The sequence below is a fragment of the Vicia villosa genome, linkage group LG7, assembly GCF_029867415.1.
Source record: "Vicia villosa cultivar HV-30 ecotype Madison, WI linkage group LG7, Vvil1.0, whole genome shotgun sequence".
Lineage (NCBI taxonomy): Eukaryota > Viridiplantae > Streptophyta > Magnoliopsida > Fabales > Fabaceae > Vicia > Vicia villosa.
The window spans coordinates 94370089-94431036 of NC_081186.1; the positions used below are offsets into that span (position 1 = coordinate 94370089).

Here is a 60948-nt window from a genome sequence, read left to right on the forward strand (position 1 = left end):
TTTAACATTATTTTATTTAAACATAACTTACTTATTAAAACCCCTTTAAAAAAATAATCATGTTTTTAGTCCAAGGAGTTCAATTAAAACTCCTTAACATACCGGTTCCGTAATTGGCTATAAGTAGCATACAACAATTGTTTTTTTTTAAATTTAAATACAATAAATTTATATTTAATTTAATTTAATTAATTGAGTTATTTGAATAATAAGTATTTACATTAAATTTTGTTTATTAATTTATATTTTGGACTTTAAATTATTCAATTTTACATTTGCACAACTATTAGCACGACATTAAAATAATGAGTAATTTGGTGTAAAAATATAGTGATTTTTTAATGAACGATCGTGTAAATTTTTTTATACTATGCATATTAGTTAAACTCAAAAATATATAGGTAAACGTGTTAAAGGATCATAAAATTCAAGTCATAATATTTTTTCAAACAATTGCCATTTTAAAATAAAATTAGTTTAACAATACAAAATAATTAGTCGTTATTATTTTATTTGTGAATGACTTAATATAAACTTTTATTTTCCATGCAACAGATAGTCTACTAGTTTTATTTTGAAAAATAAATAAAAACAGATTCTTGTTTTATTCCAAGGATAAAAGAGCTGATTTGTTTATCTAGGTACTTTTATGAGTTTAGTGTCGTAGAATATTAGTTTAAATTAAAATTTCACAAACATTCAATATAAGAAATCAAATTTATTATATCATATCTATAATTTTAGAACATATTTAAAATATTAGGTGTGTACAAAATTAATTCAAATTAAGAGTTAAAAGTTAGTGCACTGATAGTGTAAAATAATTTTACACTGTCATCCAATAAAAAATTATTAAAATGTCATGTTATTAAAAAAAATTAAATAAGAAAAGAATTTAATTGGAATACACTGACGGTGTAAAGAAGTTTTACACCGTCAGTGAATCACAACCGTTAATCTATTGAAAGTGGTTGACTTTTATTTTAATTTTTTTAAAAATAATATGATTGAGTGGTTGTGATGCATTAAGAGTGTAAAAAGTTTTACACTGATAGTGCATAGCAATTAAACTCATAAAAAAATGCTTTAATTGAATATATGGTGGTGATTGATTGAAAGTATGATCACTTTTCTCTTCAAATTAATAGTGCGAGTTTATAAGAAAAATATTTATAGTACATATCCTTTGAATATTATTGTTAAAATAATAAATAAAAACCTATTTTTCTACCAAAAATAAATAAAATCATTTCTTTTACAAGAATAATTGAAATACTTAATTTTCTTAGAATGATAATAATAATTATAATTATAATATTTGACAGAAATAAATAAAAACATATTTTGTTGATCAAATTTAAATAAATTATTGTTTTACAAGAATAATTCAAATTCTTAATTTGTTTTAATAATAATTATTTAAATAAGTGTAAAGATGTTTTATACTGTCAATAAATCAAAGTCGTTAAAGTTTTTTAAATATTTAATTTTTTTTAATAACATGTAAAATATTACTTATAAATCATTGTGATGCACCGACCGTATAAAATATTTTACAGTGATCATGCATAACAATTAATCTATTTGTTATTTTGTTGACCAAATTTAAATCAAATTATTTTTTTACTAGAATAATTCAAATACTTGATTTTTTATATAATAATAATAATACAATAAATTAATAAATATTCTTTTAAAGCAAATAATATATAGTAAAAAGATAATACAAAATAAATTACAAAAAGATAAAAGTGCCTAAAAAAAGATCAAAACAAGGAAGGAGCGGTTAGAACTTAGAAGACTCGTCACTGAGGCAACGGCTAGAAAAAAGTGTAAGAAAAGAAAAAGCGTTGAAAACGTAAACCGTAAGCGTTCGATAAGCGTCGGATAACAAAACAGAAATCCAACGGTTAAAATTGACCAAAAAAATCGACCGTTGGAAGTCTCGTTTATAAATCATTTCGTAATTCGCAAACATTGCTATCACAGAGAAAAACAAAAAACACTGAAAATTCACAATCGTTGTAACCAAGAACAAAGCGAGGGAACGAACTGGTGTGTATCTGTGATCGGTTACAAAGGTTGAATGCGTAGTTGAGGTGGCGACTTTCGACGAAGAAAGCATCGGAGGAGAAGAAGAAGGGAAGAGGAACAGTCGGATTCGTGTGTTTCTTTCTTCGATCTTCTCGAGTTTCGGTGGTGTTTTTGGATCCAATTTTCAAGAAGAACCTCATAATAATCTAAGTCTAACTATGGCGTCTAAAGCTATCGCTCCAATTGAACAACCCAGAGGTTTGTTTGTTTGTTCTTTCTCATCTTTAGTGAAATGGAATACTAAGGGTTATTTGGTAATTTAGTTTAAGAATTAGGGTTTATGTGATTCTGTAAAATGTTGATTTGATTGTTTGTTGAGTGTGGTTTTTTTGTAATATGATGTTTTTTGTTGTTGAAAGTTCTGATTTTTTCTGTTGTGAATGGATTTAGGTGAGAATAAGAAAAAGAATGTAGGAGTAGAAGGAAGAAACAGAAAGGTTCTTGGAGATATTGGAAATCTTGTGATTAATCCTGCAGATCCTCATGCTAATGAGCCTAAGCGCATCACAAGGTTTGGGTTTTATTTATTTTTTAATTAAAGTTAATTTTTTTAAACAATTTTTTTAAAATTTGTTTGTTGGTTTTGTTGCAGGAATCAATTAGCTGCTATTGCTCAAGCAGCAGAGAAGAACAAGGTGCATTTTTATCCTTGTTATTGAGTTTACTTTATCCTAATTTTATTAAATTTTTAAAGGAATTTTGAAGATTCTTGTAAGGCTTTATTTGAATCTGTTTTGGTGGAATTTGATATTGTTGTAGATATTAGTACCTGATGTTGTCAATGGAAACTTTGTTGCTGCCAAAAAGATGGAACAAGCTCAGAAACCTGCTGAACATGAAGTTATTGTCATCAGCTCTGATGATGAATCTGAAGTGAAAGAGAAACAGCCTCTTAAAGGAAGAAAGTTAAGAGAAAGATCTAAGATAAATGTCAGGACATTCAGTTCTGTGCTTTCAGCTAGAAGCAAGGTTAATATATGTGTAACCCCTTTGTTTTCTATTTCTCATGTGAAAATCTGGTTTTGTATTTAGAGAGTGTTGTGTTTCAATTAGACTAAAGTATGGTCTTTTGTTTGGTTGTTTAACTCAGGCTGCTGGTAGAAATGTGCCAAATGATATGGTAATGAACATTGATGCAACTGACAAGGATAATGAGTTGGCTGCAACTGAGTACATTGATGATATTTATCAGTTTTACAAACTCAGCGAAGTAATGTTCTGTTCTATGTTTTGTTTTGTGTACATTGATGATAGTTTCTTATTCCATATTATCTAATATTGTGAATTTGATGATTGACACAGGATGACTGTCCTGTACATGATTACATGGTTTCACAGCCAGATATAAATGCCAAGATGAGAGCGATTCTTGTTGATTGGTTGATTGAAGTTCATCGGAAATTCGAACTCATGCCAGAAACTTTCTATCTGACTCTTAATATTGTTGACCGATTTTTGTCCATGAAGGCTGTTCCTAGAAAGGAACTTCAGCTTGTTGGCATAAGCTCAATGCTTATTGCTTCTAAATATGAAGAGATATGGGCACCAGAGGTAAAATTCCTTTTTCCTTATACATGTCATTTAATGTGTCTATGATGAAATATTAACACTGCAAAAGTGTTTTATATGGTGAGTTGAATGTGCCTTTGTTTCCTCTTATGTGTATACAGGTTACTGACTTTGTATGCATATCAGACAATGCCTATGTTAGAGAACAGGTTCTGGTTATGGAGAAAACAATCTTGGGAAAATTGGAATGGTATTTAACAGTTCCTACTCCTTATGTTTTTCTGGTTCGGTACATCAAAGCCTCCACTCCCTCTGATGAACAGGTATATATAACAATTATTTATAAAGTTTTGATTGTGAAATTTATTACAGTTTAATGTGATTTGGCTTTGTTTAATGTGGAATTTGATTTTCTCAATGTTGTAGATGGAGAATATGGTGAATTTCCTAGCTGAACTTTCTATGATGCATTATGTTACTGTATCATTGTACTCTCCTTCTATGATTGCTGCTTCTGCTGTTTATGCCGCAAGATCTACACTTAAGAGGAGTCCTTTGTGGACTGACACTCTCAAGCACTACACAGGCTATTCTGAGGAGCAACTAAGGTAGTATCATCAGCACAGTTCTATTATGTTTTGGATATTCTACTAGATGTTTGTTTTTTATGAAAGTAATATTTTGTTGTTAATGGTGTCAGGGATTGTGCCACACACATGGTCAGTTTTCATTCTGCTGCACCTGAGAGTAAGCTGAGGGCGATTTACAAGAAATTCTGTAGCACAGATCGTTGTTCTGTTGCTCTGGTGGCTCCAGCCAAAAACTTGTCAGCAGAGTCTTAAATGGATTTCTAGTGTAGGGTGCTTTTTTTTTTTTGGATGATTGTATCTAATCAATCATTAAACAAATATAATGTACATGGTCATTACTATGATCTATATGGTTGTGATTATATTAACTATCATGATCTGAAACTTATGGATGGTTTTCATTTAGGAAATTTCATTACTACTATGATCTACATGATCATTATTAGGATCTATATGATGTGTTTTTTCAAGTGTGTAACAAAAGTTTGAGTTTGGAACTATATTCCTCTCAAGCACAGGTTGATTCTTTTGTAGTGCCATGAAATGAAATTTAGTGTTTGGCAATTGTTTTTGTGTTGATTTTGTTTTATGAGCCTATATTGGCAATTGAAATGAAATATAGCCAAACACTTCACTTTCAAAGTGTTTGGCTATATTTGCACACTCTTCATTTAACCGTGGAAACTTCCATGCATCTTCATGCTGCTTGAAAGCCACTATGCATCAGAAGATAATTTCACTGTCATAGGAATGACAAATGGTCATTAAAATTTTGATGGTAACAGAACTATACATGAAAGTCTAGGGGTATTTTTAGTTTTTCATGGTGTGCATTATTATAAAAGAAATTCCCAAATGATTTTGATAAAGTTTGGTTACAAGCCGCATTGGATGTTTGAGCCCACACCCCTCAAGTTTATATAGTCCACACTATTGCATTTTCGAAATCTAAAAAAAATGCAAAAACTTCATTTCATAATGGGCATTCATTTTCTAAACTCCATTCATTTTTATTAAAGCAAAATTTTCGCTACTGCCCATTTCAACCACGCCTCCATGCTTGCCTGCCGAACGTTACACCGTGCGTCCGGTAAAGTTCCTTCTTTTTTAAACTATTTTTTCTGATTCCGGCGAGAATTTTTTCCCCATATGACACAGTGTAATACGGTGGGGTAACACACAGCTCTCAAACACATTTCCCTAAATGCCACAATCTGAAAATTAATTTTCAAGTGCCACATTTTTTAACCATGTTGTCATTTGACTTGGAGACATGGTGGAGCTCACGCTGACAGCAAAGCATGTCGCCATCTCATTGGGAGACATAGTGGAGCCTGTCTGAAAAAGTGAGCATGTCGCCATTTGACTTGGAGACATGCTATTATTTTATTTTATTTTTTCGTTTTTGTTATTTTAACTATTTTGTTATATTGAGTTTATTTTTGTTATATATATTTATATTATATAAATCCAATAAATAATTTAAATGGTTTAAAATTATTTTTTTAATTAATTTTAATTTTTTTAAACTATTTTTTAATTGATGTAAAATCATAATTTAAATTATTTATTGGATTTATATAATATAAATATATATAACAAAAATAAACTCAATATAATAAAATAGTTAAAATAACAAAAACGAAAAATAAAATAAAATAATAGCATGTCTCCAAGTCAAATGGCGACATGCTCACTTTCTCAGACGGGCTCCATTATGTCTCCCAATGAGATGGCGACATGCTTTGCAGTTAGCGTGGGCCCCACCATGTCTTTAAGTCAAATGGCGACATGGTCCAAAAGTGTGGCATTCTCAGAATTAATTTACAGATTGTGGCATTTAGGGAAATGTATTTGAGATATGGGGAAAAAATTCTTCCAGCGAAGACTCTGAAATTGCATTTCCAGAATAAATTTATTCATAGAATTGGGCGTGGTTCAAAAATGAATGAATTGTGTGTGAATTGGGTGCGTAGATATATTTTAGGAATCTAGGGGTATTTTTTGGTTTTTCACGATGTGTGCTAATAACTTATAGGGTGCATTAAGAAATTCACAAATGATTTTTGATAAAAGTTTGGTTACACAGGCGCATTGGATGTTTGACCCCACCCCTTAAGTTGGTCTACACTACTTTTGGCAGATTAATTGTCGGTAAAATCTAAATGAGTGATTGCATTTTTAAGTTGTTCTTTCTACCTTTATGTTCTCCCCCACCATGGTGAAAGTGATTTCATTTTTAAGTTGTTCTTTCTACCCTTATGTTCTCCCCCCACCATTGTGAAAGTCTCAAATGCCCCTAACATCTGGAGATGCATCTCCGGACGCACCTTTTTCACACACATCTCAACGAAATTGTTGAGAAATCCTTGTTCTGTCTAAATTTGGTCCGAATATGCATCCCCGTATGCACAGAAAGGTTGATTCGGAGACATGTATCTCCGTAATCCCCTTAGTAAATGTTTTTCAACTTTCCGGTTAGTTCAAAACAGCAACATGCATAAACAATGGCAGAAAGCCAACATAAATTAACATCAAAATAAATATTACCCAGATAATAAACATTACATAAATTTAGTATTAGATGTCATTACAAACGGGTGGTTCAAGACGTTGCAACATTCTTATCATATATTCTATTAATCTTTGAATCGTCGCATCACTTCGATCAGACCTTTAGTTGAGCCGGTAAAAGGTATTCCACACAAGCTTCAAATTATCATCCATTTTTTAGTTCAAGCATGGTGAATCATATCCTCCATTGTTGTCAATCGAGGGTGAAACTCAAGCATATTCAATTTGGATTTCAGATCAAGGAGAAGTATGTCCTCAGAGATCCTAAACTGAAGTGGGGGATTTCGCTCCATTAAAATACACAAATGCAAGATGGGGGATAAAGGCTCATTCTGGTTTTTGTATAAAAAAGGAATGGGAGACATTGTTTATAGAAATTGTAGATCAATAAGAACCTTACAAACTATATTATATAATCCAGACAGAATTCAGAGATGCATCTCTGATTTTGTCCTTTTTTTCAAAAAAATAAGGGTATATTCTGAGATACATCTCTATATATTATCACACGTGTTGTACCCCAAAATTTGCTCACCCTTTTCAAATATTCAAAATTATTTCAAAATTGATTTTTTATAAAAAATCTTGGGGTCATCTACATTGATATCTTGAATTTTACAAATATTCAATTTAAAGTCTATTTTAAAATATAATAATTTACTCTTAAATTATTCATATTTTAATAAATAGCAAATTGTTTGCCTGACTTCATACACTTTCAATTGGCTTTTTATTTCAAACAAATAACATAACACGATTCGTAAAAAAATAAGATTTGCAAGCAGAAGGTCACGGGTACAAATCCCGCTTGATGCACTTTAGTCATATTTTTTGCTATTTTTTAATCTTTTTTGCACCTAGACACAAGTATGTCCAGGTTCTTAATCTTGGTGACCAAGAGAGTCCATGGACCCTTGGGTTGGATCATTTTCTTATTTAGGATGTTTTAACCTAATTCCCATTCTATAAAAAGAGCACTCTCCACCCTTATTTTCATCAACAATCATCCACAATCATTCACAATTTTACGCTACACAAACACTCACAATTTTACAAACATTTTTCATAGGGTTTTTTTCAAAACCTCTATTTTTTTGCCAATGGTTTCCATATGAGGCTGCTCTTCCTTATATCTCCACTGTTTAGGAATTGAAACAATGTTTGTACATCGTCAGCACAGTCTGTTCAAAAGCATCATGTATGACATCATGGTATCGTTTTCGTCATCCTCCCCCTAAAAGCTTACAGCTTTATCAAGAGTTGAATATCACAAAAAGAAATAAGAAACACAGTTTAAATATAGTGATAACGAATGGATTCAAAACAAACATATGTAATGCATTAATGAGAAAACAAAGTCTAACATAATAGTACGTGTTTAAGCCAACAAAAGAAATCACAAATGAAAATTCAAATGTCACTTCAGACGATGTGTCTTGTAGCTTCGAAATTTGATTGAAGATAGAAAAATTCATTCTGACCATCTGGTGTGAACTCGAAAACTCCTTCGTCAATCAGATCCTAGATCCTATGTTTCAATGGACCACAGTCCTCAGTATCGTGACCAGGACTATTAGAATGATAAGCACATCTCGCGTTATGTTTGTAACCAAGAGCAGGGTCGGCTGGAGCTGAGTATGGAGGCAACAGAGTTATCAAGTTCTGCTTGAGCAATTGTTGTAAAGCTTAAGGCAGCGACATGTGTAACGGGTAAATGGTCGTTTAGGTTTGGATTTCCAAGTATGTTGACCACCTTTCTGCCTACGCTGATCTTTCTGTTGTTGAACTCGTGGTGCGACAACCCTATAAGACCTTCTTCCTTCAATTGAAAGACTATCAGTAGTACCTATCTCTTTCCTTATCTTATCCTCATCTTTCTCTCAACCAAGTTAGCTTGTTTTACCGGAGGTTGACTGATGATTGGATCCCTGACTCTATTGTCTTGAAGTTTATTGACGAGGACTCTCAACTCTTCTTGCCCCCGAGCTATGTTTTGGATAAGAGCCATCTGACCAATCATTTGGATTCTCATCTCTGCCATCTCGGCTTGTAGTTGTTCCAACTGATCATCCTTGTTCTCTTCAGGACTTTCCTTTTTCATGTCCTTAGCGAGGAAGGCTTTCAACTTTTCTTTCCCCTTGAATAGGTTTAGAACCAATTCCTGGAATTGAGCATTTTGGGACTGAAGATCCTTGGTTCAAGAGCCATTTCTGAGGAATAAAATAACAAGAAGATAAGAAACCTGTCTTTAGGACACCTGTTATGCAAGATGATATGTATGTAAAGGCATATGCAATGTTTTCAAGGATCTCTATGGAATATAGTTTGCAACATTAGAAATTTGGTTGTAGCTTTGTATGAAGAACTTTGACTTTTCATCTTTGATTCCATAAGAATCAAGCTCACCATATGAAGTGGTTCATAGCCTCGTTCAGGATACTGTACTTTTGAGTTTGAAGGCATCTGGCTAGAGGAAAATAAATCCTCTTGCCCCTTGATAGAAATTTGGCTCTTGGTAATCCTTCTATAATAGCACTTGGAAATTGTGCGCCATGAATCCCTAAGATCTTTGAAAAAGGTTAGTTGACACGCTATGTTATGATGATATGATGGTATGTGGATGTTATGCATTGGGTAAAAGCATAAGGTGATGAGGACAAGTAAGTCCAACAAAGAGTTCAAGTTGTTGGAGTACAAACAAATCCTGCAAGAAATTCAAGTTGTTAGATAATGAATGCAAACAAGTCACACAAGAGTCTTAGGTTTAAAGGCTTGCATGAAGTCCATAGGTACCTTTCCCACACTGAGGTTTAGTTGGTTCAACCTGTCCTAAACGGGTCCTAGAGATCTCATATCACAAATCTTTCTCGCAGACTTTATTTTAGTATGGCACTCGAACGGCCGACAAAAAACATCCCGAAAGTCCAATCTCAATGAGTGTAGCTTCGAGCATCAACTAACTTCAGTCAAATCCAAAGTCGGCTATCTCGCTACTTCCTAAAGGCCAAAGCTGGGTTTACTAAGGTTCTAAGGGCAAATTAGTGCTTAATGACACTACGTGACAACCTAATGTTATCCTCGATCCGATTCAAGAAACATCAGTACAAACCGTGGGCTTTATCTGATCGAGGTTTTGTGCCTGATTTCCGACCGAAACCGACCGATGTCCAGCCCGACTCCTCTGTACTAATATCTCATCCTTTCAAAAAGAATGTGCATACCATTTCTATTAAGTAAGTATTTATTTATTTATTATTGTAACCAACATTTAAAATAATATTCTCTCCGTCTCAAAAAAATATCACATTTGTAAAAATTATTTATCTCAAAATAAACATCACTTTTAGTTTCCAATGTAAGTTTAAGTTTTATCTTTTATTTACACCTTATAATTAATACTTTTAATTTACTATTTCTTTCCCATTGCATTAATGATAATAAAAATACACCAATGACAAATAAAAAATAATTTAGTAAAATTGTAATTCTTTCTTTTTTATTTATTATATTTTTTTACTCTATATAAAAGTGTCAATTATGGTATGAGGTATTCATAGCCCGTTATTAGAGCTGTTAAAATGGGCTAGCCCATATGGGCCGGCCTGTCAGGCTCGAAAAATTATAGGGCTTGAGTCTTAAAATTAGAGTCCATATTTTTCAGGGTCTTTTTAGCCCAGTCTTGAAAAGCCCGCTACTCATTAAGGCTAGCCCATATGGACCGTGGGTAGCCCATTAAGCCTGCATAAGTATAAATTTTAAAAGTATATAATAATAATAATAATATTATCTTAACCCAAAATAGCATATTAATTTTTCTCATTTCACTAAATTTTATCTTTATTTTATTCAATCTTTCTCTTTTAAATATTATACATTAATATAATCAACATTTTTTCATCGTATTATATTAATTTTTCTCTTATAATAAATATTCAAGTATTATTTTATACAATTTAGGCATATATTGTATTTAGAAACACATTATAGTATTTATAAGAGATAATATAGTACTTAAAAATGTATTATGTTTAAAATAACATGATTTTTAATTTTATTTATAATAAATATTATGGAGCTTTTATTTTAATTTTTTTAAAATAAAAAAGCTCATTTAGGGGGCGGATAGCCTGAAGCCCATCTAGGGCCGGGCTCGGGTAGTAAATCTCGAGCCCATATTACACGTGACCTTTTTGACCCAGCCCTGAAAAGCCCAGGGCCCGTTTAGGGCCGGGTAGCCCATATTGACAACTCTACCCGTTATGGTGATATTTTCATGAAGGTATTTTGTGGTGATTCTAAGGATAAAGTTTCTTTATCTAAATCTTTGTGGTGAAAGGATATTATCAAAATAGGGTCGTTGCCTTATAAAGATCCAATGGTGGACTATTGCAAGTTTGATATCGGTAAATGTTATTTCACTCCCTTTTGGGAAGCTAGATGGGTGGAGGATACTATTTTAAGGGAGGATTTTCCGGAGCTTTATTCGTTATCTTGCTTTAAAAAGGTGTCGGTTGGTGGGACGAGAGGGTGGAATAATGATGTGTGGTGTTGGAGAGATTTTGGTATAAAAGATAGTCTTTTGACACCCGATATTCTTAATTCTATTTCCTCTCTTTGTTTGAAATTACCGAATGTGGTTTGGATGATTGTGAAAAAGTGAGTTGGCGAGGGGAAAATGGAGGTGCCTTTACGGTAGCCTCTTGTTACAACTTTTATGCTAGTTTTCGCATTTCTTTTGGGCCCCGAAATAGGAATGATGCGGTGTTGGGCAAGATTTGGAAGATGGAGGTTCCTTATAAAATTAAGACATTTGGTTGAAGGCTTTTTGTGAATAGATTACTAGCTAAAGATCTTTTGAAGATTAGAGGTATTTCTTTTTTTTTTTAAACTCATTAAAGTGTTCTTTTTGTGAAGTTGAGTTGGAAAGTACAGGGCTGGCCCAAGGGCCAAGCTACCCAAGCTAGGGCTTTAAGCCTCAAAAGTTAGGACTTAAAAAAGGCCTCAAATTTTTTTATTTAGTTATAAAAATATATAATGACACTTGAGTTACATATATTATTGTAGTTGAGTTGGTAAAATATAGGTCTCTTTTCCTTTTGGTATTGAATTCAACCCTTAGCAACCACAAAATTAATATTTTCAAATACATTTTAAAGGCTTCATTTTAAAATTTGCTTTAGGCCTCTAAACGAGTTGGGCCGGCCCTGGGAAAGTAAGATCATTTTTTTTTAATTGTAAAGTGGTGAATATTATTTGGATTGATATTGCTCTTTGGATTGATAAACCGATAGGTAATGAGGAGGATTGTTTTGCAAATTTTTTGGATTGATATTCATATTGTAAGGGCAAGAAGGTTAAGGAGGGTAAATGGGGAGTTGTTTGGTTAGCAACTTCGTAGTCCATATGGTTATTACGAAACGAGATTTGCTTTCGGAATGACGGTTGAAATGTTGATGATACGGTGTAAAATGTAAAGATGTTAGTTTGAAAATGGTCTTTTTTTTTAGAGAAATTACTAAGTCTAATTATAATTTTTACGAGTTTATTAAGGATCCCTTGTACTTTATTTCGTAACTCTAATTGGTTGATATTTCTCTTTTTTTTGGCGGATTTTTCTCTGTTATTTGTGTAAACAGGTTAGAGAATGCTTAATTCTCCTGTTATTAAATTTTTGATTAAAAAAAAACTTATAATACTTATTTTGAGATGAAAAGCCGGCTATATTTTACTAGTAATATTGACAAGAGGAGTATATTTTCTTCATAATCTTCGGCGTGGTTTAGTATCACACTCACTGTACTGCTATGTCATCTTCCATATGACTTAAATTTATGAAGCGTTTACTTGCAATCTTTGTTACCAAGGGTTGCATTTATTGATCACTCTAACAGTGACACTTGTTGCGTTGCCTACTCTCTCCGTAAGTTTTTCTTTATTTATTTATATACTTAACTATATAAAATTTTATTAATCTTTTTTATAAATTGACTTGGACTTTGATGTTTACTTTAACCGTTTTTTTCAATTGAAGTTTACTTTATAGAGTTGAATAGGCTTTTCACTTATATATAATGTTTTCTTCAAATTATTATTTTAACTTATATATTAAAATTTATCAAAAAATATAATTTTAAAATTCCTCGTGGACTCTACCTTCACTCACTCACACCCCACCACAAATAACTTTTAAAATGTGTTTGACTATTTTATACAATAAATATTTTGAAATTTCATTAATTTTTGTCAAGCAAATTTGAAGAAAAACAAGTAATTCACACTGGAAATAGCTTGCAATAAAAGCCGGCTTATTTATCATATTTTTTAAATAAAAATTTTACATTAAATAATTAACATTGAAATAATATTTTGAAAATAGATATTATATTTATAGAAAGTTGAAAATGGAAAAAAGTTATTTTAATTATTTTTAGAAAGTTGAAAATGGAAACAAATTATTTTTAGAAAGTATATCAATCATTTTCTTCTTCTTTTATCTTATCCCTATTAAAATTGTTTATTAAAGAGTCTTCCATTTCATTGTTAATAATTTAAAGTGAAATATATTTAAAAAAATAAAAATGAAAATAATTTCAAAAAATAAACAAAATCTAAAACTTACACCACATCAAAATTTGAGAAAGTAAAAATAACTTTTAACATATTCACACAAAAGCAATACTTAAACTTAGTTGAATAACAACACTTAAATACTTTAAATAAAATATCAAATTGTTTGATATAAATTTAATCATAAAATTCATTTTTTTAAATCATATTTTTCCAAAAATTTAATTTATGAAATTTATGTCTCCATCCAGATACGTCACAATACAATTTTACTGTTTTTACAATTCAACTTAATTTAAAAGACAACTTTTTATAATTACTCATTTAGAATTTCAAATTAAACCCAAAAAAAATTCAATATGATTAATATACAAAAGAGTTGCCACTATTCATTTTTTAAAGCAAAGTTAACATGTAAAAAAAAAGAAAAAGATAGAAAAAAGTGTGAATGAAGTAATAACTAACAAAGATTATTGACAGCTAAGGTTTGAATGAAATGGGACCAAAAATATTCAATTTAAAGTCATAGTAATAATACCACTTTAATAACATAACATAACAAGCTTATACAATAATCTAACTACTCAATCTCACATACTTCATTTCAAATCTCTTCTAATTAATGACCAAAATTTCACCTCTTAAAAGAAATGATCAAAATATCGTTGATTCGAACTTGCATCTCTGCTATCAAATATTTATATAAAATTATCGACTAAATCACTAAACTAAACTGATTCAGACTCAGTGACATATCTCTCTGCACAATTATCAACTAAATTTGAAAAAAGACCATACATTAATCATAAAACATAGACAACAAGAAAGTTGTCAAAATCTAACTAAGTGGGGTCCACACAACCCACGGATGCCACACCAAAGTCACCCTTCTCTTCACTTTATTTTGGTTCTTTTCAAAAAGCATACCTCTCTCTCTCTCTCTCTCTCTCTCTCTCTCTCTCTCTCTCTAAAAGCATCATCAACAAAACCAGTGATTCCTGTGTTGAATAACCAAGTTGGAGCAACCTTTTGCATCTCTAATCTACAATCACAACCCTAACCACCATTTTCATCTTCTCATGATCTCTTGTAAGTTCAACCTTTTCTACTTTGTCTTTTTTCTTGGATTTTTCTTCATTGCTTTAATTTATATAAAAAAAGTACAAAAAAAAAGGAAACTAGGGTTTAGTTTCATTTTGGAGAAATCTTAGATTTTCCATTTACTTCCATAAGCTTAATTCTTGAGCTAACTATATATGTATGAATCTCTTATCTTTGGCTTGTTTTGTTCTATATATGGTGTTTGTTTTTTTGTTTTGTAATTCAATATTTTATAGCAAAAAAAAGAGTAAAGAATCAGGAAATTAGAGTTTTGTTTCATTTTGAAGAAGTTTGAAGAAATTTGAAGAGATTTTAGAAATTGCCTTTGCTTCAATTAGTTTAATGCTAGTGATATCTCTCTTTATATAGTGAGTGTTCCTTTTTTGTTTGTTTTTGATTTTGTATTGTGCATGATTATATCCGGTTTGATTATATTTAGCTAAAGGTTGTGTTTTTTTGTGTGATTGGTAGAGGGAATTGGTTGTAAGAGATGACGAGGTTGACGCGTGATTTTGGAGATACTATGAAGAAAGAGGCAGTGCCTGCGGTATCTTCTGATGTGATATTTGCTTCTAGTCGGTTTCCTAATTACAGAATCGGTGCAAACAATCAGATTATGGAGACAAAGGATGACCCGAAACTATTATCTATGAAGGAGGTTATTGCGCGGGAGACTGCTCAGTTGTTGGATCAGCATAATCGTCTTTCGGTTCGTGATCTTGCTAGTAAGTTTGAGAAGGGTTTGGCGGCTGCTGCTAAGTTGTCGGAAGAGGTGTGTACACTTCTTTCTTGTTGGAAAACTCAGATTTAGCAGTATAGTTTTTCTTAATTGAAAGGTTTTGTAATCTTAGATTTTTGTTATGTCGTTTTTTCAATTGAAATGACCAACCAAGATTTTTAATTACAGCCATGTTGTGATTCTTGAAATTGTCGGAAATCGCTAATAAATATGGCTGATATGACCGCGATTTTGATGCGAATTCCATATCCCCAAAAACCATTATGTTATAGGCATAGTTGCAATTACGGTTGTAGGCTGCAATTTAAAACCAGAGAAATAACCAATGATCATATTTTCCGAAGATACTCATGTCCTCTATTTTAATCGAGCTTTTCATATGCTGGTGAAATTCAGGCCAGACTTAGAGAAGCAGCGTCATTGGAAAAACACGTTCTTTTAAAGAAGCTCAGAGATTCACTTGAATCGTTAAAGGGGCGTGTAGCGGGTAGAAACATGGATGATGTAGACGATGCTATTGCTATGGTGAGTTTTCTTGGGTATAAAGTAGGAAGATACGTTCTTCACATTAATTTCTTCCTAATAGATATGTGCATGAAGAATCTCTTATGAAGCTGACATTGCAATTAAACATTCTCGATTGTACTCCATAAAGACCGCGGTGGTAAAGTGTGCATGTAAATGAAGATACATTGCAAATAAGCTTGAGAATGATTTTCATAAATTTTTCATAAGCTTTTGGAAGAAAATGTTCTTATCTGCATAGTACTTTCATTGCACTCTTTAGGTTGAAGCTCTAGCGGTTCAATTAACTCAAAGGGAAGGGGAACTAATACAAGAGAAGACGGAGGTGAAGAAATTGGCAAATTTTCTTAAGCAGGTGATGCTAACTTTTTTTCTTCCAACCTTACGGTATTATAAAAGGATTTAGTTTCTATGTTATGAAATAGATTTCTTTTGTTACATCTTCTATACATGCAAATGTAAGAAAATTTCCTCCACCATTGCTAAGCATATAGATTCTTTTACAGGCTTCTGAAGAAGCTAAGAGACTAGTTGATGAGGAAAGAGCTTTCGCTCGTTCAGAAATAGATAATGCGAGGGCTGCTGTTCAGAGAGTGGAAGAGTCACTTCAAGAGCACGAGAGAATGTCTCAAGCTTCTGGGAAGCAGGTTTGTGATTTATCTCGATTTTTTGCGAGGAAACAAATACTGGTAGATCGGTGTTAACCGAGTAATTTTTGTATTGAATTTTTTGGCTTTATTCTCTTAGGACGTGGAACAACTAATGAAGGAGGTTCAAGAAGCTCGAAGAATCAAAATGCTCCATCAGCCAAGCAAGGTATACATGAAATACTAGTCCCTATTCGGTCTCATGTGGAATTGGTTTCTTATTTTCTTCAACTTCATCGAGTTATTTCAAGGAAATGAATACGTTGATTGTTGATTGGTCTGTAGGTCATGGATATGGAACATGAGCTTTTAGCACTGAGAGCTCAACTTGCGGAGAAGACTAGACACTATCTTCGACTTCAGAAGGAGGTATATGCCCATATAATCTTATGCTTAAGTGAAGTGAAGAGATTTTGTAGTTACTTGATATTTTTAATAATATGGATTAGAGTTTGACCATTGATGTTATACCATTATTTATTGTCCTCAGTGAATGATAAATTTCTCTATTTAAACGTTTTAGTTATATGACTGTCTTTCATTGTAAGCTTCTTTAACTGATTATCGTATATCCTTCACACGATATTTTTCAGCTTACAAGGACAAAGAAAGGAGAGGAAAATGTTCCACATTTATATGAACTTGAAGGAAATGAAACCTTAGGTTCTTATTTGCAAATTCAACCATGCTCTGATATTGCTCCAGACATTTCAAATTGTTCAATTCAGTGGTATCGTGTATCATCTGATGGTACCAAAAAAGAACTTATCTCAGGTAGTTTGCATGATGAGAACTTGTTGAAGACCGCGTTTTCTATTGCAGTGCTTTTATGTTGAGCTTGCAAATTATGTCATTTTTTTGTGATGCCATTTCTATCCTTGATTATGCAATTATCTCTTTCTCAGGAGCTACCAAATCCGTTTATGCACCCGAACCTTTTGATGTTGGACGCGTATTGCAAATTGATATTATTTCAGAAAACCAGCATGTCGTACTTGCAACCACTGGTCCAATAGATCCAGGTAGGGTTTCGTCGAGTCACCAACATATTTTCACTTACGAGTTTATACAACTGATACCTGTTTCGTTGAACAATTGAGTTGAGCTTAAATTGTGTTTATGCTTTTATATGCAGCTGCTGGTTTGGGAACCTATGTAGAGGCGCTTGTGCGAAAACACGACACCGAATTCAATGTATGTTGTTTCAATTCTTTTACTTATTTCATTTTCATCCTTCTAGTAGTATGTGAGTGAGCATCAAATATTAAGAAGCGATTATTTTGTGATAATAATATTTTAGTTGTATTTAATATTTTGCAGGTAATTGTAACTCAGACTAGTGGTTTACATCATCCAACTGAATCTATTCATACACTTCATGTCGGAAAGATGAGGATCAAACTCTGTAAAGGAAAAACAACAATTGCTAAAGAATATTATTCAAGCTCAATGCAGGTATCTCGAATCGTCAATGCTTTCTAGTTCAAGATGATTCTTGCTCTCGCAACTTGAAAATTTATTTCATGTCCTATCATTAGCTTTGGTATTTTCACTTAAGCAGTGACCAATGTGGTTTTCGTGATGTTTTCTTTAGCTTTGTGGAGTTCGAGGTGGTGGAAATGCTGCGGCGCAGGCACTATTTTGGCAGCCAAAACAAGGACAATCTTTCGTATTAGCATTTGAATCGCAGCGAGAAAGGAATGCGGCCATCATGCTTGCAAGGAGATTTGCATTTGACTGTAATGTATGTCTCTTTCTGAACAATTTCTAAGTTTATGCCTAAATTTTGTCGGTCAAATAAGGAAATCAGACACGTTCATAATAAATCACAAATACATCGAAATACCAACCATTAATTTTGTCATTAATAGTTGATAATTGAAAAATTGGCTCTAGATAAATAGTGACACGTTGCCACCAATAACACTTCGAGTAACTGATGTATTTTATCGTAACCAACATGTGTCAGTGTCGACAATGACACATGTTATATACTAGACACAGTTAACACCTGTAATACTTTGAGTAACTGAAGTATTTGAATGTAACCACATGTGTCAGTGTCGACAGTGACACATGTTATACACCCGATACGTTGACACCAGTAATACTGAGTAACTAAAGTATTTGACTGTAACCACATGTGTCAGTGTCGACAATGATGCATGTTATACACCAGACACGTTGACACCAGTAATACTTTGAGTAACTGAAGTATTTAAATGTAACCCACATGCGTCAGTATCGACAATTGCACATGAAGTATTTAAATGTAACCACCTAGACATGCCACATCATAGTACCATTGCATTGCAATGCAACTATGAAAAAATTGTGGTACCCAATCAAATTAGTTTATAAGGTAAAGTTGTGGGCCCAATAATAACTTTTTAGAATTATACAATTAAAATAAAAATTATAAAAATTATTTTAAGATGATGTGACTAGTGGGACCCATAAAGAACCCAAAAATGGGTTGCACCATTGGAGATGCTCTTAGTAACTTAACTATTTAAATGTAACCACACGTGTCAGTGTCAACACTGACACATGTCACATGTCATACACGGGACATAGACACACCTAGGAAAAATAAATCTGTAAGTTTGTTCTTTATCGATTTTAATTGCTATATTGCCAATGTAAATGGTAGATCATGCTTGCTGGACCAGATGACAGAGCTCCATTAGGGACTTGATGAATCCTCCTTAATATCACACTTTTCTTCTCCCTTGTAATTATACTGAGTTTTTTTTCTTTCATTGTATTATATGTAAGTGTTAACATAAAAATGTGGCTTGTTATTTGTATTCATAAGTTGGTAATGATTCATATCTTATGGTGTGAATCATTTAATGTAATTTTTGTTTCATTAACACCAAGGCATTTTTTTGTTTGCCTTTGTGACTGAGTTGACACACAAGATTTAGAGATTACATATTAATTATAGAATGGTGGAAAATGGATTGTATTGTATTTGATTAACAATTTCTTGTGAGATTCTCATTCTCATTGCATATTATTTTTAATATTGTGTAGGTGCTAGATTTACATGGAATAACAATTCATACCTTAAGGTTAAAATATCATCATTGTTAAAAATTAATAATATGATCCTATTATTAGATGTGTATATATCTTGGAATAGCATTGGCTATATTTGGTTTTAACCATATGTGTGGTTTGTTGAAACAGCCGGAAGTTTAATGTTCATTGATTGAATAGGATCGGGATATATGGTTAAAAATTAGATAAGGTGATATTGATGGTTTATACCTTTTTATTTCAAAGAAGACATTAAAAATAATATAAGTTTCCAACGAAATTATAAAGGTTTTTTAATTTTACTCAACCTCACATCTAGTTATTTGTCGGAGAATTTTGTTTGAAAACGTGTGGTGTCACATTCAAGTGTATGTTCTTTAAAAGTAGCAAACATTCAAAAATGTGGTCACATTCAAGTGTATATGTTCTTTAAAAGTAGCAAGTAACGGATTAGTAAGGATGTGTGGTTTCATATTTAAGTGTACATGTTCTTTAAAAGTAGCAAGTAATGGATTAGTAAGGATGTCGAACTCGCAGAGAGTGGAAATAACTTAGATTGATTTACACAAATAATCTTTTGTGCATAAACATGAGCAATAATAACAATAATTGACGGTTGTCACGAGTTCAGTTTTAAAATAAACAATAGCAGAAATAATTATGGTTTAAATAAGTGAAATCAATAATGGAAAATATGTTGAGCAATGACTCGTTAATATATCTTGTCTATTGTGCGTGCATGATGATTTATGTCGTATCAGATGAGGTTAGGTTAGAATGTGATCTTAAGGTGTATTTTTACAATATCACAAACATATAATAAATCAAGGGGATAAATTCCTAAGCCTTAGATTTAACTTTAATGCATGTGATTTGATTAGAAGTGTCATCTATTATTGTTTTAATTATTATATTGACATAAATATCTTATAAAAGAGATAAACAAAATTATTATTTGAGAATTTTGTTTATCTCTGGTATAAGATGTTTATATCAATTGAGTAATTTATTGACGTTTTTCAGAGAGACATTTTCAGAGAGACAGAGGAGCATCATTATCTACCTATAAGTAGTTTTTCAAGGACACTAAAAAGTTATCTTAAGCTTGAGTAAGTTATTTAAAATTATTTTTTCTCTATGTGCAGTTTCTCACCTCAAAGAAGCAATAGATCATTTTCTTATTCTAACAATCACAATCATTAAAGTATGAATGAATAAAAATATCGACAATTAATCGAATAATAATTATTCCTATGATAAATAATTAAGACCGACATAAGCTTGTTTAGTGATTCGTGAAAATCAGTATCTCAGAATAGGCTATCCTTACTTATTTATCTCTATTAGGTCTTGGATCACCGCTACACATATATATTAAGCTATTTTACGCTAACCATTCCAACGTACAAATTCTTTGCCCCCACCTTTTGCTGTTGAAGGGGGATGTTAAAAATTCTTCGGTGTCGCTTTGAAACTTTGAAAAGAACCTAATTTTCGTCAATCACAGAATTGTACTATTGTTAGAAAATACTAATATAATTAAATAATTAATTATATCTTACTAAAACTTATTTTAAAGCCTTAAATAATAATATCTTCTATAAAAATATTTATTTAATTCAAATGTTAAATAAAATATACCTTCATTTATATTTGATAGATTTTAAAATTCATCAAATGTATGATTTGTATTATAACGACTTACCAGTAACGAACAAAAATACAATCGGAATTTCGCTAATTTTAGATTTACAACAAACAAAATATAAAGAAGATAGAAAGAGTTTTTGTGTGAATGCAAATTGTAACCAGATAGAAAGAGTTTATGTGTGAATGAAAATGGTAGCATGAAGTGGCTATTTATACTATTTTTTGAAGGAATAAAATATTAATTTTTCTATACATGAAGTCCTCAATGTATGCCACTTTTTGATCTAGTCCTCATGTTACTTTTTGATCAAGTCCTTAATGAGGTATGAAGATGAGGTCATGCATGTGGTGTAATTTAGTTTTTATAATCATATTAATACAACTACTAATAATAATATAAAATTTTATAGCAATACATTTAGCAAATTTTAAAGTTGAATCCGTAAAAATTGAGGATGTTATAGAAAGTGTTGCAGACCTCTTGTTGTTGGGGGCCTTGGAATTAGACTCATGTCTACTTTGAATTGAGCCTCTAATATAAAGCGTTGTTGTGATTTCCTCTTATCTTCAAAAAGTTGGGCCTCTTTTCTAAGGGTAGTTTTTTTTTTTTTTAAAATAGAGGGACTATAAATCATCATATATACTCCTCTAGATGGAGCTCTTCTAAAGGTTCTTATCAAAAATCGTCATGGATAATTCTATCTGGATTTTTGAAAATGGAAAGCAAATCAACATTTGGCTTGATGCTTGGCGAGCGTGACCTCTCCTAGCTCAAACTTTTAACTTATCTAATTTGGACCATTCTCTACTTAATAAGAAAGTGAGTGAATTCATTATCAACAAGATATCGGTATTTCCTAACAATTTCATGTGGATTTTCCCAATCTTTTCACCATCATCAATGCCCATCACATTCCTTCTGAGGATTTGGAAGACATCGAGTCACGATTGCCCTTAAAAAATAGTTGCTTGTCACTTAATGAAGCATATAAATTAATAGCATTGCCCCCTTGTCCCTTGGCATAAACAAGTTTGGAACTCTAGCATCCCAACCTCGAAATCTTTGATTTTTAGGAGATGCATTCAAAATAAGTTTCCCACGGGTGATAATAGTACTTCTAGAGGTTGTTATTAAAGTTTGGCCTAACTAATCCTTACAAAATAGGTTTGTAAGGTGATGGGTACCACCCCTTTCACGCCCAACACTCTTTAGACTTGGTGCATGGATTTTTTAAACGGTGGATGACCCAAATTCTGAAATGGTATCAGAGCACTGGTTGGTCGATTCATGGGAAGCAAAACACGGTGCAATAAATCATCCGAATGGGCATTTTTCGAGAAGTCACCTAATTCTAAAGGGTCGAAATTACAAGATTTGGTGTAAACAGATGAAGGTTGTTTTTTGTTATCAAGATCTTTGGGATCTTGTGAAAGAAAGAGTAACATCGCAAGAAGAAGATGCGACAGCTGAAGAAAATGTTGCACACAAAGAATTGAAGAAGAAGAATTATAAAGCCCTCTTTATAATTCATCAATGCGTTGATCCAGATAATTTTGAAAAGTTGAGTGATGTTGAATCAGCGAAAGAAGCATGTAAAAATCATTTAGAGGCGTAAAATAGGTGAAAGGGGTGAGATTTCAAACTCACAAAAGAATGTATACATTATTTTAGATGGAAGAAAGTGAAAGCATAACTGATTTCTTCACTAGGGTTATGAAACTGGTGAAACAAATCAAGGTATATGGAGAAGTGTTGACATCAAGACCAGTTGTTGCAAATATCTCGAGGTCATTGGCTCCAAAGTTCGACCACATGGTGGTTTCCATAGAAGAGTCGAAAGATTTGTCAATATTGACAAAGGAAGAGCTTCAAGGGACGCTTGAATCTCATGAACAAAGAATGGCTGAAAGAGCTGCAAGCAAGTTGAAGAGTGACGTGGATCTGCAGGCTCACTCAACAAAAGAAAATAAAGGAAAATGAAGTTGGAATGACAACAAAGATAGAGGAGGCCACAATAGTTCGACTAGTCGAAATCAGCAATAAGAAAGCTGGTCGAAACAGAGAAAGCTCCCATACTAGCAACTAAAGAGGTGGTGTTGTAGGTGGAGGAAGAGGTGATGGTCGAAAACTTGACAAAAGTCACATTTAGTGTTTCAATTGTCAGAAGTATGGTCATTATTCTAGTGATTGTCCAGAAAAACAAAAGAATCAAGAAAGTGGTACAAAGTTTGCAAAACATGAAGAAGAAGAAGAAGAAGAGATGATGTTGATGGTCACAACAAGATGTGAAGAAAGATTCAAGAACCAATGGTACTTGGACTCAGGATGCTCATCAGACATGTCTGAAATAAAATATTGGTTTGTTAACATAAAATCCTCGATGAAGAACATGGTGAGATTTTAAAATGACAATACTCTAGCAGCTGAAGGTATTGGTGATGTTCTGATTATGAGCAAAGATGAAAAAAGGTAAGTAATTTCAATGTGTTGTACATACCAGGAATGAAAAGAAATTTTCTTAGAAAAAGGTAATTTGTCAAAAAGAACTACAAGGTTTCGATTGAAGACAAGATTATGAAAGTTGTCGACTCAAGAGGGAGGTTAATCTTGAAGACTCCAATGTCTCATAATAGAACCTTCGAGATTGAACTCAATGTGATGGAGCACAAGTGCCTTGCAACTTTGGCTAGCAAGGATGAATGGATATGGTACTATCGACTTGGCCATCTCAAATTTAAAGACATCAGAGATTTGAAAAGAAGAAGTATGATTTTGGGGTTACCAAAAATCGAAATTCCAAAGAAGTATGTGAAGAATGTGTGCAAGCAAAGCAACACAAGAATAACTTCAACAAGGATACGAGAAGAAAGTCGAAGGCAATTCTTGAAGTCATATACTCTGATGTGTGTGATCCTATCCAAGTGGATTCGATTGTAGGTAACAAATACTTTGTCACATTCATATATGATTTTTGTCAAAAACTATAGACTTACCTAATCAAGAAGAAAAATGAAGTGATTGAGGTATTTTCCAAGTTCAAATCTTTAGAGGAAAGAGAAAGTGGTCAAAATCTCAAGATCTCGAGGACTGATGGTGGGGGAGAATATGTGTCAAATACTTCGACACATTATGTGAAAAAGAATGGATTATGAATGAGGTGGTGCCACCCTACTCTCCACAACAAAATTAAACTACAGGAAGGAAGAATCGAACCATCATGAATATGGTGAGAAGCATGTTTAAAGACAAGCATTTACCAAAAGAATTTTGGGGTGAAGTTGTGTCGACTGCAACATACATTTTGAATAGGTGTCCAACGAAGAAGTTAGAAGGAATCACGCCAGAAGAAAGTTGGTCTGGTGTTAAGCCTAGCTTGGGTCATCTAAAAGTATTTGAATCTATAACACATTGACATGTGCCTGATCAGTTGAGAAGAAAACTTGATAACAAGTCAAGTCAAATCCTAATAGGATATCATTCGACTGGAAGATACAAATTGTTTGACCCAATGAACAAGTAAGTTGTGATCATCAGGGACGTGATCATAGATGAGCTTAAGGAATGTGATTGGACTGAGAATGTTAAGAAGAATTCAGTGAGAATATTTTGTGGAGAACCCTCTAGTGAAGTCAAAAGAGAAGTTCGACAAGAAGAAGTCAGAGGTCAAGCAAGCTCAAGAAGACCTCAGAAAACAAGACACATACCTGCAAAGTTGCAGGAATGTGTAGTTACATCAGATGACGTGGTCGATAATGAAGGTGAGCTGGTTTACTATGCTTTCTATGCAAATGTCGAACCAGTCAATGCAGCTGAGGCATTGAAGGATTCGAAGCATTGTGAATCTCTACAAAAATCTTTTATTCTTCCCTTATTTTTCGTTAAACCCTAATTCTCTCTTTTCCCAATTATATTTTCTTTCTTCTTCCATTAACAATTGTGCAACATAATCATCTTGCAATTAAGGTTGGTTGATTCACTCGAGTGAAAAATAAATAACAAGGAAGAATTCGATTGATGTGATTGAATCTTATTCTTCAAGATTGATTCGAAATTCTCCATAGGTTTGGTGTAATTTCAAGAATTGCTACCTCCCTCCAACCACTGCTAGAGTCCACTTAACATCTCCTCTTTGATTGTGACTTTGCTTCTCATTTGTTGTCATAGTTAGCTTCTATCATCATTAGCAACAACAGATCTCCTCCGTGGACAATTGTTAGAGCATCATCAATCAACCTATATCCAAAAGCCGTAGAGTTGTGATAGCTACAACTATCATTCACATTGTTAATGGTATTTGGTTTGCTCTAAATTAATCTAGATTTCAAGATATTAAAATTAGTTGGACTTGGGACACTATCTCTCACAACACGGATATAGCTAAGTTTCCCTACAATTCAAACTCATTAATGTTAGAATTCTCAATCTTCAAAGGCTTCTCTTTAACTTTACAACCTCCTGACCCAATTATAAAAAGGGTCATGCTAACATGTGCCCTTAGGGCACATGTTAAGGATACTATAATTAGAAAAAGTTAGATATAATTAAATGCAATAAAGTCATATTTAAAGTTTCGATACATTGAATGCACGCATTCCAAGAATAAATTTCTATAAATATCTCATTAACTTGTGCCCTTGGGGCACATGTTAGCTTTTCCCTTATAAAAAAAAAAATATGTGGTCGGTGTAGTTTCCGTGTGGACCCCACTATTTCAATAGTGAACTATTAATCATTTTGTAGTACTCACACTAAATCATCAAACCTTCAATCAACGGCTAACATTCCTCATATCTTCGTGGCCAACATCTGACCGTTCATTCCCTTATTGAATATACTCTCTTCCTACAAAATCTTCATCTCACTATATTTGAATATTCATAATCATAATCTCATTCTCATCACTCATCTCATCTCAATTTTCAGGTACTTCTCTGTTCTAACCAAAATTTTCACTTTTTTTTTTGAATTTCTGTTAGTATCATATGATCTACTCAATTGATATGCAATTTTAATTTTTTTTCTGTATTTTTCATTCAATTGTGATCTAAAGTTTATATTTTTAATAACATTTTTGTGTCTCATGCTAATCTATATCTCTATTGATTTGATCCACACAATGTTGCAGTGTTTAGTTTTGAATTTTGATCCAATTTTTTTATATCTAATAGTTCTGATTAATTATGATCCAAGTTATGATGTTTGAATTGATTTGATTTTGATTTGTTGTGTGATTGGATTGGATCTTGATTCCTGACTAGGGTTGATTGACTGCTATACCGATTCGATATGTCGACATCAGAAAATGTCCCGGAAGTGTCGGAAAGGGGTTTGTTCAAGTCTGACAAGGACAAGGAAAAGGAAAAGGAAGATGATAAAGAGGAAAAGAAAGATGGATTTGTTGAGAAAGTGAAGGATTTCATTCATGACATTGGTGAGAAGATTGAGGGAGTTATTGGATTCGGGAAACCGACTGCGGATGTGAAAGGGATTCACATTCCGACGGTTAATCTTCATAAGATAGATCTTGTTGTTGATGTTCTTATTAAGAACCCTAATCCGGTTCCGATTCCTTTGATTGATATCAATTATTTGATTGAGAGTGATGGAAGGAAGCTTGTTTCTGGTTTGATACCGGATGCGGGTACTATCCATTCTCATGGAGAGGAAACTGTGAAAATTCCTCTTACTTTGATTTATGATGATATTAAGAAAACTTATTCTGATATTAAACCCGGTAGTATTATTCCTTATTTGATTAAGGTTGATCTTATCTTCGATGTTCCTGTCTTGGGAAGGCTTACTTTACCATTGGATAAAACAGGAAAAATTCCGATTCCGTATAAGCCTGACGTTGATATTGAGAAGATTCAATTCAAGAAGTTTTCGATGGAAGAGACTGTTGCGAATCTTCATTTGAAATTGGAAAACATGAATGATTTTGACCTAGGACTCAATGCACTTGATTATGAGGTTTGGCTTGGTGATGATAACATTGGAGGTGCGGAACTCGGTAAATCTGCAAATCTTGAGAAAAACGGAATTACTTACATTGATGTTCCGATTACCTTTAGGCCTAAGGATTTTGGTTCTGCGTTGTGGGATATGATTAGAGGAAAAGGACTCGGTTACACCATGAAAGGTCACATTGATGTTGATACTCCCTTTGGTGCAATGAAATTGCCGATCAGCAAAGTAGGCGGTACCACTCATGTTAAGAAAGATAGGGGTGCTGGAGGTGATGATGACGACGATGACGAGGTATTAACTCATTTTATTTGTTTCTTATCTGTTTTGCATGTTCCTAACGCAAAAACTACTAGAATAACTTTTAGCCAAGTAGAAATGTTGAGGCTCATTTTTCGCTTGACCGAAACCAAACATATTTTTCACTAAAGTCACATTTGAATAGAAGCAATACGATTTCGACACTATCCTGACATAATTTATACTGTATCTACTCGCGTTGTAACTTTTATTTTCAATCTTTTCATTTGTAGGATTGAAGATCTCTCTAGCAACAAGCAAGTGTTACCAGCTGCTAGTTTTATTTACAGCTTCTGTCCATTAGGAAGTTAATAAAGGAGACTTAAACCTAAAGATATTATTCCTGAGTTTTATGAAGGTTTATTTGTATCTTGAGAGATCGACATTTGAATTATGCGATAGTTTCTGTCTCGCATGCGCTTTTTAACTTAAATTTGTGTTCTTGTTTGAGTACTTGATTGATGATTATGACAAACTTGTGTTACCTTTTGGTTGAGATAAATGATAGTTTGTCGAATTTTCCAGTTTTAAATTTACTTTTCTTTCGACTTTCTTTGTGTCTTATGATAATGAGATTTCATAATTGTAACAAATGAACTCTGATATGCTAATAACTGATTCTCACTATTGCATTCAACTGAATATTTACATTACATGAATGTGAAGAATTTTGATGAAAAATTTGACCTACAAGAAGTCGAGATAACTAGAATGATGCATACAAGAAAATTGTTGTGTTTGTGTATACTTTTCGTCATGACTTAAGCATTATTTGTTGCTGCACAACTAAAATTGAAGCTTTGGTATTAGTATCTTGTGAAGCAAGCAAATCACCAATCACGCCTAACTCGGGATACTCGGTCCAATCTTCAAGTGCTGCGGTCTGAGGCGATTTGATCCCGTTGCGTCTCCCAACAATAATGAAATCATACTGATTCGCGATATCTGAGATGAATGCAGTGGTATCTGAAGTGTTTTCAACGCTTACTCGATCATATGTCACATTATCTACACTACCGTAAGTTCCTTTAACATCTTTTAGCATCTCCTCATCAAGCATAACATCCCAATTAGTGAACTCATTATTTTTGCTTGTTGAAACCAAGTGATACACAACTAAGTGAAAAGCATTTCCTTTGATAGTCCTTTTCGCCAAACACAGTGCTTCTCTATCATCTGGACCCCCTAAGAAAATCAGGGCGATTTCTTTTGTATTATCGTTTATGCTTATAGAAGACGGGTATCCTCGATTGACAAGGATCGCTACCGAACATGGTGCTCTTTCAAGAACCCTAGTGTTCAAAGCCCTAACATTATCGTCCGTGGATTCAATAGAACCATCCTCTGCCCATCTCAAATGAAAAGGAAGAAGGATGATGGACGCGAGTTTGTCCAGCGCAAGATAACAGATATCGTCGTGCATTAAACCCAACGGAGATATAGCCGTGTATGTACTCACCGATACAGTACCTGCATTGTCATGTTCGAAAAGATCAAACGTAACAATGACGTCCTCAGAGAAAGTATGGTGACCTGATCCAACCCGTTCTTGAAGACGATGCGAGATGAAAATAGGAGAGGATCTTCCAACGAGCTCCATGAGATGCAATACATGAACTACCAATGGATTGCTTGTTGTTGGACAGCAAATCTCAAGAATATTCTTGATTGGAGTTATGTGACTTGGTTTATGGATGCATGAAACTATCCTAAGCTCTGAGTTTGGTTTCAAATTCAAGATGCTCCTTTTTTGATAACCTGCATATTTCCTTGAAGGGTCATACAAGAACTTCACACCGATTCTCGCCGCGGTTCCCATCACCAACACACCTACAGTCATAACGGACAGCGCTTCATTGCTCAAAAGCTGCATAAGCATTACAGTAGACAAAAAATCAGAAAACTTTTATTCAACTGTCAAATCACAATAAACCATTGAATTACTATACCAGATACATTAATCGTTGAATGAACTAAAAAAAAGACGATAAAGTTGCTTATAATAGTGACCAGACAACGTGGATTAGTTAAAGTAATTACCATGGCATCATGAAGAAACACATTGGTGCAAAAATCCACAACTCCTTTACAGCTTAACATGAGAGCAAGACACAAACCATCAGTCTTAGGCATGTTACAATGCCAACAAATTCCAATTGTCATGAGCATCTTAAACAAATGAACAAGAATAATAATCACACCCCAAACAAGAATCAACTTGCTATCAATATTTACACCGAAATCGACTTTCATAGCACAGGTTGTGACAAAAACAGGACAAAGAAACCAAGTCGAAAACAACTCCAACTGCTTAATCATTTCGGTTCCTAATGGAGGACCGTCAGGTACGATAAGACCGAGAATCAAGAATCCGGCTAAAACACTTTGGTGCGATATTGTTCCCCACATTCCAACTGCAAGAGCCATGATGAACACGATATAGGTGTATGATTTCTTCATTGGTCTACCTTCTGGCGTGTTTCTTACGAACCATTTCATTATCGGACGCAACAAAAAAGGAGTCACTCCTATGAAACAGAAGTAATAGAAAACAGTTAAAAGAGCTTTACCGAGTCCTTTTTCATTATCAACATCATGTGAATCGGTTTTAATGCTGCTAACAAAAGCCGTGCCGATTCCTGAAACAATCGAGTTGAAAGCATCCATAACCAAAGCAGTCGAGAGTGCTAAACGTCCGAGTTCTGAGTTAAGAATCTCAAGATCAGAGAGCAATGAAGCTATGACAGCAAAGTAACAACCACTCTGTCCTATAACTATAACAGGAAGATTTTTCGATTCATATTCTCCGAGGTAGTTTTTCCAATCTGCTAAGAACACGTAACTCATTCCAAGACCAAGCAACATCGGAATTCCAAACGAACAAAACGCTATCGTCCATGCTTTTTTACCTGTTCTAGTTATCATACTGAAATCCATTTTCACACCATTTAAAAACAGGAATAGTCCATAACCGATTATCGATATCACACTTATTACATCTTCGGAACCATAAGGAAACAAGTGGTTTTTGAAATGATTCCATGAACTCGAAATCTTCAACGAAGGGCCTAAAACCAAACCAGCCTGCAAAAATTTTGTCACGTAACTCGTAAGTACTACTCAGATGATAAAATTTATGCATGTTTCGATGTTATGCAAAACAAAAAGGCGAAAGCGTAAGACATTATTATTATTACCATGATTTGTGAAACAAAATAAGGGACTCCGAGTCGCTTAAGAACCAAATGAAAGCATTGAGTAATGGCAAAGATTGTAAGAATTTGCAGCTCTAACAATGGCAGAGTTGTTTTCATCGGCATTACACCATAATCGCTATTAGCCCAAATTCCATCAGAAACAACCTTTGGTGGCTTGTCCATACATACATCTAGGACTAAAAATTTCAGGTCTTTATCAGAACTGTTTGTATTAATACTTACAAACGGAAAAATTGTATGATCTAATATCATCTCGGTCATATATTTTACACTCTTCGCATCTATCTTCTCCATTTCTCTGGACGCTGAGAGAATGGAAAAGATAGAATTGAAGAGTGTAAAATTGTAAATAAGTTTAGATGATATGAATTGTAACAAAATGTGTCTTTAATATAATACTTTGTTTTTGGCAGACACCGTGGTTTTAAGAGGTTGTTTCTGGTTGTTTGTAACCATAAATAAAAACAACTGTCTAGTTAAACTGTCTTGTCACACCGTTATGCGTCGATTTTCTTCATTAGTATGATGTTTTTCATTTGAATTTGAATACCTATTTTTATCTGTTTTTTAATTCTGTATAATTGTCTGTTATACTAAATATAGTAGAAAATCTATCTAAGTTTTCGTTGTCTTTCTTTACTGTATCTACTATATACAATAAGGTATATATCATTGAAATATTTTATTATTTTTGACGAATTTTCTTTTTTTAACAAAGTGTTACAGAAAGATTGAATTAAAAAAAAAAAAAAAAAAGTAAAATATGACTGCCAAACGGGCTTGGATCCTCTCCTTCCATATTTTCTCTCCTTTACTAATTCCTCTCTATCTCTCTTATATTTTATCTTTCTTCTTTAATTTATAATTTTTTTTTCATTTTCTTTTTCATCTTACACATGTTTTGTGTGAAGGAGAAGGAAGGAGGGAAGGAGAGGATCCAAAGTGCTGCTGCCAAAGAATGAGGAACGTCAATGTATATGCTTTTATTTTTAAAATATATATGCTTTTAATTTTAAAATATTGATATGACATAATAACTATAAGAACTTTGATTAATTTATTTAAACTCTAAAAAGATATAAGAATGAAGCATAAATTACTGATTGGAATTATTGACACAAAGTGAATCAACCTTAGTTAACCATCACACATTTTTAAGTTAATATATTTTTGTACATTTTTATTTTATTTGTATTATCAAAGAAGAATTAATTATATGAACTGCCAATGTATATAATTTAATTTTATAATGCCGTCTTCTTAAAATGTAGTATTGAGTAATTACTTTAAAAAGACAGTTACAAAATACCTATTTATGCTACATAACTGTAAAGCTATTTTCCATTAAAAAAACTGAAACTATTTTACACTTTGATATCTTTAAATATCTGAGCTGTTTATCACACAGCAACCATTTGTTTTAATTTAAATTGAATCCGTTTTATAGATTCGAAGTGAAACAATTTAATCTAATGAAATAATTTTTGATAAAAAATAAACATGATGAATCTTCATATCTATATTCTTTTAAGCAGACTTAGCATTTTCTGACAATCAATTATGGTCTGAAACTCTGTTCATTTAATTGTACCAAGAAATATACACAAAAGTATAAACAAGTTTACCAAGTGCTACAAAATGAAGTTGTGGTATAGCATTTACAATAAAATTGAGTTTCAAAGGAACAAAATTAGGTTTCAAAGAGAAACTTTCTTTAACAAGGGAAAACTTGCTACCAAGGTTTTGAGAATAGGAAGCAAGCCATGGGAAAATTTGCTACCGAGATTTGAGAACAGGAAGCAAGCAGTCGTAGACGATCTTCAAGTTTGACATCACAGTGAGCTTGCTGGCAGTTTGCAGGCGAGGACTAGCCAAATTAATTATATCTTGTCGCAAACTGTTCATAATATTATATGTCAATATTCATATTTTTATCGCACTGATATACCAAGGTAATGTAAATCTAAATTTATGTTACAAAATGGTGACCAAACATGATAGATTAGAACTAACCGATGCCACTCTCCGGAATCTTCGGCGTGTCTCTTTACAGTACTATACAGACGATCCAAACTATAAAGTATCAATCCAAACGTATACTTTGCATCTCTCTCCTGTAAGAGACATATATTGTCAGTATTCCATTAGTTGTTAGAAATGTATATCATTACAAATGAAGTTGGGGGTATAGGTTCTTACCGATCCTTGCTCTACATAATTTTGATATTGCATAATCCTTTCCTCAGCTTCTACAACAAGTAGCCTCCTTTGAATCCGAGCAACTCTACCTCTTCCCTCGGCTTTTGTATCCTGATGTAACAAGACAGGAGAATATTAGATAAAGTTTAACCCAAATTTTCAGAAAAACTATGGAAATTATACAAACGCTCTATAGACATGTTCAACTAAACCCAAACAAACTTGGAAAATCATAAGAAATTATATCATCAAACCATACTGAATACACTGAAAATCAAATTTCACGAGAAGAGTAGAAAACAAATAACTTCTGAACATTGTGTAGCTACCTCCAATCAATATGATGTAAATAATAAAATTATAAGTGTTAGAATTTGTTAGTTGTCCATTAGTTAGGAGGAATTAATATTTGTAACAACTTTTAGTAAGTCAGAAACAGAAGTTAGTTACAATAGGAGAGGTTAAATAGGAGTCAGCTAGTGGGGAAAACAGTTTGGTTGTAAGTCATAAAGTGTGGGAGAGAAAAGGCATCTCCAATTCTCATTTTTCAGTTGAGGTGTAGTTCTTGCCCTATTGGCAGAACTCAACCATCTGCATTCTGTTCAGTTTTCAAGAGGTAATCTGCATTCTGTAACTTCCTAACAATCTTATTCCTGTATTCACTTTGATACTTCATGGTGCATGGTTCACTCCAAACAAGATTCAAAATCCGTTCATTAAATTTAGAGTCAATATAAGGTATCTTAAATTAAAATTTACAATAAGTTATCTGAACTCCTATCTATTATAATTTATAAGTTCGTCATTTTGTTTAAATCAAGCAAAAATTGGAAATTACCTGTTTGAACCATCCCCGGACTAACATAATGAGTAAAAGTGAGACAAAGAATGCAGGTAAAGCAGCCAGAACGGCAAAGTTGATTTCATTTGCCCGTAGAATTTGGTTTAGCTCCAGCATTGCGCTGAAACAAAATATCATTGTGAGAAACTAAAGTAATGTGAAATATTCATATAAATTTTCAAATTCAATAAGCTTACGTCTCAATATCCAGTTTCAGCTTCTGAACCTGTAACATTGAATAATTATAGTTAGGTTAAAATAGCTTAAACTGAGCCCTCTCCACACATGAAGAAGTACAATTTATACGGGGAGCAGCCTGTCAAAAGGAGCACTCTTGAATATCTACCCTACATCAGGTTACCGTCACATTACCTGAATAAGCATAGCCCGAGCCAGCTCTCCACTGACAAGGTTTTGAATAGGATGCATGAGTTCCTTCTCATACCTACATTTATACATAAAATATATTAAATCATATTTAAGTTAAACACTGACATCACAAGAGTGAAAGTGGTAACTATGAGTTGAGAATATAAATTCTATCTTTTGCTAATGAACTCTGATTATTCTAATTGGCACGTCTGAAAACAGAAGGAAAATAATTAAGACATAACGTGATCGCACATCAAGTAAAATTATTTATCTAGAGAAGCTCCTCTATTTGCTTACTCCAGGCCTGAAATGCCTTAGTAATTAGCATTACAAACATCTAATGTCAATGCCAACATCGGTTGCTCTTCATGAAACAACTAACATAAAGTGAGCAATGCCTTCACATCCATTCCCATGGAAGTCATGGACATTGAGATTGGAGACCCATTATGATGTTAAATCAGAAATCCACCATGCTATTGCCAACATATAATGAACCCTACAAGGAATGTTGTGGAAAACTGCTCACTGCCAGATCTATATATCTATGTATTTACATTAACACTTCACAATCATCAAATTACTATTTTAGCAGCAGAGGAAGAGATAGCTGTAGAGTGAATTATTATAATTAACAATAAACATGAAAACCTAAAATCACTGAACTCACCTGTCCATGACTATCTCGAGCATTTTCTGATCTGAGGCATTCACTGGAAATTTCTGACCCTTTGTCTGCTCACTAAAAGCCAACAACATTCTGCACAAAAAAATTGGCATTTTGAACACAATTTATCTCTAGAATGTCCTTACTGGCAGTGGCTGGACAAACATCTGTAGCTATTTCATTTCTTACATATCAAAAAATTCTTCAGACACAAATATAGCTTATGCCACTTGACAAATATTTAATTCCACTCCCATATGGTAAAAATAAATGGTCGAAAACATTATAAGAACACCACAGTTCATAACTGGAGTACAATATATGCCCAGAAATAGAAAAATTAACAACCTTCATTCATTGTATAACTTTCGATATAAAACCTTTTTTCTAATAAAATTCTTTTACTGACAAATAGTTGATGCATTTATCAATTTCCTTTCCCAGATTAAATCTCATTTACATAGAAACAATTTCAACATTCAAGCCACAGAAGAAACATGATGCAACTTATTAGAAATTTCCAGGTGCTAAAAGTTTCATAAGCAATGTTACTCTGACCTAATTCCTTCACTGATCTAACCATTCACACACAATTCATCAACTTGCATGAATGCATATTCTATTATGAGTGAATTCTGGATTAACAAATTCACGGATAGCATAATTCTATTAACCCAGAAGCAATGTTCCATGATTCACAAGAAGTTTCTGCATAATAGTCTCGAATAACATATATTGATTGTATACTAGGTTTTCTTAATGGTAGAGTGCTTCTGATTCATGTAAAATTAAAAATGATCTCTTATTTATCATTAGCTACTTTTTATTTTTAAAATTTGATCAGATCATCGATAAATATCTTATCTTAGTGGTCAAATATACATAGATAGAATATATAACAATGAACAATCTTGTATAAAAGTGAATGAAAATAACTTTGACAGAAGAACGATATAGTTCCATTTTCTATAAAATAATATTCATGAGTCGGAAGTTCATACTTAAATTGGAAAAGTCAACAATTTATATGAAAAAGAACCACAGTAACAAAACTCATAATAATGAATTCTTATTTTTAAGGTGGATATATTAATGACCTGTATAACAAACTTAACGCTTATGCTAAAAAAAAATATTATGTACATGCAAGTTGTATGCAGATTTATTATTCAAATCGAGAACAAATGAGGAAATGTATTTTAAAATCAATAACCTGTGAAGCGAGTCGGAAGTCAACCGCACCTCTTCAAGGTCCATAAGACCTTGATGCCTCTTCCTGAACGTCTCAAAAAGCTCATCTCGGATAGATAAAATCTGGATATATATTGCATCAGAATTGTATATGACATTATGAACTCTGGCGGTGGCGTAGGTGAAATAAAGAGATTAACAGTAAAACATTTTTTATGATTGTTTTGCAACTTCGTTAGAACATTCTAGGTCATTTACTAGATCCATCAAGCCTCGTGCTTCCTTCCAGTGTGGATTTGAAAACCTAATTGTGATAACACTTTAAGAGATAGGATTTAAGAGTTAGGGAAGTAAAATATATAAGAAATAGAAACTAGTCCATTGCTCATGAAAGTTTTTTAGGAATCCTATTTTATTATGGTTATTACCAACAGATTTTTATAAACACTGTGAGGTTGAGAATATTGAACAATGGTATTAGTAGCCACTAGCCACACCTCCTATCTTGTAAAGGATATAATTAGGTCACACACCCTTCATTTTTCCCAACATTGTGCTCTCATGGAACATGGAAAAAAGAAAAAAAGAATGCAAGTCTAGTAATATAATAAAGAAGAAATTTACCGGTTGCTCTACGTGATCATTAAAAAAGCTGACTGTTGAGTCCTTTGCTTCTTGAAACCAATTATCAAGATCAGAACTTCCCATCAAACTACTATGCCGTAAGAGCCAAAGGGAGCATAGTGAGAGTCCAACGGCACCACATGCATAGTGAACCCAGTGTTGGGTTATTCTTTTTGGTTTTCTATGTTTGACAACCTGAAAAATGAAGAAAAAAAAAACGTAAAATTGCATTTTGTAATTTAATCAACTTACCATGTAAACCAGGTATGAGCCAACAAAACTCGAAATCAATGTGCATTATCAAAACAACAAGTGGTTTGATTATCCAATTTCAGAACCTCCCTAAATGCATAAACCTAATAAATATGGTGAAAGTAAGACAGTCCATATTAAATGACTCTAGTCAGGAGAATATTTCCACTCAAAAATCCAGTGAGGAAGTGCTAAATATGGCTGGGAAATGGGAGAGACTTCTTACTGTTGCAAGTTAATTACTTTGTTAGGATTACTGTAACTACCTTACCAGACTAGTAACTGTGACTAGTTCTCTATAAATATGAGCACCCACACTTGATTCACACACTGAACATCATTTTACATTTCAGTTCTTCAAATTCTTAAATTCAATCCCTCAAACGCCTAGAGTAGTCATTCCCAAATAGGGGTGCGGAGAAGCCGACCTCAAAAATGGGATCGCGGGACAGCGTACAGCGGGATGACCGCTCTATTTGATCATTTAATGGACAAATTCCATATTGATTATAAACATATATTTAATGTAAAATTAAACAAATAAGTCAACTGATTAAATATTCATAAATCAAAACACACATGACTTAAAGTGCGTAAACAACTTTGAAGGAAGGTTAAGGTTGAGTCAGTACTCAAATTTTGATTAAAAAATCCCAAATTTATCCAATTATCCAAAAACATTGTAAATTTAAGGGGTAATTTCGGTTTTTTGAGGGGAAAATGATAGCAGGCTAGAAACCGCTCCGGACAGGGAACTGCTCTACTCCACTAATCCGCTATTTACCCTATAGCAGCCACTACTGTGTTTTGCACCACTAAGGCTCTTCCCATAGCAGTCGGCCTATGCTCCGCTTTGCTATAGCGGGATAGCGCCGCTATTGGCCGTTATTGACTACTCTGCAAACGCCTAACATTACAATATATGGAATAAGAGCCTAATACCCAGTTATGGCTTCCGAAAATCATCCACCTTCCCCACCTCAAACCTCAATGAAGACGCCTCTAATTGAAGACATTAGAAGATTAAGATCACCATAAAGACGCCTCTAATTGAAAATACTAGAAGACTAAGATCACCACAATGACACCTCTAATTGAAAACACTAGAAGACTAAGATCACCAAGAGAGCTCTAGGCCATAAAATAAATTTTGTCAAAACCACATGATATTATCAAAAAAAAAAATTTCAACCGTAAATCTTCAACCAAAAATTAAAGTGTAAGATCGTCTTACAAGGAAAGATATGTAAGATTCCAGCTTGTCCAAATTATGGTAAATGGAATTGATAGCATCTCTAATTTCACAATCTGTCCATTGGGACCCGTCCTGATTTATTTCTGGCAGCTCCTCAAACATCAGGGGAGTTGAATAAGTCCCATCAACAGAAGAATCCCTCTGAAAATTAGAAAACATTAATTCGGGAATTAACCATCAATACTAAGTACTGGACGCAAATGTACCCTTCAATTTTTCTTTAACAAACCAAGGTTCATAGAAAAAAGATACAAATATGAAGACGGGAAAAGTAAAAAAGAATATGACAACCTGACGCGTTGCATGTAGATGTCCAATCGAAGCTTCTAATGTTGAGAACAAATCATTAATTGTACCCAACAAAGATGGAAGTTTACTCTCTGGATCTGTTATTAATTCTTGTCCAACTTTATCAACTTCAACATAAATCTGAGCATGATGAATCAAATGGGTAGATAATTTCAGTAAATTACATTGGCATTTAACAAAGTTAAGTTGGCAAGCAACTTTATCAGATTTTTTAGTTCTCTAAAAAGTGAATTCATCCGTTTATGTTGCATCATTTTCATCATTTGTTTGCTTCCAAAGTCATGTAATATGCCAGAAGAACTTAAATTATCTATCTAAAAGGTGCATTAAAGAAATTCAGCAGACACCAATAATTGTGCCAAGGTCACAAAACAGGTCGGGCTACCCAGAAACAAAGTTAGGTCAATCAGATAAAATAGAAGCAGCCGATGCAAAGTGTATATATATACCTAAGAGATAACAAAATACAATGTATTCATAATCATTCCAAATTTTCCTATTACATTTGTGATAACTAATAACATCAATGTCAAATAAATAATGATTACATAAAGAAAGTTGTAGTCACTCTAATCATGAAACACTAATAAACAAATGAAAAGCAATGAACCAATAAGCCAAAAGAACCAAACCTGAGCCAAGAATATCGCCAATGAACATCTTAAGCAACTGAGAACAGATACTCTCTCGTTAACATGATCAGATGCAGATTGACCAAGATTCCGTAAGTAAGAATCTTGAGCAACACGTCCACGCAACAACTTAACCGTCTCATCAATAAAAGCACGAGGACCTCTCTCAAACATCATGAAATAAGCTTTCCTATTATCTGATTTCTGAATGCACAAAATTAAAAACAAACAATCGGCATAGTATAAGTATTTTCATAGTGATAGCATCCAATGTTAGCCACTATCACATTAATATATTTAATCAATTCCACTACCATTGATGCCTACTTGTAAATATCAGTATCATGTTCATTCTCAATCTCATTGTATGCAGATAGGAACAAAATCAAAAAAGAATAAACAAAACCTCAGCTATGGATTCCCAAAACTGAAGATTCTTTTGAATGCGATGCAAGTTCGTCAAAAAACGCTCTAATACATCTTTCAAAACGCCATGTACTCTAGATGTGTTAGTGTTGTTCCTGGAAATGAAAACAGTCAAATCAAAACTTCAAAAGCCCTAACATTCACTTCGCATAGAAAATAAACAGTATAATGTTGAAAATCAAATCGCAAACAGCATTTAAGCAAGAATTTATTCGTTTTTTGTTCATACATTTCATTGTTTATTCACGTTTTGATTGAAATGCGAGATGAAAATAAGCTTACATAGAAGAGTCGAGAAAGTTGGAAGGTAAGGGAAGAGGGAGACATTCTCGCCGGCGGGATGATCTGAAGGGAGAAGTGAAGTTTGAGAGAAATGTCTTCGGGGAGAAGAAATAGAAAGTGGAGAATCGACTACGGAGGTAATCGGAATAGAAGAGTGAAGGTAGGTTTCTGTTTGCGGAGGATTCCGCTTCCGATGGTACGACCGCCATGACAACCGCCGTGGCAACTTTCGAGCTTTGCGGTTATTGAGAGGCGAAATTTGTTTACCGCTTAACAGAACCGACTCCAATTATTCGGAGCCTGTTTTCTATGAAAAATGGGTTTTTAATAAAAATAATAAATATATTTAGGCTAAATTACAGTTTTGGTTAGTCACCTGTTTTGGTATTCTCACGGTTTTGGTCCCTCTATTTTCTTTTTAAATAGTTTTGGTCCCTCATCCCAATTTTGTTCATGAACAGTGCATGATCCGTACATGAACAGTTGGATTAAAATTGAGATGAGGGACCAAAACTGCTTAAAAAGAAAATGGGGAATTAAAACCGTAAAAATATCAAAACAGGGGACCAAAACTGTAATTTAGTCATATATTTATTATATTATTACAGAATAGAATACAATTCAACAAATAAATTTTACAAATATTAAAATAAAATATTTAAAGATTGAATTTAATTAAAATATAGTGTGGAATCCCAACTGTTAAAATTATTTAATTTTAATTTTTATTAAAGTAATTCATTTAAATTGTGATGATGTAGTGATGGTGTACAATTTTTTATACTCACAAATGACAATGTATATCAATTAATCTTTAAAAAAATTAATTTAATTTAATCGCAAAATTTTAGGTTAGCTAAAACAAAAAGAAAAATATCTGTTAAGGTTAATTTTTTTAAAATATTAAATATAATTTAGTTGTACAATAAGCTTATAATAATTTATTTAATTGGTGATTTTGGTGTGCGAGTTTAATAGCACTTTTTATTTTTCAAATAAAATAATTAAAATTTCAAAATACGCGTATTTGAGACTCTAACTAAGAACCATTTACTAGGAAAAAAAGTTATATTGATATCATTTAGGATTTGGGTATCATTTTGAAAAAAATATAAAAAAGGATTGTTTTTTTTATTATATTTTGGTAAAATATATTTTTCCGTCCCTTAACTTTATTTCGGGGTCCATTTTGATCCCTTGATTTTTAAAATATTCAAATAGATCCCTTATTTATTAAATTGGTGGCAGATTAGTCATTTTCGTCTATTTCATGCAAACAGTCGTTTATGAGAATGCATGTGTGGCAGATGATGTGGATGTTAAGCTTCATCTTCGTTAAATTGATTGATCTTCATCTATAGGGTGCATCTAAAAATCGAATTAGGGGTTAAGGTTTTTTCCTGAAATTGATCTCCATTTTCAAAAATTGAAGGTTAGGGTTGGAACAGTCATGAAATTCGTTCGTTGCTTATCCTCTATGTTATAGAAAATCCATGAAAGTTTGAACTCTAATGCGTTCACGAGCTCGAATCTGTCATGGGAGCCGGTTTGCCATTATGGAGACAAAGTTATTCTTCTTAGGGCAACGACGGATAAGAGTTATGAAAAATATTTTTGGGGTTGTCCTTATTTTAAGGTATGTATGTTTTATGTACAACCAGATCGTACTCTAATTTCAGTTTGATTTTCCATTGTTTGAACTTAGTCTATGTGACTTGCATGGATCTTTACAACCTGGGTGTGGGTATTTCGAATGGTTCTATGAGGAAGTTGAAGATGAGAAAGGGCAAATTGTGATGTCTAGGTTGGAAAAGTTAGCAAAGAAAATGATGATGCGAAAATAGAGTTTGAAAAAGTAAGGTTGTCAAATGAAGAATTAAGGAAAGAAGTTATTCAACTTCAAAGTCAGATGAACAAGATCTTGAAGTGGGAAAAATATTGGAATATGATGTTTTTTTGTAATTTTTTTAGTTCGGTTTTTATTTTTATGTCTTAGGATTATGTACTGTCATGGGACAGTTTAATATGAATTCCATATCTGAACCATGTCGATGTTTTGGTTTGTATCAGTTGAATGTACTCAATGTTTTGTTATTTTGCAGTGTAATTTGATTCCTACCAGTTTAATTTGATCCATAATGAATGTATCAGTTTATTTTGTATCAGTTTAATTAGATACCAACATTCCAAAATCTTGTTATACTTAATATTTTGTATGAGTTTAATTAGATACTAGTTTATATGCTTCAGTTTAAATTGTATTAGTTTGATCCATACTCGATGTTTTGGTTTGTATCAATTGAAGGTACTCAGTGTTTTGTTATACTGAAGTGCCTTTGAGATTCTAAAATTTTGCATCATAATCGACAACAACACATAATTGACATTAATAAATAAACATGTTCAACACACATGTTCACAACACAATATAGAAATTCTAAGAAATATTACATAATTAACAGAAATCCAAAATGAAAGTCACAACCTTAACACAAAAAAGCAGTATTCCAAAAGTGGTTCAAAAAACAAGTAAGACCCTTAAACAGACAACATAACATAAACCTAAAAGTGGTTTAAAATACATGTCAAACCCAAGCTAAATATTCTTCTTTGGTGTGGTCCTTTTGTTGGAGTAGTCCTCCTTGTTGTTGGGTCAACCACATTCTTGGATGCACTTAATCTAGTGGTAGGTCTAGGTGGTACAAATGGAGTTGGTGCGCTCTTAACATCCAACTTCTTTGGCTTTCCTAGTGTTGATTGTTGACTAGTATATGCAATCTGTCTAGTTCTTGATGTTTGACTTCCTTAAGTACATTGTGTTCCTTGAGTTCCTCTTGTTCTTAGTGTTTGACTTCCTTGAGCACCTCTAGTTCTTGGTGTTTGACTTCCTTGAGTACCTTGAGTACATCTATTTCTCGATGTTTGAGTTCTCAGAATAGGTTGTTGAGAAGCTTGAGATGCATGTTGAGAAGCTTGAATTGGCTGTTAAGAAGCTTCAGCAGGTTGTTGAGAAGGTTGAGTTATTGGTGTCACCTTACAAGTTGATTTGTTGTGCACTGACAGCTTGCACCTACTGCACCTCACAATTAACTATATTCTCCTCATTTTTTTGTCACCATCGATCTCCCCTTGTTCAAGGTTCTTGCTCTTTTTGGTCTACCAGACATCTTTCTATGCTTAGGAGGTTGCACATCTTAATATGGTGTCCTAACCCACATATTTGATCCATTTACAGGATAAATCGTAGGTTTGTAGACTGACATATACCTACTCTTCCTATAATACTCAGGGATATAGTCTTCAACCCCAAAGTTCCTACTCTTCATACATGATAATGCATGAACATAACGTGTTCCAGTGAGTTCCCACCTTCTACATGAGCTTCACATAAAACATATCAGATGGATTTTTAACATGCCTTACTTCAAATATGTGTTCATCAGACATCCTACAATATCAGTTTACACATATCAGTTTATGTAGAGCAATACTAACCTTACAATCCATAAAACTTGGTGAATTCATTATTACATGTCGGATAATCTATAAGCTGGTGTAACTACTAGTTTTCTCAACTTTCCTTCTTATGTTAGGCAAGACTATATCATCAACCAAGTTTTGAAACCTCATCGTGTTGGTTGCCCATCTTTTCATACAATATGTTATGATCTCTTCCAACATAGTTACTAATGGCTTAGACCTTGATTTAGGATAACACTATTGAAAGATTATGACATGTTATTGAGAACAACATCACATTTGTTAGTTTCCTTAAAATATGATCTACTCCAAAATCTTGGAGGTGTCTTCGTCATGTGGAGATATGTGTCATTATTGATCAGCCTCATTGCCTTCATTTCTCTTTCCCAGGCTTGTGCATATATTGATTTTGCAACCTTCGAAATTATCTCCTTCAACATCTTCCCAGGATACCTCATCCTAAAGTTGTTGTACAAGTGCCTCATACAGAATATTTGCTCAACATTAGATAAAAGCCCATCCATAGCTGGTAGTAGACCCTGCAAAACAACAAACAACATCACATCACAACACATAGCATAAGAGAAAAAATGAATGAATGTAAGCGTGTTTACACACCTTTTGTTGATTTGAAATGAATCAGCAATCCTTATTTTCTCCCTCCAAAACTGCAAATGCTACTGGAAGCATCTAATCACTTGGATCCCTGCCTATGGCAGCCAGAATCTGACCTCCACAAAGCCCCTTTAGAAAACAACCATCAAGTCCCATGACATGTCTAGATAACTTGAAGCTCTCTTTCATACGCACTAAGTTCATCATCAATAAATTCACCACTATGATGAATTCTTAGTTTTAGAAACTCGTCCAATATACCTACTTAGATAAAATTACAAATTACAAAACAAACTAAAGCCCTAAAACATAACAAACATGAAAAAACCTAATTTTCTATAACTATTAGAACGAAAACATGAAATACCCTAATTTTCTACAACTATAAGAACAAAAACATGAAAAACCCTAATTTTCTACCGCTATCAAAATGAATACATGAAAAACCCTAATTTTCTATTGTTCCATACTCGGGATGTTTGCAAGGATGCGACCTGGAATGATCTCCGGATTGAGGTACTTAGGTGAGCTACCCGAGGACTACTTTTAGGATGTGACCGAGTACCCAAGTCGTCTGGCAGGCAGGAGCCAAAAACCACACATGGTCACGTACCAAGGTCACACGAAGGGTCATAACACAGCTCGGATGAAACGCCTAGCTGTTACATGTAACTCGGCCATAATCGGCGTTTAAATGTGCCATAAATGGCTTGATCATAAAGACGTAAAGAACGTTTGTATCGATGGGGAGTCTAAAAGGCACCTCTTTAATGAGGTTCTAAGGACTAAATCAAGACTATAAAAGGGGGCTCCCGCTAGAGGGATAAGCAAGACATTCATTCTTGAAACAAAGTGTATAGTACACTGCTTCCTAATCCCCAAAGCTCATAGCAATATCATCGAGTTTCTAGTCTCCCTCACCTTTGAGGGCAAGCTCTTCTAAACCTAGTTTTTCACACAAGAACATCTACCACTATCAAAACGAATACATGAACAACCTTAATTTTCTACCACTTCCAAAACGATTAAATACCAAAAATGTCTAACTTTTACTCAAAGGCACTTTGAAACCTTTAATTTGCCTTCGATTTCACCTTCAAACAGGTATGCAAAATGATGAAGTTCCATTCGACACCATCACCACTGTAAAAGTTCTGAACCTCAACCTTTCACTTTCTGAATTTAGCTTTTCATTTTTTGATATTATATCCTTGTTATATCCACATCAACCTTCATATAAGCCATCTAGATAAGAGAAAATGAACATCACTAATAGAAACAAACGGAAGGACAAACGTGCCACCAATTTAATAGATAAGGGATCTATTTGAACATTTTAAAAATTAAGGGACCAAAATGAACCCTGGAGTAAAGCTAAGGGACAAAAAAAAGGATATTTTGCCTTATATTTTTATTAGGCCCGATAAAAAATTGAGGTCCGCTAAATATTTAAGGTCATGTGTTCTGGGCATGCTTGCACAGACATCCATTAAGGGTTCGGCATGCCACTAAACTCGATTGTCCAAAACGTGACTTAAAATTAAAATAAAAATTAAATTTTTAATTCATAATATATTTTAAAATTATGTTACAAAATTTGTTTAGTTAGAATTTGTTTTGATCTAATGAGTTTTGCTTAGCATATTCATATATAAACTAAAATTTATTGTTTACAATCTATTATTTATCTATTTTTTATAAAGATGGTTAATAGTCATCAATCATTTTAAACTTTCAAGTAAATTGGTTGAACCTTTTAATTGATAAATCATCTGCTAACGCATGTGCAGGGTGATACCCAGAAAGAAAGTAAGTTGTAGTTATCAATTCATATTAAATTTCTTTTGAATAAAATGACGATCAATCTAAATGTGATGTCATGTTAGGTTGAATATGATTATGTGTAATACTGACGACCAATTTGTTATCACAAAACAACCCCATAAAAGCTTCATAATGTATCTTCATCCACAATAATTCATAAATTTCTAGTGTTATAGTTTTGAAGTATGTTTCAATTAAGTTGTTATATTTTACTTCATACTTGGAAGTAACAAGATTCTCAAACAAGAAAGTATAATAGAAAAAAAACTTAAATGATTTGTTGGTCCCTGTAAATTGACGTATTTTTTGTTTTAGCCCCTAAATCTTTTTTGGATGAGTTTCTTATATGTTGAGTTTCATTTAGTTTTAGTCTTTGACGTCAACCTTCCGTTAAAAAAAAGATGATGTATCAAACATCTAGTGACGTGGCAATAGTAACATGGCATCAGAGGACAAAATCCAACAAAAATTAATTTTACAAAACACCTTCTTCTTCCTCAATTCATTTCCATCTCCATTTTTTCTCACTTTCAAACTCGTCTCCAACCTCTATTTTATCATGCACAACAACATATTCATTATTCTCAATCGTTCCAAGCATTTGTTTTACCTCTGAAACAATGAATGGTGTGTTGTTGTGAAGGTGTTAAAGCAATTTTTTGCGTGAAATTTTTCATGTTGGCTCTACAAATAGTTAAATTCATAGTTTACTTATATTCTTCAATGAAGTGGTCCATAATAGTACTTATTAAGTATTCATCAAGCTTAATACTATAAGTGTAGATAGTTATCTAAGAAACCAACCATCCATTCATAAAATGAAGTAAAAAAACTAATCAACCATCCATATTTTTAGGGTCAAATATATAAAATGATTTACCGGGTAATCATCCATTATTTGAATATGAGAGTGGATTGATTAATATTAAGGTAAATTCCATATTATATTATCAATTTGATTACTCTCTCTCAAGTCAACAAAATGATCGTTGACCATAAACGATAATAATATAACGCAAACGTAAAGATAATATCCGATTAGTAGTAACACGTAGCGTAAGCAATAATCTAATCAATCTTAGTAAAATAATCAAACCGCCATTATTGACTAATCTAAACTTAAATTATAATCACTCTTTCATTCAACAACTCTATAAAACAAATACACATCGAAAGAGAAAGAAATTAGCTATGGCAACTCTAGGTGGCACAACTGAGGTGGTGGAATATACACAAAACAACGTTGAGATTAATAACCTTGCTCTCTTTGCTGTTCAAGATCACAACATAAAACAGGTTTTCATTCAATTCATACTAACTTTAATTAATTTGATACTATAATTTATCTGTTTTTTTCTCTATAAAGCACGCAATCTCGAACACGATCGTATCACTGACTAACTGATTAACATAGATAAAATTTAAAAAATAAATAAATTAAATATAATTATAAACGTTGGTATAGATGTCTGATATTAACACGGACACAAACACGTCTTTTATCGTGTCAGTGCTACATAATATTTTTAATTTGATTGAATTTGTTGTTGTTTATGTAGAATGGAGTTTTGGAGTTTGTGAGAGTTTTGAGTGCAAAGAAACAAGTGGTTTCTGGAACGTTGTATGATATCGTTTTGGAGACAAAGGATGGTGGGAAACAAAAGGTGTATGAAGCAAAGATTTTGGAAAAGCCATGGTTGAACTTTAAGGAAGTGCAGGAGTTTAAACTTGTCAGTGAAAATGATGATGCTCCTTCTTCGTCTACGGTTTAATTGGGTATGTAATTGACACTTTTTTTTTAGAAATTATTTTTGCATTTTATTTCTCTACTAGTTATGTTGGGATTATTATCTTACATTTTTTTTCTTGATTTTTTTTTTCCTTCAGGTTATTGAAGATCACCCTTCGCTCCAAGGTCAAAAATAAAATAAAATTTGTGTATATAAAGAATAAGATATGCATATCGTCTAGATATTGCCATCTATTTAAGTTGGATATTTGTCTAATAGATTAATGTTTGTTAGTAATTTGTGAAATAACGAAGATTGTATTTAAAATGTGAGATTTAATATTTTTATATATTAAATAAAGGTTTTGTAATTTGTATCAATTTCCCAAAAATATATAATTAGGCATATAAGAGTGTCTTACACATGTAGTTTGTTAAGAACATGTTCTTTCTGTTCACTACAAAAGTGTCTTGGTAAATATTTGAAAAGTATATCAAACTCGTGCAAAATAATTTTAAAATGGGAATTAATCACTATTTTGTGTATTCTGTCAAACTACACATATCTTTTTAAATTAGCGGTATAATATGATTAAATAATAAATTTATATTGGATGACTTATTACCTTTAATTTCTTATAATAGTGTTGGAATAAAATAAAAATACTAGTCTATAATAAATTAACCGGTCAGGTGCAGGAGTAATAGACTCTACAGTATAGGATTTCAAATTTAAAGAGTCCCTAAATCTTTAAAGTCTAATTTCTTTTTATATTAATATTAATAAATATAAAAAATGTCATAAAAAATCTAATAAATTAAAAAATGTTATAATAAAAAAAATAAGATTGATCAAAATCAAATTAATTATAATTAAATATTTTTTATTAATATATAATTATATTTTTTGTGTGTCATTTTTAGTTATTATAATTGTATTTTTTTTTAAAAACGACCCATTTTTTAAATTAGAACGAGACCTCCTGTTTGACTGGGTCGGCCCTGTGTGTTAAATCAAGTTATTGTTTAATTATGTGTTAACGCAAAACCTATGAAAAGAAAAGGGGTAGTGATTGTCTGATTTTGTAGAGGGATTTGTCATCTACCTTTCTAGGATTTATGCAATGAAGGAAAGCTGTTATCAATTGAGAAAAATAGTATTTGGGAGTTGGTTGATTTATCGGAAAGGAAGAAGCCAATCGGTGTAAGACGGGTCTGTAAGGTGAAGGTAAATCCCAAAGGTGAGATAATCAAGCATAAGGCTCAATTAGTTGCAAATGGATTCTTGCAAAGAGAAGGTATAGACTTTAATGAGGTATTTGCACCGGTGGCTAGGATTGTGACCATATAGCTAGTTGTTGGCATTGCGAATAACAACAATTGGACTATCTACCAAATGAATGTGAAGTATATGTTTCTAAACGGTCTGCTTAAAGAAGAAGTATATGTGGAGCAGCCTTCTGGTTTTGTTGTGAAGAATCAAGAGGGAAAGTTCTACAAGTTAAGAAAAGCGTTATACATGCTGAAGAAAGCTTCGAGAGCTTGGAATAAACGGATAGGCGGTTTCCTAGTTGATGTTGGCTTCAATAAATGTGTGTCCGAGCATGGAGTTTATGTGAAATCAGATACAAGTGAAGGTGTGATCATACTTTGTCTATATGTAGATTATTTATTGATCACGAGAAGCAACGAGATGAGTATTTCTAAGTTCAAATGTGAGCTTATGAAAGAATTTGGGATGAGTGATCTTGGTATAATGACATACTTCCTTGGCATAGAGTTTCATAAGTCCAAAAGGGGATTGCTTATGCATCAAAGGAGATATGCTCTTAAGATATTGAAGAGGTGTGATATGGAGCATTGCAGTGTTGTCATTACTCCTGCAGAACCAAGGTTGTAGCTGTCCAAGAACAAGGATGAGCATAATGTAGATCCTACTCATTATAGGAGGTTGATTGGATCATTACGTTACTTGTGCAATACGCGACCAAATTTGGCGTTTAGTGTCAGTATTTCGAGTAGATTCATGGAGAGACCAAATGTGTCTCACTTGGCAGCAGTCAAGAGGATCCTAAGATACGTCAAAAGGTATATTGGATGCGGAATTTTCTTTTCCACAGTGGATACATGTAGAAAGTGCAATTTGGTTGATTTTACTAATTCTAATTGGTGCTAAAATAAAGATGATCAAAAGTCTACAGCTGGACACATCTTTATGTTCTGGGCAACACGAATCTCATAGTGTTTAAAGAAGGAACCAATAATTGCACTCTTCTTGTGAGACCGAGTATATTGTCGTTTTGTTATGTGCATGCCAAGTCGTGTGGCTAATGAATTTAATGCAGGAGCTGGACAACAATGAGGGTGAGGTTGTCACACTCTTGGTTGATAACGTTTCCGCCATTATTCTTGCTAAGAACCCAATTGTACATGGGAGAAGCAAGTACATTGATATGGGGTTTCACTACTTGAGGGAGCTTGTTAGTGAAGGCAAGTTAAGATTGGGATATTGTAGAAATGAGGACCAAGTTGGTGATTTATTGATTAAGGAAGTCACACCTGATGTGTTCAAGAGGTTGAAGATGAGCATGGACATGGAAGACTTGGAGAAATTGAATTAAAGTGGTGTGTTGATTGAAAATTCATAACTCAAGTATTGTAACTGGTTAACACGGGAGTGTAACCGATTACAGTTAGAGAATAAACACTTCTAAAGACCTGAAAAAATTGTTTTGAGTTGTGGTAACCGATTACGCAAACACGTTAACCGGTTACAGATGTTTTGTGTTTTCTTTTATGTTCAGTGGTAACCAGTTAACCATTTGTGTTAACTGGTTACGCACGCAAATTTGACTTTTTCTTGTTGTTTTAGGTTTTGTTTTAGGTCTCAACTATTGTACATCACATGTATAAATGTCTTGGAGGCATCTCAACTCAAAGTTAATGCAATTGTTAATTCTCACCCTCAACTATCTCTCTTTATTTTCTCTTTTCTCTCACTTTCTCTTTCTCCACATACTTTAATGTTCATCAATTATGTGATTGTATGTTCCAACAAATGTGAAGATGGATTGAAGAAAAATAGTGATTAGGGTTTTAGCGTGTAAGGACGCAAATGAGAATCATAGAAACTATCTATCGTCTCTAAGTGGGGAAATCAACCAAACCTTATTGAATTTCAAAAATGACTCTATTACTTATTCCGTACATTGGTAGAGATGGTATTTGAGTTGTTGATAAGATAGTAACAAGCTATTATGAATAAAATTAAAACTTGATAAAAAAATCAGTCTAAACCCAATTATAATTCCATAAATTTCAATAAAATAAATAAATTTTGTTTTGTTTTAAAAAATATGAATATTAGCAAGGTTAATAATATTTTAGTTACAAATTTAAATATAAAATTATGGTTACGTGATAATTTGATCAATTTTTCTCATATTATTTTGAGAAGTTTGATAAAACTATTTCATAAATAATTAATTTTGTAAAAGATGATGTTTATTTTTCTAAATTTTATAGTAGTTTTTTAGATGTTTATTTTGGTTATGATATACATGTGCGTGTATGATATACATGTTTATTTTTAAATTAATTAAGTTCATGAAATTTTTCGTAGCTACATCTACGGAAGGATTAGAAAAGAGAGTGTTTTGTAGATGTGTTTACGGAACATTATGAATTTCCTAATTAATTGGGAAAATCCCAAATTTCACTATATTTTAACGCTTCCGTAGATGCATTACGGAAAAAATTATTTTTTTTGAAAAAAAAGTGTTTTCGGAAGTGCATTTACGAGAGTTGGAGGATATTTTTGTCAATTCAATGGTGCGTGAGAGGTCTATGAGATGTAGTGAGAAATCATCTAAAGTGATGAAACTTAGTTTTAGCTAAGCTGATGGTTTGTTGTTGGCTTGCTCGCCTCTAGGGTTGAAAGTTGGTCTTGTCCAAAAAAGTAAGTTTGGACTACTACAAAATGGATAAGGTCTTACGCTGCCAATAATGGGGGAAGTAACTATCTTCCAGTTATAATGTATAACAAAAAAACTAAATTTTTTAGAAAAAAAAAAGTGTTTTGGAAGTGCATCTACGGAAGCTGGAGGACATTTTTGTCAATTCAGTGGTGCGTGAGAGGTCTATGGGATGTTGTGAGAAATCATCTAAAGTGATGAAACTTAGTTTTAGCTAAGCTGATGGGTTGGGTTTGTTGTTGGCTTGCCCGCCTCTAGGGTTGAAAGTTGGCCTTAGCCAAAAAAGTAAGTTTGGACCTACAAAATGGTTAAGGTCTTACGTTGTCAATAATTGGAGGAAGTTACTGTCTTCCAATTATAATGTATAACAAAAAAACTAAATTTTTTGAAAAAAAAGTGCTTTCGGAAGTGTATCTACGGAAGCTGGAGGATATTTTTGCCAATTCAGTGGTGCGTGAAGTCTATGGTAGAGCTGTCAAAAAGGGCAAGCCCATATGGGCCGGCCGCTAGACCCGAAAAATTATAGGGCTTAGGCCTTAAAATTAGAGCCCATATTTTTTTAGGACCTTTTTAGCCCCGCCCTCAAAAGCCCGCTACCCATTAGGACTAGCCCATATGGGTCGTGGGTAGTCCATTAGGCCCGCATAATTATAAAATTTTTAAAAAATATTTATATTTATATTATCTTACTCCAAAATATCATATTGATTTTTCTCACTTCACTAAACTTTATCTCTATTTTATTCAATCTTTCTCTTTTAAATATTATACATTAATATAATCAACATTTTTTCATTATATTATATTAAGTTTTCTCTTATAATAAATATTCTAGTATTATTTTATACAATTTAGACATATATTGTATTTAGAAACACATTATAGTATTTATAAGAAATAATATAATACTTAAAAATGTATTATGTTTAAAATAACATAATTTTTAATTTTATTTATAATAAATATTATGGAGTTTTTATTTTATTTTTTAAAATAAAAACTCATTTAAGACCGGATTGTCCGAAGCCCATCTAGGGCCGGACTCGGGTAGTAAGGGTCTGTTTGGTTCAACCGAGAGAAGGGGAGGAGATGGATTTTTATCAAGGGGAGGAGAGGGGAGTGGAGGGGAGGGAGGGGAATGATTTTAATTACATATATGTTTGATTCAAAATATGAAGGGGGAGGAGAGGGGAGGAATTTTATTTACAAATATGTTTGGTCCACAAGGGGATAGGAGGTATTTGAAAACTAATTTACATTTTAACGTTGTAATATTACTATAAGATTCACGATATTTACTATTTATAAGTATTCAATTCGATAACATCAAAAAAATTATAAAAACCGTAATAGTTATAATATATAGTTTTAAAAAAAAAATTATCGATACAATAAAATCTAATAAAAATATTTGAAATAAAAATATTGCAATAGTTAAAAGGTAACATAAAAATATAAAAAGTAAAATAAAAAATTTAATTATAATTATAATAAGGGTAAATATGTAAATATAATTATAATTAATATGAACCACCTTCCCTTCCATCTGAATCCCACTAAATCGGGGGAAGCAAAAAGTGACTCAAGAGGGAATTTGGTCCCCTCCATCTACCTCCCTTCCCCCTCTTAAAATTTGAACCAAACACATAAACTATTAAAAATCCTCACCACTCCCCTCCCCTCCCTCCCCTCCATTTACCTCCAACCAAACGGATCCTAAATCTCGAGCCCATATTACACAGTGTCTTTTTGGTCCAGCCCTGAAAAGCTCAGGGCCCGCCAGGACCGGCCCGTTTAGGGCCGGATAGCCCATATTAACAACTCTAGTCTATGGAGTGTAGTGAAAAATCATCTAAAGTGATGAAACTCAGTTTTAGCTAAGCTGATGAATTGGGTTTGTTGTTGGCTTGCTCGCCTCTAGGGTTGAGACTTGGCCTTGGCCAAAAAAATAAGTTTCGACTGCCACAAAAGGGATAAAGTCTTACGCTGCCAATAATTGAAGGAAGTAACTGTCTTCCAGTTATAATGCATAACTGGATTTAGTGCAAGTCACTACCTCCACTCCTATGCCCTAGATGCGGATAACAGGCTACTTGGTGGCCAATCCCTTGAACCCTCACTTTTTATTATTGATGAGATAAAACATAGTTAAAAATTTTTGTATAAATTTACTATTTGAAAATCTATTATAATATTCACTCTGATATTCATTGATTTGGATAATTTAAATATTTTAATTTATATTTTTTTATATTAATATCGATTTTTTTAATACTTTTCAAATTGGGTTAAAATGATATAATATGTGTGTTGTAATTTGTGAACAAAAGGAATCAGGTTTGATTTCCACCTAAAAAAAAAACATGATATCGCTTTTACACCCTTGTAATTCTTATTGCTTAATTGTCACAATTACACCCTTGAATTACTAATCAACACGGGTATGTTGGCCTCAGAACCCTATTCCACTCCTCACAATTAGAGCTGTCAAATAAGCCCTATAACTAAAGGCCCTAATAATTTGACCCCATTAAAGCCCTAATATATTGAGCCCCCAATTATTAAAATTTATTTTAGGCCCTAAAATTTTAGGCCCTTTACAAAATGCATTTGTTTTTGGCCCCATTATGAGGGCCTTATTTTATTCCACTCAAAATTTTGTGTTGAACTAAAAAACGCTACATTCTGTAAGAACTAAAAAACGGTACATTTTTTCCTCTTCAAAAAAAACGCTACATTTTTTTAATGAAGATGGAAAAACTTAAATTTGATAATTTAAGAAAAAGCCAATAAGGTGGGGAGGCAACAATTTCATCGTTTCAAATAGAAAATATTATAAAAAAATAATGGAATTCGAAAAAAGATAACAAAGAAAAATAATAGAATAAACTATGAAGAAGTAAAAAGATTCCATTGAAAATAATTATTTAGCCAGACAAAAAAAAAAAAGAGAGAGAAATAAATTAATTGATGGAAAAATAAGGAAGATTTAAAGACATGAATTTTATTCTCATAAAAATATCACATTTAAGCAATGGACAATTTTATATTTGCTATTCAAAATTCTTCACATAATTTTTTCATAAAAGTTGTTTTTATTTTAGAATTTTTTTAACCGAATCTTTTATTTTTTCTTAAAAGTTATTTTTTTTGTTTTTAGAATTTCTTTAACGGTATTTTTTAATTTTCTTTTAAATTTTTTTTTTATTTAAAAGTTTTTATTTTTTTATTTTTAAATTAAGTTTTTTATTTTATTTATTTGGGGCCTAATGGCCCTTTTTTAAATTTTGGGGCCTTTTAACTTTGGGCCCTATGTGTTTAAGGGCCTACTATTTTTGAATTTTTTTTAGGCCCCATTATTATGGGGCTGGGGCTCAAATTTATTAGCCCCATAAATTGACACCTCTACTCACAATCCATCTCATATACTTTATTGCACTGATTATGCCCCCTTTCATAACTTCACACAATATCGTCGCCTAATTGATCAATTAATTTATCTCACCACAATCCATCCTAATATCGCTTTTGTTGTCTAACAACTTAATCAATTTATTTCTCAACCTACTGATACTCACTACAAGGCAATAAGAATTATGCAGTATTTAAAAACTAGTTGTGTTCAGAGGTTGTTTTACCCTGCTGTTTCTGATTTAATTCTATGTGGTTTTGCAGATAGTGGTTGGGCCACCTTCCCCACAACAAGAAGATCAATAATCAAATTTTCTATTTTCCTTAGCAAATCACTTATCTCATGGAAATCTAAGAAGCAAAGAGTTGTCTCCCGCTCCAGCTCATAAGTCGAATACATAGCACTTGTCTCACTCACATGTGAAGTCCAATAGATGCACTACCTCTTCAAAGATCTCCGCATCAGTTTCAACAAACTAACATCCATCCAGTGTGACAATCATTTTGCAGTCTACCTTGCTCACAATCCCACCTTCCACGAACGATCAAAGCATATCAAGATTGACAGTTGTACGAGAAAAATTGATATTCAATCTCATCAAGTTCTTTCCAATACCATCCTCTGATCAAATTGCAAATATTCTCACCAAATCACTTTCTACACTTTCTTTTTATTCCTTTCTTGCTAAGTTAGGACTTGATTATATATTCAAAGTCACGCTTGGAGGGTGTATTAGAAACTTTACTTAATTTTTATTTTTAGTTAAGCTAGTTGCTTAAATATAAAGTAGTTACTTGGTTTTACTTTTATAAGTGTATTCAGATTTTTATATTAAAAATTAATATGAAATTAATGTTTGTCAATTTTCAATAATAGCTTTTTCATTTTATGTGTAGTCCTTCTAATTTTTTTTTTTTAATTTTATTTCTTACAAATATTCTATTTTTTATTTTGAATGTTTTAATTTCTATAAAATCTGTTCATAATAAAATTAGATTTGTTTTCAATAAATATATAATGTATGAATTTACTCCTCAAAATCATACTTGATTTTGTTAGTTCATATTTGATTTAACAAGAGACATTTAAATCCAGAAATTATTTGTCTTATCATATATTATAATACTACCTTCACAAATTCTGAAGGCCTAAACCAACCAGCATCAATATTGATAGACTGGTTTCTTTTTGTGGTGTTCCTGCAAACACAAAAACATGTCAAAAAGTTTACACGATTGCTTTTAATTTATGCTTTTGAGTGTTATCTTTTCGCCGCTAGAAATGTTGTGTTTGGATACAACTTGACCATGCATAACACCAGAATCACGCAATTAGGAAAAAAATCACATGATACATACGTTTTATGGTGTTTATTCCCTAATATAAATAACATACACGCAATGATTTACATTTATGTAAGGGTGTCAAAACGAGAATTTTTTAAAGACCGATTAAAGTTTTAGGCATGTATCATCAAATATGCTCATCTCGTTTTGTCTTGTCCTATTATTTCGGACTTTTCTGATTGCAGATATTAACATAATTTTTATAATTTTTAGGCTTTAAAATACATTGACCGCGAGACTGTCCCACCCCGCCTCAATTTTTTACGAGAAGAGTTAAGATTTTAGGTCTACGCTCTCAACAATGTCCGTCTCACCTTATCTTTTTGTGGATATTTGTGAGGCGGATTTAAATTGAGCTAGGTCTACGCCATCAACAGTGTCCGTCCCTTTTTTTTTTTTTTTTTTACTTTTGCGAGACGGATTTATATGGAACTGACATGCTGGTTTGCAAACCACATGATTTCTAAGGGGGTGTTTGTTTGATGGATTCAAATAAGATTCCTGAGAATGAGAGGTTGGGAATCTCATATTCCCATGTTTGTTTGAAGTTTGAAAAAATCATTCCTAAGTACTTTTCATTCCTAGGAATAAAATTTACTCATGAAATTTTATAAATTTATTCCCATGTTAATGGGTGAGAATCTTACATTCCCATCGGAATAACAAGTAACCACCTATAACTACCAATTTATATATTATTTTAATATTTTTGTATGTATTTTTAAAATTAAAAATGAAATAAAATTTTAAAATATTTCTAGGAACTTAAATAACTTGCCAAACAATTTGATGGGAACTATTTTCCCAGCAATAGCATTCCTAGGAATAACATTCCCATAATTATAAATATAATCCATGAAACAAACGCACCCTAAATATTTTCCGAGCTTTTGAAAATTAAGTGAATAATTGAATTGAAATGGTCACATGGTTTCCTAACCAAAATAAAACAAAATATTCTTGCAAAAAGCTTGAGGAACAAATGAACAACTAAGGTTAATAGAAGAATAACATGGTTGATGGTTCCTAACTTAAATAAAAACAATATTCTTGCAAAAGCTTGAGAAACAAATGAACAACTATGATTAATGGAAGGATAATATTCTACAGAAAATGCTTGTAAAGCATTGCCTAAAGTAGGCATCCCAGAAAATCTGAATAGAATGCCTATCATAGGCAATACCTACATGAGATAATAATTTCTAAAACTAAATTACATTGCTACTTCTAAGTTCTAACCACTAAGGATTAGTCTAACACTACTTGTTTACTCCTGAAAAATCTAATTTAATTTTCCACCAGAACATTCTAATGATTGATTATGCCAAAGCAAGTTTATCTATACTTCTTCATCATAATCTTCCATATCTTCATCAATCCTATTATTTAAGCTGGCTAGCTGTATGGGATCAATAGCCATTTTTTCCATATCAGATAAGGACCATCCAGGGTATTCCTCAATCTTTTCTTCAGAAATTGATTTTCTAGGCTGTGAACAAGATGGGACAGGAGTTGGTGTGGATAAGAAATCCATGTTCTCGTCTGGCTCCAAATTTAAATCAAAATTTCGAACAACGGCAGGTTTTCTGACTGGTGAACTCTGCTTTACTTCCTCGGATTCTCTAAATGATGAACTCGGCTTAACTTCCTTAGGTTCTGGCACATTTTCCGGGCTATCATTAATTTGAGTATGGTTGCCATTTTGTTTCCAGGCTTCTGAACCATCTTCAAATTTGACATGTGAACCATCTTCAAACTTGACATGTGAACCGTCTTCAAATTTGACATGTGAACAAATCTCTTGATCGACAGCTTTATTTCCACGACCACGGCCACGACCCCTGCCTCTACCCCTACCTCTTCCTCTTCCACTGGTATGTGCAGGTTCTGGCTGTGCATATCATGAAAAAAAAACATCACTATTCAGATAATATTTAACATAAGCCAGTAGCCACTAAATGCCTTAAAATGTAGAAAAGCAATATTTACATTCATAAGCCATTTGTGAAATTCCATAATCACTTAAGCAAACATTTTTTGTTATTGACATTATCAAAACAGTGTTGTCGAATAGTGACTAATAGAGGTAAAAAAATAGCAGAATATCGACAAACCGCTATTGCTCCGCGATAGACGATTTAGTACAATGTGTTGTCAAAATAGAGGACACAGCGGTGCTATAGCACTTTAGTGTAGCGGAATTTGAACAAAATGCTATTTTTCCTCATTCCGCAATTGACAACACTGCATAACAAAACATATATGCAAGGTCATGTGCAGGGACATTACTCAGCAAAAGGTTTGAAAAAGATAAATTATATTACCATTTTATTTCTCTTGGTTTCTTCGTCGCTGTCATTATCATCATCTTCAGCAACTTTCCTAAAATACAACAAAAATAATCAGCATACAGAATTCACCCAAGAAATAAGAGGAGCGAGCAATTAAACACAAACCTCCTCTTAGTGACAGTGTGGTCGTCGCCAGTTGCAACAGAACCGCCTAAATCAGGAACCTTGCTCACAATATCATTCAGAAAATCAAAGACATTAAAAGATTGTACGCATTGTTTCCTGGAAATCCAAGAAGACGTGTGAATCAGCTTTTTAGAACAAAGAAAGAGAATAGAAACACAACAAAAACAGATCATGGTCCAAAACAAGACAAATAAACTAATAGACGTTTTGCTTACAAATGAAAAGCATTCATAGTCTTTGCTCCCCTCCTAAGTGTTACATCATATGTCCTATGGCACAAATCTTGCAGAAATAGTTCTAGTGCTTTGGCTGCAAATACATAAAAACATTGATTAATATAAGAGATAATACAAGCACCCAAAAGCACGGTACAAAAAAATCACGTTTAAAAAAAAATAGGCATTAAACTACTTACAAACTAGAAGAGGCACGGCCATTGCAATCTTCCCTATATCTTCATCAGCTTGCATAATTTTCTTAATCCTGGCCTGTCAATAATCCACAGCACAAGCATTATTGATATGCCGAAAACGGAATCAAGATGACAACAGATCACTCACTTTATAACAGAAAAACACAAAAAGTGAATTATGAATAGACAAATTTCTAACAATCAAGAAAACAAATTAAAAGGAGAAAACAGCGTTTGTCCAACTATATTGCCTGCAAAACCATCCACTATTTCGCATAGAAGATTTTTGGCATCATGCTATTTTCTGCAATCCACTATTAACAATATTAATCGCGGCACCCTTAAATACCATACTACACAGCGCGGTCTTATGTCTTATATATAGAAAACATGACCTAAACGGTGCCAAATCACATACCGTATATATGCCGCAATATGGAAATGATATTCCATAGTGAAACAAAGCACATAGCTTCTTCACAAGGAAACCAAATATTTCCGAACAAAGACATACAAATGCAAACAAATTTATAAAACACAAACCCACAAGTCAAACACAGTTACCATAAACAAGATCTCCTAATCGGATAGGCACTGATTAGTAACATAACAGCACTTCCAAACAAAAAACACCAACCCTTTACATCAATATAGTGGATCGTGCGTTGCAGAACATATCATATGGTTCAAATTCCGCTACGCTACATTGCTACAAGTCCATAATACACTATTCAACATCAACAACACTTTGCACTAAACAGTATATCAAAAAACAATAACAGTTTCTTCAAATTCCGCTACGTTATCATAACAATTACTTCATCAACAATTCTATAACCAGAAACCACCACTACAAACTTCCCTAATATCAACAAAACGCAACTTTAACATCAAAACATAAACAAAAATTCAAAAACCTAAATTCAAAAACCTAAAATCAAAAAACCTAAAAATTCAAAAAAATATCATAAAAAACTGAACAAAAATCGTAGAACTTACAGCAGGGAAACGAGTATCAAGTTTCTTCTTCATGTTGTATCTATTACAAAGAATGTGAAAACAAAGCGTTGGTTGATTATATAAAGAGGAACGAAAATAAGCGTTGTTGTTAAAGAAGAAGAGGAAGAAACAAAGGTTTTTGATATCGTTGTTGTTATTATAAGAGTTTCTTCGTTTCCCTCTTTTTGCACGAACGGTTTATTCTAATTCTAGACTCTCTTTTTCAACATTCAAACCTTTTTGTTTTTTTGTTTTGATTTGACCATTATTATTACATGCAAAATCAGTTTTAAACAAAATAAAATTGACTACGTTTTAATTTTTTTTATTCTTTTGAACCTGGAATTACGCTGTAAATTTAGAAGGATAATTAATGTGATTGGATTTTTGCTTTCAATTTTTTTTTTAATTTTGAGAAAAATCTTTTTGACCTAATACAAGAAATCTTTTGACCAGATTTTGCTTCTATAAAAATTAATTTAATTAATTATGATTTCTTAATGGATTTTTATTTTAAAAAATCAAATATTTGATGAAAATTTATGATGTGTTAATATTTTTGTCAAAATCAATATATTTGAAATATGAGATGAATTTATGTGCATTAATATTTGTCTTCAAATTAAATCATTTTATAATGTTATTTTATTATTTAACTCTCAAAATTTCTATAAATTAAGCAAGAAAAACTATATATATAAATACATATAAGGTGTACTAATACGGAAGACACGTGTAAAACTAAAATATATTAATTTTTTTGTATAAAAAAATAAATGTTAAATTATATATAATATTATAATAAGAAAAATAAATATATTATTTGAAAGTTTATTTCTGCATTTAAAATTTTGTATAAAATGATTTTTTAATTTTTGTTGTTAATAATTTATTTTGTTTGTTTTTTCTAAGAAAACTTGTGAATATTGTAACCAAATTTTAGTTTTCTTAAATAATTATATTTAATCGGTTAAATTTTAAGCAAAATAGTACTTTGGTCCCTTAACTATATTCTCTGGTTCACTTTGATCCCTTAACTTTTTTTTTTGTCACTTTAGTCCTTTAATTTTCTAAAAGTAACCACGTTAGTCCTTCCGTTAGTCAGA

The 60948-nt window shown here is 32.6% G+C and overlaps 7 protein-coding genes across 7 annotated transcripts; 4 read left to right on the forward strand and 3 right to left on the reverse strand.

The window, feature by feature from the left end:
- Positions 1-1914: 1914 nt before the first annotated feature.
- Positions 1915-4757, forward strand: LOC131617857 (G2/mitotic-specific cyclin S13-7). Its single transcript, XM_058889122.1, has 9 exons — positions 1915-2292; positions 2485-2605; positions 2687-2729; positions 2854-3063; positions 3185-3304; positions 3397-3645; positions 3765-3926; positions 4030-4211; positions 4304-4757. Exons 1-9 carry the CDS (start codon positions 2253-2255, stop codon positions 4443-4445), a joined length of 1269 nt encoding a protein of 422 aa, XP_058745105.1. The 5' UTR covers positions 1915-2252; the 3' UTR covers positions 4446-4757.
- A 9506-nt stretch (positions 4758-14263) lies between these two features.
- LOC131615931 (stomatal closure-related actin-binding protein 1) lies at positions 14264-19322 on the forward strand. Its single transcript, XM_058887120.1, has 13 exons — positions 14264-14423; positions 14907-15207; positions 15571-15699; positions 15962-16054; positions 16206-16346; positions 16447-16515; positions 16632-16715; positions 16940-17120; positions 17252-17368; positions 17482-17540; positions 17667-17801; positions 17941-18090; positions 19000-19322. Exons 2-13 carry the CDS (start codon positions 14926-14928, stop codon positions 19042-19044), a joined length of 1485 nt encoding a protein of 494 aa, XP_058743103.1. The 5' UTR covers positions 14264-14423; positions 14907-14925; the 3' UTR covers positions 19045-19322.
- A 6487-nt stretch (positions 19323-25809) lies between these two features.
- LOC131615933 (uncharacterized) lies at positions 25810-27838 on the forward strand. The gene is made up of 3 exons (XM_058887122.1): positions 25810-25965; positions 26301-27300; positions 27540-27838. Exons 2-3 carry the CDS (start codon positions 26329-26331, stop codon positions 27543-27545), a joined length of 978 nt encoding a protein of 325 aa, XP_058743105.1. The 5' UTR covers positions 25810-25965; positions 26301-26328; the 3' UTR covers positions 27546-27838.
- Positions 27839-27918: 80 nt separating this feature from the next.
- LOC131615932 (cation/H(+) antiporter 4-like) lies at positions 27919-31046 on the reverse strand. Its single transcript, XM_058887121.1, has 3 exons — positions 30504-31046; positions 29347-30390; positions 27919-29173 (listed from the first exon to the last, which is right to left on the reverse strand). The coding sequence occupies exons 1-3, from the start codon at positions 30816-30818 to the stop codon at positions 28061-28063; spliced, it is 2472 nt and encodes an 823-aa protein (XP_058743104.1). The 5' UTR covers positions 30819-31046; the 3' UTR covers positions 27919-28060.
- Positions 31047-32082: 1036 nt separating this feature from the next.
- On the reverse strand, positions 32083-39886 carry LOC131615934 (protein DGS1, mitochondrial). The gene is made up of 14 exons (XM_058887123.1): positions 39575-39886; positions 39273-39387; positions 38867-39070; positions 38217-38354; positions 37905-38066; positions 36419-36613; positions 35817-35917; positions 34607-34696; positions 33937-34009; positions 33762-33790; positions 33562-33685; positions 32724-32834; positions 32538-32638; positions 32083-32421 (listed from the first exon to the last, which is right to left on the reverse strand). The coding sequence occupies exons 1-14, from the start codon at positions 39781-39783 to the stop codon at positions 32301-32303; spliced, it is 1773 nt and encodes a 590-aa protein (XP_058743106.1). The 5' UTR covers positions 39784-39886; the 3' UTR covers positions 32083-32300.
- Positions 39887-46631: 6745 nt separating this feature from the next.
- On the forward strand, positions 46632-47593 carry LOC131617858 (cysteine proteinase inhibitor-like). The gene is made up of 3 exons (XM_058889123.1): positions 46632-46789; positions 47053-47269; positions 47381-47593. Exons 1-2 carry the CDS (start codon positions 46685-46687, stop codon positions 47263-47265), a joined length of 318 nt encoding a protein of 105 aa, XP_058745106.1. The 5' UTR covers positions 46632-46684; the 3' UTR covers positions 47266-47269; positions 47381-47593.
- A 9421-nt stretch (positions 47594-57014) lies between these two features.
- On the reverse strand, positions 57015-60082 carry LOC131617859 (uncharacterized). Its single transcript, XM_058889124.1, has 6 exons — positions 59843-60082; positions 58847-58919; positions 58647-58740; positions 58411-58527; positions 58279-58336; positions 57015-57845 (listed from the first exon to the last, which is right to left on the reverse strand). Exons 1-6 carry the CDS (start codon positions 59873-59875, stop codon positions 57294-57296), a joined length of 927 nt encoding a protein of 308 aa, XP_058745107.1. The 5' UTR covers positions 59876-60082; the 3' UTR covers positions 57015-57293.
- Positions 60083-60948: the final 866 nt, after the last annotated feature.

Excerpts from the sequence above, each read along its gene's own strand:
- LOC131615931 (XM_058887120.1), top strand. The coding sequence starts at position 14,926 with ATGACGAGGTTGACGCGTGATTTTGGAGATACTATGAAGAAAGAGGCA. Across the intron at positions 16,516-16,631 it reads TGCTCCATCAGCCAAGCAAG|GTCATGGATATGGAACATGA; the intron begins GTATACATGAAA and ends ATTGGTCTGTAG. Across the intron at positions 17,121-17,251 it reads CAAAAAAGAACTTATCTCAG|GAGCTACCAAATCCGTTTAT; the intron begins GTAGTTTGCATG and ends TCTCTTTCTCAG.
- LOC131615934 (XM_058887123.1), bottom strand. The coding sequence starts at position 39,783 with ATGGCGGTCGTACCATCGGAAGCGGAATCCTCCGCAAACAGAAACCTA. Across the intron at positions 38,067-38,216 it reads ATCTACATGCAACGCGTCAG|AGGGATTCTTCTGTTGATGG; the intron begins GTTGTCATATTC and ends TCTAATTTTCAG. Across the intron at positions 35,918-36,418 it reads ATGATCACGTAGAGCAACCG|ATTTTATCTATCCGAGATGA; the intron begins GTAAATTTCTTC and ends ATATATATCCAG.
- LOC131615932 (XM_058887121.1), bottom strand. The coding sequence starts at position 30,818 with ATGGAGAAGATAGATGCGAAGAGTGTAAAATATATGACCGAGATGATA. Across the intron at positions 30,391-30,503 it reads ATTTTGTTTCACAAATCATG|GCTGGTTTGGTTTTAGGCCC; the intron begins GTAATAATAATA and ends AAATTTTTGCAG. Across the intron at positions 29,174-29,346 it reads TGTTTCTTCATGATGCCATG|CTTTTGAGCAATGAAGCGCT; the intron begins GTAATTACTTTA and ends ATGCTTATGCAG.
- LOC131617859 (XM_058889124.1), bottom strand. The coding sequence starts at position 59,875 with ATGAAGAAGAAACTTGATACTCGTTTCCCTGCT. Across the intron at positions 58,741-58,846 it reads GGCCGTGCCTCTTCTAGTTT|CCAAAGCACTAGAACTATTT; the intron begins GTAAGTAGTTTA and ends ATGTATTTGCAG. Across the intron at positions 58,528-58,646 it reads ACTATGAATGCTTTTCATTT|GAAACAATGCGTACAATCTT; the intron begins GTAAGCAAAACG and ends TTGGATTTCCAG.
- LOC131617858 (XM_058889123.1), top strand. The coding sequence starts at position 46,685 with ATGGCAACTCTAGGTGGCACAACTGAGGTGGTGGAATATACACAAAAC. Across the intron at positions 46,790-47,052 it reads AAGATCACAACATAAAACAG|AATGGAGTTTTGGAGTTTGT; the intron begins GTTTTCATTCAA and ends TTGTTTATGTAG.
- LOC131617857 (XM_058889122.1), top strand. The coding sequence starts at position 2,253 with ATGGCGTCTAAAGCTATCGCTCCAATTGAACAACCCAGAG. Across the intron at positions 3,305-3,396 it reads AGTTTTACAAACTCAGCGAA|GATGACTGTCCTGTACATGA; the intron begins GTAATGTTCTGT and ends TGATTGACACAG. Across the intron at positions 3,646-3,764 it reads AAGAGATATGGGCACCAGAG|GTTACTGACTTTGTATGCAT; the intron begins GTAAAATTCCTT and ends ATGTGTATACAG.
- LOC131615933 (XM_058887122.1), top strand. The coding sequence starts at position 26,329 with ATGTCGACATCAGAAAATGTCCCGGAAGTGTCGGAAAGGGGTTTGTTC.